The sequence below is a fragment of the Stylophora pistillata genome, chromosome 9 (genome assembly GCF_964205215.1).
Source record: "Stylophora pistillata chromosome 9, jaStyPist1.2, whole genome shotgun sequence".
Lineage (NCBI taxonomy): Eukaryota > Metazoa > Cnidaria > Anthozoa > Scleractinia > Pocilloporidae > Stylophora > Stylophora pistillata.
The window spans coordinates 16,514,865-16,577,700 of NC_142527.1; the positions used below are offsets into that span (position 1 = coordinate 16,514,865).

General features: G+C 38.4%; 1 protein-coding gene across 2 annotated transcripts; it reads left to right on the plus strand.

The window, feature by feature from the left end:
- The first annotated feature begins 18,763 nt into the window (after positions 1-18,763).
- LOC111326077 (phosphopentomutase) lies at positions 18,764-55,455 on the plus strand. Of its 2 annotated transcripts, XM_022930010.2 has the most exons (19): positions 18,764-18,917; positions 22,296-22,395; positions 36,244-36,311; positions 37,505-37,593; positions 38,624-38,708; positions 39,312-39,395; positions 45,622-45,645; positions 46,271-46,434; positions 48,249-48,372; positions 48,652-48,717; positions 48,952-49,049; positions 49,402-49,499; positions 49,926-50,008; positions 50,259-50,352; positions 50,510-50,639; positions 51,533-51,632; positions 52,326-52,412; positions 54,306-54,439; positions 54,788-55,455. In XM_022930010.2, exons 1-19 carry the CDS (start codon positions 18,774-18,776, stop codon positions 54,891-54,893), a joined length of 1,878 nt encoding a protein of 625 aa, XP_022785745.2. In that variant the 5' UTR covers positions 18,764-18,773; the 3' UTR covers positions 54,894-55,455. The 2 variants fall into 2 exon arrangements, with proteins under 2 accessions (XP_022785745.2, XP_088588406.1); XM_088732280.1 differs by lacking the exons at positions 18,764-18,917; positions 22,296-22,395 and adding an exon at positions 35,790-35,843 and having other exon boundaries at positions 54,788-54,991.
- Positions 55,456-62,836: the final 7,381 nt, after the last annotated feature.

Here is a 62,836-nt window from a genome sequence, read left to right on the forward strand (position 1 = left end):
TGTTCAATCTTCGCGTATTGTGAGTACAATTATTAAATGTTACAGTCAAACTATCAGAAATCGAGTTCTGAATTGAACAACGATCCGAACAAATGAACAACGTTGCACAATGATATTCAAATAATCAATTCACTATTGCATTCTTGAAATGACTAGTGGGTTCAATAATAGAATAATCAATTAATTTTTTGCATTCTTCAAACTACAACCGAACCTGTTAGAAGCGACGCTGTATTAAACGGTCACCCTGTATTAAGCAGTCGGTTGTTAAAAACCCGAATTTGTTTCCCTTAATCACTGTAATTCTTACCTTCAGTAAGTGGTCATCTTCATTAAGCGGTCGTGATCACCCTTTACAAAGTCTCAGAGGCCTGATTATGTTGTCGTCTACCTATAGTGAACGGTAACCTGGGGCTGATTCACTCAAATAAAACTGAGAATAATCTTTCAAGTAATTCCTAATCAACTTTCCTCTCCCAAACTCAAATTAAGTAGCATTTTTGAGAGAAATTCTACACATTTTACACTTACCTTGAAAGTGGTCAATTATGACAGAGTGGGTTTCTGTATCGTGTTTTTATAACTGTCAATAGCCTAAGCCTGAAACTTTGCGCGAATTCAATACTGATTTCAGTTGCTAAATTTTGTTAAAGGCCGTGTTTCTCTTAACAGAAGTTTAAGGTCTAATGAAATAACGTCTCTGGAGATGGAAATGTTTAGCCAGCAGAGTAATTTAACATATCTGTAAGTATTTTCTGATCGTTTGCCAGTTTACCTTAGCTCTCAATCATTTCCGAAGCCTTTTGTTCATACACACTTCGTTTAATAACAATTCAAGATTATTTACAAAAAAATATAATCGATAAAATTAGTATACGAAAATTCTATAAAAGTTCAACATCACGTATAAAACAAAAGGCATTCAGCTTAAAAATTGCCCTTAAAAAAAAAGAAAAACTTTAGATGTCCTTTTGTTCCTTGGTTTTTTGGTTTTTAGGGTACATAGTTTACGTCCATCCTCATTCCATCGTCATCATACGTTTCGACTCGTTCAAATGGTGTGGACGGAAAATGTGAAAAATGTGCGGTTTATCGAAGGACCTGAGTGTGAGAATGTGCTACCCAATCAAATTCGATTTATGGCAAAAAGAATAATGGTTCGATCATCAATTTATTCTATATTTTCCCGAGTTTTCTCTTAAAGTCGCCATATTTCTCTTAAAATACAATCTTTTCGTACCAAGGTCGGTTGCTTGTGAGAGAGTCGATTATAATGCACTTCTTTGGGGCCGTGACACATGCAAATAAATCAGTAACTCAACGAGGCTCATGTGTTAACCATCAAGGTAACTGTCAATCTGGACAGTTCCATAACGTTTTTTATTATGCAAGTAGAGAAAGAAACTGAGCTGGCGGGGAAATTAGATATATGATCACAATACATCGAAAGTCAATATGAGAAGGAGGTATAGATTCCTTTTAATCATTCAGTTTTTTGCATCCATCAGATATCTTCAAGACAACTTGCTTGAATTTATACCAGATAGATTGTTTAAAGACCAGGGAAGCCTGAAAGTTCTGTAAGTATGTCTTAACGATGACCTCACTTTTCCAGTTTGGATGTTGATATTGTTGGGGTGAAATACTGTCTTTATCTTTTCGCTTTGTTTCTATACTTTCAATCCAAGACATTTTCCGTGTAATACAGTTGTTGTTTTTTCTTTATCTTAGCTACCTGAACAACAATAAGATAAAAAGGATATCAATGTTAAGGTTAACATCATTAGAAACTTTGTGAGTATTCGTACAGGCAAGCGGCGCATTTTTACCTTAAAATCATCCATGAAAGCACAACAATGAGAAATGGCGGGAGTTAAATACATTCCTCCTCCTTGTTACCTTATGGCTTTGTCACTCAACGTGTCTCTGTTTCCCATCAATCCGCAGTCTGCGTTGATATCTATGGACTAAGGTAGCTTTGTTATATTAGTTTTAAAAGATATTAGTTTCAAAGTTCTTTCGTACGCTGTAAGTCATGATACTTTCTATTATCTCACGAACAACGTGTTTACGACAGGATAATTTATCATGTCGGTGATTCAAGGTACTCTTCTCTTATCATATAATTCAGATATCTAGACAACAACAAGATAATGGACCTTCCTAGTTAAACTTTTCACGTATTGGGCAGTTTACGAACACTATAAGTAATGTTATGAAACGCATTTACATATCATATAATCAACAAACTTAACAAAGAAACCCAAGCATACCCTTAGCTCTGTTATGTTTCAATCCAAATCTAGAGGGTTCGCCATTTCAACTAAGAGTAAATCCAGATGCACAGGACGTTAAAAAGAAAGCCCACTGTCTTTTTTCTGTGATTTTTAGACACGAGCACATCTTCGGTTTTAGATTATAGGAGCGTGATAGACTCAAGAAGGGAATGAGAAGATCAAATTCACTCTCTCTTGACCCATTCAACCTTTTAAGTGTAAAATGTAACAAAGCGGTGGCGTTGTCTTAAATTCAGAATTATGAACCATTTCTCTGGCTAAATGGATAAGCTTTACTCTGTCGCGTTTTTAGTTAAGTTATCTGATTATCATGCATCGTAGCTCTCGACGATAAAAAATAACAGTTTTGTGCTGATTAAATGACAAAAATATTATTATGGGGGAAGCCTGCAAACTTGCAATGAAGACATATACTGCTTTCTTCCAGCACGATGGATCATTTCACTTATAGCTGTTATGCTATCAAAGCCATTCCACAAATACATTGTGATGCTCCTGCGGACGATTTCTCAAGCTGTGATGATCCCATGAAGAATAGGACTCTTCAGATATTCATGTGGATCCTTGGAATTTTGGCATTCGCAGGGAATTTGATTGTGGTAATTTGGAGACGTTTACTGAAAGAAGATAATCGCGTTGACTCATTCCTGCTAAAAAATTTAGCGATATCTGATTTCCATATGGGGATGTACTTATCGCCATAAAAGACACTCAGTGGCAGGGAGTGTAAACATGACGTATCTTGGAGGACAGGTAACTTGTGTCAGTTTACCGGTGCTTTGTCCATGGTTTCAAGTGAGGTGTCTGTGGCAATGCTGACAATTTTCACAACCGACCGACTCGTTTGCATAGTGTTTCCATTCAGATTCAAGAGCCTTTCTTTTAAGCGTGTATGTTTTGTAAGCACAGTTGTGTGGCTTTTAGGAATCATGCTCTCCACAGTGCCACTGATGGGCTTTCAATAAGACGAAATAAGGTGTTGGTTTTTATGGTCGTTCGGCCGTGTGCCTTCCTCTCAAGTTGTCATCTGACAGACCAGCAGGTTGGGAGTATTCGGTCTCTTTCTTTATCGCCTTTAATTTCGTGGCCTTCATGTTTATGCTTGGTGCTTATATTGCCATGTTCGTTAGGGTAAAGAAAATCGGCGGAGCCGTCAGATCGACCAGCGTTAGAAACGAGACTGCTAAGGCGACAAAAATGACGTTCATAATGCTCACAGACGTTTTTTTTGGATGCCAGTCATCGTAATTGGAATATTATCTTTAACAGGAAACCTGTATGACCCAAAGCAGCTTGTGTATGTTTGAATCGCAGTTTTTGTTCTTCCTGTGAATTCCGCCATCAATCCTCTCCTTTACACATTTTCTACCGGCACCACCTCCAGGAAAAAGTTGAAAACTCTGACGGGAACGATAAACTCATTCATAGATAGAAACATATCCCATTCTTCACGTAAGACGTTTTCATGACCGTTATCATTTTCTTCACCCCAGTGTTTAATAATCAAATGGAAAAATTTGGGAACTTGAAATTCAGAGCGATACAAAAATGACCTTATTGTATCTTTTCCTGCACAACGTGATTCCTACACTACAACAAAATCCACAAGTTTAAGGTCTTTCCTGCCATAACTGAAGTAGAAAATAAAATTCTCACTCTCTTAGTAGAGGACCCATATGAAGGAGATAAGAATGTCTTCGTTTAAGAAAAATGTGCCCTAACTGAGAACTATTCTACTACCATAAAACGTTGTCATACTTTCTTTGCGACAGAGAAACACGACGAAAGGATAATTAGAACCGCCCTTCAGTTAATTAGTATCGGTGGAATTCGTTTTAAGCAACATTTCAGAAACTGACAGAAAATTGACTATGCAGTCATTATGAAGCACTATCGTTTCAAGAAGACCAATCATTACTGTGTTCGAAATTCACGAGGGAACGGGAAATAGTGTCTCAAACCAATCCACGTTGCAGGACACATTCGGTTACTAGTAACTTTGTTGTAGGTTTTTAATATCAGAACTTTAACGTTATTCACGAAATTCAATCTCCATTGGCTCGTTTTCCATATATAAAAAAAAACATGACATAGATCCTTCATTTCTCGAGACGAAGTTTCTATTAAGACACATCGCTGTCGACAGGTCCAGACTTCTCACACAAAGTCCCAGACTGCAGTGCCGTAAATTTCTGTTTTATAACATTGCTAACGAAACGAATATTAAAAAAAGCCCATAGAAGGGTCGAGGAGACAGACTTATGTAAATCCTTAAGATAACTTAAAATTGAAACCTCAAAGCAATCCACTTTCTAGGAGGAAGAGGGAGATTAGATACACATCCTGACGTGACAATGTCAAGCATTGCCTCTAACTTGCCTGACGAAAGAACAGCTATGGGAGAGACTGATTTGAAGAATATTGAATTTTGTAATATAATTGATGACGGCCGCTTCGATCAGTCTACCGTGAGTATCTTTACGTTACAATGCCCACAGTCTTCTGAACATATATTGCAAATTTGTATTTACCACCTTGTGCGTTTTAAGTAACTGAGACATTTAGAAGAATTATGGGAGTTTTAGATAGCAGAATTACAATCGATCAGATCATAAGGTTGGGTCACTGAATTGAATTCAGCGATTCGACTCAAAAACAAGACGTGACAAAGCACTTGACATAATTCATACGATCTCAAGTGGTTTTGACAGCATTTATCTTTTGGATGTTATTTCATTCAAGAATTGGCGACCTCGTAACTCGCCGTTTGGAAGTAAGACCAGTAAGAGACATCTGGTGGCAAAACTCTCAGGTTCTAAACGTTTACGTAAGGTCCTAGCTCAGCCCGTATACTAACATGGGTTACCTGTCGGTTGCTGAGCAACACTAAAAGTAGATCTGTCAATGTTTGTACAGAGGGGTATGTTATTTGCTGGGTGAAAAAAGGCAGTTTGGAAATGTACCTGTTGAAATACTTTACAAGATCTAAAGAGAAAGATTGGAGAAACGAAATCGAAGCTTTAACAGAAATATCTAAATATGGCGCTCATGACAATCTGATGGCATACCGCTGGCATTCAGAAGATAAGTAAACTTTTACATCTCTTGTTTTGGAAAGCAAATGAAGCCGTGTTACTGTTGCACTATTTTTTCATTTCAGTGTGTGATACTAACATTGGTTTTCAAACGACCAAGCAGCACTTCGTAAAGAACAACGGGTTGTAAGTGCCCAATCAGTATCAACTGCTCAAAACTTTTCTTAATTGATTGTCTGTTTGGTTTTTTGTTTAGCTGTAATGAATGGCTTGGAACAAAGAAAAAGAATGTAGAAATAGTGAAACAGAACTTCGACATACTAAAGAGTGTGTTAAAACTGGCTTCGGTCAGAAAAATCTCGACGAACATTTTAATCCACAACTTTTAAGAGGTTTCCCTCTGTAGAGTTATTTGCTTTGCCTTTGTGTCAAGCACCACATTAAGCGATTTCCTTGAAGAAAGTGTTGGAAGATGTGAACCAAGCATTACCCAACTACTGAGTGTACTTTTGGATGTCATCAAGGCGGTTGAATACCTCCACAAGATAGGAATGTGTCATAGTGATATTTCTCCGTCAAGCGTACTCGTCTCTTTTAATGAAGGGGTAAGTGTATTTGGCACTGCTAAACTACATTTTTTTGCCGGCCTCAGTTGAGAAATGTGTCAGTATGGAAATGATATTTTTTAGCTGGCAAGTCATGTTTTGGTTACTTTCGTGTCTATTCTCAAAATACAGAAGCAATAGGCCTTTTGCAGCTAGAGATCACGTGCTTAGATACCGCATAGCAACGCCATACTGGAGAGCAAGCACCCCAGTGATCTCAGACAGTATAGAGGTCACAGAGGTCTGCCTTCAAACAAAGAATACAGCGGATAACAGGTAAAAAGGTATCCCAATTCGAGAAATCCAGTAAGAAGTAATCAACAGCTTCTCCGGAGTGTATCAGCAGCAAAATCACACCAAAATTCGTTTTTCGCTGATACACTTCAAGGAAGCTGTTGATTAAAACTTACAAGATTTCTCGAATTGGGATACCTTTAACTTGTTATCCGCTGTATTCTTTGTTTGAATGCAGACCTCTGTGATCTCTATTTTGTCTGAGATCACTGGAGTGCTTGCTCTCCAGTATGGCGTTACTATGCGGTATCTAAGCACGTGATCTCTAACTGCAAAAGGCCTATTCGAGATGTACCATTGCTTTTGTAAATCGCCTGAGGAGCATGTTGAATGCAGGCAGAAGCTTATGACCTAGAAGCGTCTAAATTCTCCAGCAGCAAGTTAGGGTTTATTAGCCAGCCAATTAGAAGCAATAGTGCAATTTTTGCCCAAATGTGGAAATAAATAGGTTCAAGCAGTGTTGTCCTTCATAAACTCACGACTGATTACTAAAAGGCCTTGAAAAGCTTGCTTACAAGAATGAAAGATTAAGCCACAATCTTTATTGGGAAGCATTGGATAATTAATCCTTCCTTACCTTTCATGACCTGTCATAACATTCCGCAAGCATAGGATACTCGGGTTATGTATATAACCTAAACGTTCCTTTGACGTGTAGGTTCAACCGGTAAAAGGAGTACTTGGAAGTTTTGGACGAGCCTTTTTGCTTACACAAAATGAGAACTCTTGCTTATTGCAAGCAGAAGATCTTCGACAATTTCGCAAATTGATGGAAACAGTTGTTGGTAATAGCAATTCTGCACGCCACACAAGTGAGGCAAGTACACACACACACACACACACACACACACACACACACACACACACACACACACACACACACACACACACACACACACTATCCACTGCTGGATAAAACTCTATCCGATGGATAACGCCATACGTTTTGTTATAACTATTATTCTGCCGGATAGCGATTTATCTGTTGGATAGCGTTATCCGCCTTTTATACAACTAGGCCCAGGTGGACAATCAGACATGTTTTAATTAATGCTACTCTGATTTAAAGATTTAATGAATGTAACCGGGGAAATTGCAATTCATCGACCCAACGTTTCGACACTCCTGTTTAGTGCCTTCATTAGAGGTGTTCTGATCGTTGCAACAAGAGTTCCTTTTATATGCTCACTAATTAGCTGCCCTTTTTTCTGACGAGGTGTAAATACAGTAGGCGTTAGGTAGTAAGCCGCCATCACCACGATTTAAAAGAGATTGAGCGGAATTGATATGCCAAGCTTCCAAACAAAGGCGCTGGTGGTAGCAGCGACTAGTGGTGATAATTTTAGAACTATTCCACCCAATTGTATGGTTAGTTAGTGCTCCGACAAAGCTCAATTTTCTTTTTTGCAATGGAAGACCGCTTTCTGATGCTTTTTCAAACGTGTACCAAGCTGACGTTTGGTCTGTCCGGTATACTCGTGATCACAGTCATTGCAAAGAGTAGAATAAATAGCGTCGGTTCATTGTTCTTTCATTACAGGATCCTTAGGTTTGGCAAAAATATGCCCCAAAGTCTGAAAAGGTCTTTTAGTAATTTTAACGTTGCGGCTACTCAAAATTCTTTTGATGGGCTCCGTAACACCCTGGATGTAACGAATAACAGCAAAACCAGTCGGCGATTTTTTCTCATCAGGAGTGTTACTAGTTGTAAGTGGTTTCTGGTAGTTACGGAGAAATGTTTTTGTACAGCCATTTGCCTTTAGGACGTCGAAAACATATTTTCTCTCGTCAACCTTGGAATCGAGTGAAGACGGTAGACAGTCATAGATATTTGTCTTTGTGGGTCGGTTTTCGATAAACGCTTGTCTCTAGTTTTCCCTGTTCCGCTTTGCACACATTTGAATCAAGAAGGGGCAAGTGTCTACCCTTTTCACACTCAACGGTGAATTGGATAGACGGCTCCACTGAATTAAAATGCGATAGAAGGCGTTCCGCTTCATCACCGACAGGTCGTTTCCAGAACAAGGGTTTAACTGGTGAAGTGGCTAAAGCCCTTTGTTCTACGTCTTCCATTATCAAATTAGCAATGACAACAGAGACGGGCGAACCCATTGCTGTACCAAAGACCTGTTGACAGTAGGTGCCGTTGTATGTAAATTACGTAGCTTTGAGGAAAAAAGACAGCAGATGAATGATATCCTCCACAGGCAAAAGTTCTATGTCCTAGGGAAGCGTCTTCTTTGAGTCTCTTCTCCACAAATTTATAAAACAAAGTATCCACCAACTCATCGTTAATAAGTAGATACTTTCTTTGGGAATTACAGATCGAGGAAGTTCTTGCATCGTGCAGTAGCGGTGAAGAAAACACACAGGACGCCACACAAATCAAGAAAAACCTGCAAAGGATAAATATGTTCCAAGAGAATAACACGTGGCTTTAACACTGCCAGGCTTCTACAAGGCTATTATTAACTACTGTTACATCCAAACGACAGTTCCACGTTGCATAGCTGTATTACATATGGTTTGTTCTTCATGTATTAAAGCATTGCGTGATTAATCCAAGTAATTAAATTTGTCGATAAAGCCTTAAAGGACAGTAAGTAGTTTACGTTCTATTTTATGGCGTTTACGGCTGTTTTTAAGTTATAAAGTTTGGTTTAGGTGCTTCGCCACCTTAAAAGGAAGAGGTTTTCATTTCGACGAGATTTATCCTTCTATTTTAATAAGGCATTACTATATGCAGGTCTGCCAAATGTGCAAGTACAATATGCGTTGAATGTTACCTCTTGGAAATATTATTTGTGGGTTGAAAGTAATCTTAGTTGGTGAAGCTTCCAAGCGCTCAATTGCAGAACTAACTAACTAGTCAGTAGTCAACGTCTGGCATTTAGCAGTACTAACCATCTTAATTTTTAATTAACTTGATTTCACTTGACCTGTAGATAAAAATCCTCGTAGGTGAGCTACAACTTTCGCAATTGCAGAAAAGACAAAACACAACTTCAAGTCTATTTTATTGAAACAAAGTTTACCTCAGAGTCACTGTCATGGCTGAGTATGGTTTTGAGGGCACTTTGAGAGCACGATGGTGACGAGAACGAGAACGTAGCAAAAGAAAAGAGTTGGTAGGCAGCAGAACATTAGCAATTCACGTGTGTTTTCATAAAAATTTTGTACACTTCCTGGCTGTCCTTTCCAAAAAGCAACTTGAAATCACCAAATTTTGCGTACTAGAAAAACGGAAACTTCAACTGAAATCTACTCACTTTCCTGTTAGGAAATTAGTAAGGCTGCGTTAACATGTTATAATGAAGGGAAGATCTTGCACCACCTTAAGCGTTAAATACATCGAGCTACTGGCGAAATTCGTTTAGAAAAGTAATAACTCATTTTAGATGACGTTTTCTAAGGAGTCGCCGTCGCAAAATCTTACTTTCCCTAATTCCTCATTTCAAAATGTATCACCATTCTTAATGGTGAAGGTCTTCTGGCCCTTAAACATTTTTTTGATCAACGTACTGTTAAGGAACCTATATCTTAAACACTACTACGCTTAGCCGAACTAGTGCTCACACTCAATTGTTTTTCATTCGGGGACAACTTTTTCAAACAAACCAATGGTGTAGCCATGGGCACCAAAATGGGACCTAGCTATGCCAATCGTTTTGTAGGTTTTGTCGAACACCAATTTTTTAGCCAATACAACGGCTCCAAACCTGAACTCTACGGTCGCTACATCGACGACTGTATCGGCGCCACCTCCTCTACCAGAGAGGAGCTGACTCAATTCATAACCGCAGTCAATTCTTTTCACCCGGCTCTGAAATATACCTGGGTAATTTCTGACAATTCTTTATCCTTTTTAGACATCAAAGTTACAATTGAAGGCAACGGTTTATGCACTAGTGTGTATTACAAACCTACAGACTCGCATAATTACTTGTTGTATTCGTCTTCGCATTCATCTCACGTTAAGAATTCCATTCCTTTTTCTCGGTTTCTAAGACTTCGTCGTTTATGTAGTGATGACTCTGATTTCCACCACAAATCAGAGTCAATGTGCCAGTTTTTCGATAAACGTGGTTACCCTGTTTCTGTCGTTCAAGCGGGTTACCAACGCGCCCAACTTATTGATCGACATTCAGCACTACAAACGTCACAAAAGGAAGATTCCGACCGCATTCCATTCACTCTCACGTTTCACCCTCATAACCACTGAGTTAAATCCATCATTCGCAAAAACTTTAAATTACTTCAAAACGATCCAGAGACAAGCACTATCTTTTCGCAGCCTCCGCTCATTTCATTCAAACGCGACAAAAACATAGGAAATTTTTTGGTCAGAAGTTCTTTTCAGACTAATGACCAACCAGGCACTTTTAAACGCGCTCGTGCGCGATGCAAAACGTGTCCTTTCATTCACAACACTGAGAAAATATCGGGACCCAAACGACCCATTAAGATCACCGATGACTTCACGTGCACCTCCGCCAATGTAATCTATTGCATAACTTGCACTTATAGCAAAAAGATTTACATCGGCGAACCAGGCAGAAGACTAGGTGACCGATTCCGAGAATACCTTCACGACGTGGAGAGGAATGACAAGGACACATCGAAACCAGTCGCTGGACATTTTAATTTACCTAACCATTCTAAGCAACACGTGGCAATCTGCGGTCTTTCCTTACACTTAGGTAGCACGGAAAGCTGGAAAACTCTTTAACAAAAGCTCATCTTTCAAACTGGCAGTCTAAATCCCACAGGTATCAACGAACGCTTTTCATTCCACTAATTTATTTGTGTTTTTCTCGTTGCCATGTTCCCACCAATCACGTAGCTCCTTTTTCTGCCTTTAAAAGCACACACAACCCACAATTCCCCTATTCGCTCCGACGAAGGGCTAACGCTCGAAACGTCAGCTTTTATAATCGTAACGGTGGCCAATTTACCATTTCAACTTTGTTGATATATTCAAATTATGTAATTATTTTACTGTTGTTTTGAGCTGTGGAAAGATGGAATAAGTTCGTTTCCAGATATACTGACCTTAGCGTTTCCTAATTTACAACTTTTGACTTTGTCGCAATTTATTTACTCAAAATGTGAAAAATTCGGTTGTTTATGTGGACTATATGCTGTTTTTTGCAGTTGCTGCGGTGAGTGATGCCGAGCAGTGCCCGGTAAAGAAAAGTAACTCAGTGTAAGTAAAGTTAAACTAAGTCCAGTAGCCGCGGACTCTTAATATAAGAAAAATAGAGCGAAATTGAAACCAAAATGAGCAGCGTTAAAGTGGCACTGGCAAACGCACAAAAGAAAGGCAGACAAAGTGAATCTGTTGGAAGAAAAAGAAAAGATCAAACGGAACTGAACTTTCTAAGAGAGAAAAATGGAATGACTCAGTTATGCAAAATAAAGAATTCGAGCTCAGGAGACAAAAAATTGAAGTTGACTGAAAGAAAAATAATAATTTCGCGCAAATGATGCTGAACTAACAAGAGTAGCAACAGCAACAGATGAGGGACTTTTAATCTATGATGGCTACCCAAACGAAAAAGCAGGATGATCAAATGCTTGCTTTTGTTTTTAAACTGATAGAGAAGAACTAAGATGTTCATTTATAATGGTACTCCTTGATATGGCTAAGGTTAGGTTTCCATGACTTTGTTTTCATATGTTTGTTGTGAGTAATTTATAGAGAAACAACCTTTCAATACTATTAATGAATTGAATTGACAATCAAGTGTACCACTTAAACAGCTCCGTTTGCTTTGTAATTTTACAGCTAAGTTAAAAATTGTTGCATTGTTAAGAACCACAGCCCTATGTTCTATTGTTGCAGTGTTCACTCATTCAATTGTTTTATAATGCAATCTTTTGTTATACTGCATATGTCATTCCTCATTTAAAAGAACAGGTTTGAGCTTGAAGGTTCATCAAGTGAAGGAAAGGAAGCTGCGAAGTAGCTATGGAAATATTCTGATCTCCATGAATGAGAACCTCTACTTTTAAGTCTTTCCATTCTGCTTTCTGATCATCTCAGTGAGTTATCTTTATCTCTCCAGGGAAAGAAATAAAAAACATTGTTTTAAATCGTGCGAAGCTCTGGCACTGGTCCGAAATGAGGGATCAAATCAGAGTTTCAACAAAGGTGGGTCAGTAGCCTTCGTAGCAGACAAAGCTTTTCAATTCTATGGGCAGATGTGCCTTGATCCCAAACAAACGTTTCGGGAATATTCAGCACTTCTGCAAATAGTTTTTTTTTTTCATCCATTGCATCCAAGTCTAATCAATCGTACCATTCTTAAGGAAATCCAGGACTCATGGAAAAGTTTTCCTCGTACTGTAAAATAAATTCATCGTCATTTATCATGCCATCTTTAAAGCTCTCCTAAAGAAGGTTCCTTACATCTTTAAAGGTCATCATTATAGAACTACCGTTGTTGCCGTCTCGTGTGGGAATTACTCAATATCTTAAGTACTTTGTTTTTGACGGGCGCATCGGGAATTGATCGAGTCCTACTCATTAAGCTCCGTCCTCATCCTAACTCTGCATCGTTTTATCTCAGGGTCCTTAGTAACGGTGACATTGAGGATTATTGTTAGGATGAGGGTTAAGGTATAAGTAAGGTTTAGGGTTAGGGTTGGGTGACAGATAGTGACTTGGACAGTAACAATGACGGAGATAGTGAGAGTAACAGGGAGAGTCACTATGACCGTGACATGGACAGTGACGGAGACGGTAGCAGGGACGACTACGGAGTGACAGTGAGGGTAAGAGAGACAGTGACAGTGACAGTGACAGTGATAGAGACAGTGATAGACACTGGGGGAAAGATTGTGACTGAGGCACAAACAGTAAGAGTGACAATGATAGTGACAGTGATAGAGACAATGATAGACACTGGGGGAAAGATTGTGACTGAGGCACAAACAGTAAGAGTGATAATGATAGTGACAGTGACGGTGATAGTAACAAGGATAGTGACAGTGATAGGGAGAGTGACACAGACAATGACAGTGAAGTGACGGCGACACTGATATTAAAGCGACACTGCTAGAGATAGTAACAGGGAGAGTGACATAGACAGTAACAGTTTTACTGACAGTGACAGTGCTTCTGACCGTGACACTGACATACACGGTGACAGCGATAGGTAGAATGACAGTAATAAGGACAGTTACAGTGAGAGAGACACTCACACAGACTGTGACGGTGACAATGACAGAGACAGTGACATAAGAATTACGGTTAGATCGCACCGTGGTTAGATCGCTCCCAGTTAGATCGCTTCAACCAAAAGTTAGATCACTCCAATTGAAGGTTAGATCGCTCCATCAATAAGTTACTTAATTAAAGCCTCATGTAGGAGTCTCACCGGCGAAGTGTAATGTACGGCAAAAAGGGCCGCACTGGACAATATTTCTATTTGGATGATCTTTTTCAATACACTTCAGACTAAAACGTAATAATTTATTCCATGATCATTTATTCCATCATCGCTCTAACTCATACATCGGTAGCTCGGTGGCTAATCTGAAGGACAGAGTGAATACGATGTACTCGAATCGTAAGACACATCATTACCTATAATCTTTAAAGATCAGTGGTAAGTAATACTTCACATTACAACATGGAGTGAAGTATCTTATGCTGGGAGCGATGTAACTTATTTAATGAGGCGATCTAACTTTCGGGTGGAGCGATCTAACTTTTGACTGGAGCTATCTAACTGGGAGCAATCTAACCATGGTGCGATCTAACCGGATACCATTGGATTGCTACGTTGGTATCTGGGGAACTTTAGGCTTCACGTTCATTCCATTCTTGCATTAGTACCATTTAGGATTCCATCTGATTCGATTTGAACGCCAGTCTTCCGCGTAGTTTTGCAGTTTTAAGCCTAGAGCAAAGAGAAAAACGTCGTTGATCCCGAGGGAATCATTAATATATTGGCAAACATTTTTGATGAGGACCTTTACAATAATAGACTGTCCACGGCTATCGGGACACTCTTCATCATTAAACTGTGTTTATAGACTTCATGATCTAGACATGTTCTCAGTTTTGACCTTGTCGAACGATGGGCATGGCGCTGAGCGGTTGTGGGAAGACACGTTACCGAAGAAGGTATATATGTTAGCAGATGTTTTAAGATGTCTTAAGTTAAACAGATGTTTCAAACTACAGGCCTATATCGCTATTATCAATTCCTAGTAAACTTCTTGAAACTGAACCATGTCTGTCACTTTATTGATGAACATCTTGCTGAGTGCGGCACTAAAAGCCATAAGCAATGGGGTTTTTGCAAAGGCCTATCCACCGAAATCATGCTCATATCCACGACTGAGAGTTGGAAACTGGCGTTAGATAATGTTCTCTCTATTGGAGCTGTGTTTATAGACTTCCAGAAGGCCTTTGACACTATTTCGCATGAAATTTTATCACGCAAGCTTCAAGCTATTGGGGTACCTGGCTGCATCCATGAGTGGATTATGTGCTACCTTACTAATCGATCTCAATTTAGCGTGGGGAATGGCTCTTCAGGCTGTGTTCGTTTTGGTGTAACCCAGGGTTTTCCTTTGGGGCCGAGGTTGTACATTATTTTTGATTCTTCCTGATTGTGTTAATGGTACCGGAGAGATTAATTTATATGCTGATGACACCACCTTATCATATATTGGCCGAAGTGTCGGAGAGGTCTTTACTGCTCTCAACAAAATGGTGAATAATGTGCTGATGTGGAGTAGGAGAAATTAACTCACTATACATATAGTCAAAACTGAAGCTATGTTGATCAGGAAGTCTCCTTTTATCGGCCCGCTACCTCCACTTTAATTTGGCTCTGACTTTATTCAAATAGTTGAATTGTCAACTTGCCCGGGCATTAATCTGGATAATAAACTCTCGTGGTCTAATCATATTTACTATGTTAAAAAGAATTTTATGATTAAGGTCGGTGCTCTGAAAAGAATGAAGTATCTTCCTGTAAAGACATTAGCAGAGATTTATTTCAAAACAATTATTCCAAGTGTTACATATGGCATCCTGTCTTGGGGAAACTGTTCCACGACCCTACTTTCCCACTTAGATACAGTCCATTCTAGAACAACGAGAATTATTTACAACCTTCATTCATCTTTTTCTGAATTTGAATGTCTCTTGAATTCTAGCTGGCCTCCAATATCCTATTTTTACATGAAATGTGTTCTTTTATTTATGCACAAGGTTTATTTTGACTTGCTGTCCTTTTCGTTTGGGGACCTTTTTTCAAAGAAAAAGAAAAATCTTTATAGACGGGAAGTCGAGAGGACCGCTCTTAGCGGGAGGGGCACTTAAAATTGTTTCAAACTGCCGATTTCTTAGGGAAGATCAGTGAAAGTGACGAGTATTATTAGTTAAACGGAAAGTCAAGAGGTGCAAGAACTTTGTCACGCTCTCCGCTAGAATTTATGGTTCATTTGATAGGACAAATAAAGCAAGTTCATTTTCCGTGCATTCTCCCCGAGCGACGTGTCGAGACGTGGCACCAAGGATGAATCAGGCTGATGTCATCCAAGCCGATTTGTCTCAGTAGGATAGGAGTAATATCTTATTGTTTGATGCTAATCAAGCTACTCAGCTTGGCAGAGATATCAAACGGTTGGAAGGTATATTGGTGAATCCCTCTTCTGGACATCGGCCACCAAGGGGGAAAGGGGTCAAAGGGAATGATGATAATTTTCACTCAATTCCGAAACGATCAAATCAGCAAGGTCCCCACGTGGAATAACACACCAGTCAACCGTAAGAGTGCGCTGTTACTCATTCGGTGAAGGTTAAAAAGATCAGTGAGTCATATTTAGTTTGTGCTCGGTATGCCATGTGAAATATCCTTTTTTCCCTCCATGATTTATTTCAAGTGTTCAAACGATATTTTCCCAATACAGTTACGTCGCTACTTATCACTTTTGGCAAGGCTTTGCCCCATACCATGACATATTCCAGTAAAAACGTAAACTTTAGCACAAAATCCTTGCCCAGTACTGAAGAAAGTTAAAAATGCTTTTGTTAAAGAGAAGCTAAGGTATTGTTGGCAGTTATAACTGCGACACTAGAGGAGCGCCCTTGACGCTTAGCAGTCAATAGAGCCTTAAACAATGTTTCTTGTCGTCACGTAAGTCAAGAGTGCATTGTTCAAATAGGATATCAGGAGAAAGAAAAAAGAGGAAAGAAGGTAAGTTACGTCAGAGATAAGCGCCGAGGTTGCTAAACAAAAATTAGAATGGAAACTTGGTAGTTGAATGTTTATCATATTTGAAGACAATTTATAAAGGATGGGTAAATCTTGGGAAGCTGAGAATTTCATAAATGCTTTATAATGTCGGAGATAAAAACGACCTCGCCTTTAGGAGAACTCGGATTTCTCTTTTTTTTTTCTATATGTTTGCCTCTGTCATTCGATGAATATATCATCTCTTTCTTAAATCTCCAGCAGATTCTATCAGACTCTTGTGCACTTAGCTGCAAGAAAAAAAATACAGACCCTTCATATCACTGTCTGAAGCACTGACTCCGCTGAAGCTATTCTCGAATTCAGCCTTAGCGCGCCCTTTGGCCCAACCCACTTTTCTTTACTAGTTCATCCCAATGAACCAGAATATCTGCGTACAACCTTGAATACCCCTTGTCATGCGACGTATCTGTGCAAATGAGTGAATAATCTCACGCAACAGAACGATGACGATTTGATTTTTGCCAATGTAACGTGTGCTTCAGTTGGTGCAATATTTCATAACATGCTTTGTAATAGAGTCCTCCATTGAGGGATAGACTTGCACCACTGAGAGCACTATTATATATCGCTTGTTTATTAGTTAAGGATAGTTGGCTTTGCCCATAACATCAGAGGAAAAGTCCTAAATCACCCCATTGTTGAGCTAGCTTAGAGAACACGAGGATAGAAAAAAGATATACGGAATAGACAGCATGCATTAACTGGAGGAGAGATTTCTAAGTTGAAGTCTAAAACTGGCTCTAAAGAGGGGCCGGGAAACTTAGTGATAGGAAGTCGGAAGATGAGCTATAAAGCCTCAGCCAAGAATTTCTTTTCCTTTTTGGCTTTCGCGGAGGAGTGGCACAGACTCGTCAGCATCCTCTTTTAAAACTGTATAAATCGTAAAAATGCTTTTCCTCATTTCAGCAGCATGACGGTGTTCTAACAGCATGGCTGCACTGCTGAAATTGACGGAATTATAATTTTTTTTTGTTTAAACTTCCCTTTTATCATTTGAAAGGGTACAAATAAAGCTTACACTTTTTAAAGCAACATCCCCTCGCTAAGTTTCACGTTTCACAATTAATTCTTTTGTTTTGAATGATGTAAGGAAAGGAAGGTGTGAGTGTAGATAGTTTCTTGAGTTTACACTGATGCGAAGGACTCCAGGGTCTTAGGAACATGTAGAATAATGTTTGGTATAATTTTAGGAAAATAAAAATAGCCAAAACGATTACATAGTCTGTGGTTGCCATTGGCAACCAAAAACAGACAATCGACTGTTTTTTAGCGGCCCAAAATTAGCCAAGCATAAAATACACATATATTCTGAAACTAGAAGGAGCTTGACCTAGGATTTAACCGTAAACCCAATTAAGTAAACAGAGAGATTGGAGAAGAAAGGGCGTTCCACGTTTCCGCCCATTACAGAGCTATGTGGAATTCAGTGCAGAGAATGAAAGTTTTTTAATCATACAGTCACCTTAAAAGAAAGAGGTATTAAACGAGCTAAAATTATTAATTAAGAGTTCTTTTCCGATCGTGAATTCGACATAGGACTAATTCAAAACGAGACTAAGAGGAATCGAAAATATAAGAGGGGTATCTTTGTAAGGGAAATTTCTGTGAAGAAAGCAATTTTTTACTTCACTACAAAGCATATTAACTCTATCGAATTCACGATAGGAGAATTTTTTTTCAATACAAATTAAAAGCGGCTTGAAATGAATATTAAGAAAAGATAACAATTACTCTAGTTGCAAAGTAGGGTCGTGAGGAAATAGGAGATGATCAACCAGCTTTTATATTTTTGCCGAATATATGATACCAATTTTGTCTTTTAACAAAGCACAGCGAGGTCCATACGAAAACGAGCAAGGACCAATATTGCCTCGTGCGGCTCGAGCAAACGAGATTATATCAGCCATGATAAACTTGTTTATTTTGAATTTACCAAATTTCGCAAACAAGAAATTCACGGCGTATGACCGTTTCCGTGGAAACCAAATATGAACCTATCACAATTCTCAGACTTTCCCCAAGACTACCTCTCTACATAATAAATTCCCATAGAGAGCATGTTTTACGAGTGTTTAGCCACAGAAACCTCGAGACTGTCAGCAAATGAGTAAAAAAAAAAAACGGCTGTGTATTTTTTTAGTAAGGGAGAGACAGTAAGGGAGAGACTGTAAGGGAGCCACTGTAAGGGAGCCAGTACACAATACATAGCATGTAACTTACATGACGTGTTACCTTGCTTTGAGCGCATATCGCTTTCAATACATGTACGGCTCAATTTGTAAAATGGCGGAGTCATCAGCAGAGCTCCGTAAGGAGATCGACAGTAATGACAACGGTGCGTGCCCGGTGAATTCAGGTGATGATAAACTTGATGAGAAAGTCAAAGAATGGTTACTTTTAGACAAGGTAAGTGACTTGTAATGCATATCAGTGGCTCTCTCCTTTCTTCCAGCATTCTATAGCGACATGCCTTTAGTATCCTTTCCTGTAAAGCCCCCATTTTCGGAAACTGCCACCTTTCGTCAAGTTTCGTTGAAACACCCCTTTCCCCGCTCAATGTCGTGCTTTCTCTACCTGGTTGAAATTTTGGGAAGATTTGCGTGTACACCTTACTTCATGGTGCATATACAGTTACCTGTTCCTTGAACAGACTTTACATTTTGATCTATTATTATCACCTTGGTCTGTTTGTTTCCTTGAGGTCTGCATTGTGTCAAATTACCTCATATATGTGTACATGGAGTACAGATGTACTGCACCATCACATGCACATGAGACAATGTACATGAAATTTCTCAATGAATGTCTAGAATGTGAGGATTTAGTGATCCTGAAAATATTAGCCTGCGTCGCAGACAGTCTAAACCGCCAGTATAGACAGTCTGCAATGGCTCCCAAAAGCTTGTTCCGATATCCCGCTGTTTGTGTATCCATTTTTGATTGGCTAGTTTCTTACGTGCCATCTGATTGGATAACTCTTGCGAAAGTGATCACGCAATTATCACATAATGCCAAGAATAAATTTGTGTAGGTTTCCCAACTACTTTATAACAGTTGTACATTACATTAAACATCAAATTTACTTCGAGCTGGAAATAAGATGTCTGCAACTACAGAAGAACGTTGGCAAAGCGTTCAAAGCCATGAGAGAGCAGTTTGAAATCGATAATCTTCTACCTGAACAGGAAAACGCACTTTGTGAATTTCTTGGAGGTTGAAATATTTTTGTAAATTTGCCGACGGGCTACGGTAAATCTTAGATTTTCCAGTGCCTTCCGATCGTTGCGGATGCTCTGTTTGGAAAGCCTCGTGGTTCCAGTTTTCTTGTTGTAATATCGCCGTTGTGATCGCTTATGGAAGACCAGATTCAACATCTAAACAACATGGGAGTGCCAGTGATCGCCATTACTGACGATAAGGATGTTGAAATAATTCAGCAGGTTATCAACGGCAATTATGTTCTTGTTTATGGCTCTCCAGAGTGCTTGCTCTCTCGTAGATGTTATTTGCAGAGGACGAACAGGAGATTAAGTAATGATATGGGCAAAACCCCGTCAGATCCATCGCAGACTTTTTTCGATGTTGAAGCTTCGTGGTCATCACTTAGCAGTTCCCCAGATCGTTTGACTTTAATTGAATATTCCCTTGTACTAAGGCTTTTGCGATCTGCTTCCAATTTTTCTGTTTGCTCGATAAGTGACCAACGTTTTTTCAGTTTCACAACACAGTTTCGGCAGATGTACTTGTTTTCGATCGATAGCAAAGATATTTCCAAACTTTCAATCTCAGTGAGTACGTAGAATTGTTTCCATCCCTTTGAAAGTAACGCTCTTTCATTTCCCTTTTCAATGATGCGACAGCATAAATTACAATAATCGGACGAATCAGACATAACCTTTTCAACGTTTTGAAATGCAAAGCAAAGCTTTGTACAAAAGTACTTCCAATATACAATTTACACGCGACAATATTTATTTTTAACATTGCGTGATAAATTTCACAATAATATGACCAATCATAAGGCGCGTAAGAAAATAACCAATCGGAAATAAATACACAGATCCGTGGATCCCTGCGGGATATCAGAACAAGCTTTTGGGAGCCGTTTCGCAGACGGACTATACCGGGGATTGTGTGACACGTTCGGCTGCAACACAGGCTAGAAAATATGTGCTGTATAATTCTGACAATTACATACAGTCACTCCTTTAGGCTTCACACTTGGAGGTGTTACAATTTAGGGGAGTGGCACCATACAAACAGATCACATGCATCATGTGTAAAAAATTAATCCTTTTAGAGCTACATTATTACCAAATTGTTACAAATTGTTTAGAGCTACATTATTACCAAATATGTACGTGAAAAACTTACAGCCTGTTCTAAGCCATCCAGCGATTTGATATGTAAAAATTTTACCCATGAGTCATTTATTGTACCACCTGAAACAATTTAGACTTGAACACAGGTGGTATATTAGTTCCCTAGTGGTATAATATAATTTTAGAGAAAAGGTGATGTGAGGCTTCATGTAGAGCATGCTGCAACTTGTTTTAAAAAACACTACTAATGGTAATCAAATACAGACTCCATAGCAAAAACCATCCTGACTGAAAAGTGATGTCTCATGTAATTCTATCCTGTAATCCTGGCTTTTTTCATGAAACAGAGACTTTGAAAGCTCCAGCATCATCCAGAATATACACTGTTGTTTACCCATTTCCCACTCTTTTGGTTTTGAAATCTATCAGTCAGAGATGGTCTTTTCTGTTGAAATCTGTAGACATGTTGAGCAAAGCAGTATGGCATAGATTCTGGAGTATATAATAATATGAGGTTCCTTCTGTTTCCTATTCCTTACAGTTACTGTATTTTTGTTTTCTGTTTTAAACAGTACTCTTCATTTGCTAAGACAGTTTAGAACCAACATATAGGGGTATGTGATAGTGTGATGTGATGTCTGGGTGAGTTTAGTCTTAAGAAGAACTGGTGTTGGCGTTGGTGACTGACTTTTCAACAGCCTGAGTGGAAGTCATAATCAGGGTCAAGTGAATAGTTTTTGTCAGTCAAATGTATGGCTAACATCATGGCTAAACTGAGCAATCAGTTAACACAAACTAGACTCAGTACAATCTATGAAGACTTCCGTTCAGGTTGTTGAAATTCAAGTCACCTCTACTGACAACAGTCCTTCTAAGGACTCAACCAGACAATCAGACTACACTATCACATGTTACCCGTTGGTTCAAACCATTAGCTGTATATAGGGCAAAATTGTACAGTGATAAGTGACTTAAATGAAGTAATAGGCTGACCTTTGGCTCACTAATTTCTTGTGTCATTGGTAAACTTTATCCAGACCCAGCTTTTAAGCAAGTGTCTGATTCTTGGGTCTTTGAGAACTGCCTTCCTTAGATTTCCAGTGTTTTAATGGCTCAAATTGGAAAATATCCTCTTGGTACTTTTCATTAATTAAATAAAGAAATCCATCAAATTTATCCATCAAATATGTTCAGGCCAAGTTCACTGGAAATACATACTTAATTATACTACTGCACTTTTACATCTTTTACTGTTTTTTTTTTTGCACTTTGTTAGGGATCTTTTTACAATTTGAAGGTCCAAAATTCTCATTTTAGTTGTCACAAATAATAGATACCATACTGACTTCACCTGTACGCAATTGTATTTTTCTGACTTAAAGAAGGAAAGTGGGAAGTGTTTCAGCAGTTTCATGTATGACTAGGGTTGCAAACCTAAAGCTAAATTGTTTTTGTATTGCAGCATCCAGCCAGCATTGCAGAAGTTAGACTACTCATAAAAGAGGTGAAGTTTGATGAACTGAGACAGATAATGATGTCACCCTTGTCTTTTGGCACTGCAGGTGATCAGTAATAATAGCATTGACCATGATTCCAGTTAGGGCTTGACACTAACTTTCAACTTTGATGTTACAACAATTTCAGGTTGTTTACTAGCCAAATTGGCTGGTGGAAATTGAAAACCACTCACCAAAACAGAATTGAAACTAATCTGTGGCCAGTTGCCTACTGTTCATGTTAGTGTTAAGCCCTGTCAGTATTTAAAACTTACAACAATCTACTATGTACAGCTCTATGTACTCTGAGTTACCTAATCAAATTTGGCTCCTATTGATTTATCTATTTTATTATGGGTTACATTAACTTCAGTTTTATGACACAGGATAGGGTGTTCAAGGTTATGAGTCTTGAACAGGGTATTTCAAGTCTCATGATGTGGGTATCTTTGGACCAGGAAGCTTTAGTAAGGGGTAAAGGGTTTGAAAAGAGGGATCTAAGTGATTATATAGAACTAACTGTGTGCAAATGTACAACAGCAGAGATAGTTGGATCAGAAGTTGGTAAGCCACATTCTCTTCAGAAAAATATTCCTTAACAGGGTTCCAAGTTCACTTTTTCAAAAAGGTCCTTTTTGGCAAAAAAAAAATTCATATGGATGGGAGGACATTTCGTGTTAAACAAGACGGTCTAAGATCATAAGTCGGGCTACAGGCTTTAAGCTTTCAGTTGGACTGATATCTCGTGTATAAATCTGCCCTTGTTAGATGTCTGTTGATGCCCATGTTACGATAGAATTTATTTCCTTGGTCAGCTATGCAAGATAGGGTTCTGGAATTCCAATAACTACAAGACTTTGCTACTGACTAACATATGTATAAAGCCCTTCTGCAAAGCATTGTTTACAAGAGCAGTTGTGTTGTTCTCTCAAACTGTTCACTGCAGTTATTTCATATGTACTAATCTGCACTCCTCTGAGTTCATAATTGTCACTGAGGGAGTGTATTGTCTGGAAATACTGTACTAAGCCCTGAATAGATGGTACTTTTAATAGTACACATGTACTTGAGTGATGGCTTCTAACATTTTGTTTCTTGCATGATAATCAAATATCTTATAACTCCCAGTATCAGTATGATAGACACTGGCACCAACACATTCTATTGTCAGAATAATTGTAGAGTAATTTTGTGACAAGAGTGATTCAAAATAGACCATGCCCAAAATAGGATTCTTTTTTTCTTGTTTTTCGCTTAGTACGGATGATTAACGTACTATTAAAATTAAGCCGATTTGATCCGACTTGTTTAAGTTCTGCTGTTCTAGCCCATTATAAACCTAAAAATTCGATCTTTCTTTTATTTGTTTATCTACATCTATGCAAAGGAATTATAAATTTAGGAAATAATCGGTTGAAAAAGAAGATAAAACAAATAGGTCTTACGGCTGAGTAATAAACCTTCCAAAGCCGTGATGAGTTGTCCGTACCGAGTACTAAGGTACTAAGCAAATTTAGAACAAGCCGTGATGAGTTGTCCATAGCGAGTACTAACGCACTAACGTACTAAGCAAATTCAGAACAAGCCGTGATGAGTTGTCCGTACCGAGTACTAACGTACTAACGTACTAAGCAAATTCAGAACAAACCATGATGAGTTGTCTGTAGCGAGTACTAACGTACTAACGTACTAAGCAAATTCAGAACAAGCCTTGATGAGTTGTCCGTACCGAGTACTAACGTACTAACCCACTAAGCAAATTCAGAACAAGCTGTGATGAGTTGTCCGTACCGAGTACTAACGTACTAACCCACTAAGCAAATTCAGAACAAACCGTGATGAGTTGTCCGTACCGAGTACTAAGGTACTAACGTACTAAGCAAATTCAGAACAAGCCGTGATGAGTTGTCCGTACCGAGTACTAAGGTACTAACGTACTAAGCAAATTCAGAACAAGCCATGATGAGTTGTCCGTACCGAGTACTAACGTACTAACGTACTAAGCAAATTCAGAACAAGCCGTGATGAGTTGTCTGTAGCGAGTACTAACGTACTAACGTACTAAGCAAATTCAGAACAAGCCGTGATGAGTTGTCCCTACCGAGTACTAACGTACTAATGTACTAAGCAAATTCAGAACAAGCCGTGATGAGTGTCTGTAGCGAGTACTAAGGTACTAACGTACTAACGTACTAAGCAAATTCAGAACAAGCCGTGATGGGTTGTCTGTAGCGAGCACTAACGTACTAACGTACTAAGCAAACTCAGAACAAGCCGTGATGAGTTGTCTGTACCGAGTACTAACGTACTAACGTACTAAGCAAATTCAGAACAAGCCGTGATGAGTTGTCTGTACCGAGTACTAACGTACTAACGTACTAAGCAAATTCAGAACAAGCCGTGATGAGTTGTCCCTACCGAGTACTAACGTACTAACGTACTAAGCAAATTCAGAACAAGCCGTGATGAGTGTCTGTAGCGAGTACTAAGGTACTAACGTACTAAGCAAATTCAGAGCAAGCCGTGATGAGTTGTCCCTACCGAGTACTAAGGTACGAACAAGCCGTGATGAGTTGTCTGTAGCGAGTACTAACGTACTAACGTACTAAGCAAATTCAGACCAAGCCGTGATGAGTTGTCTGTAGCGAGTACTAACATACTAAGCAAATTCAGAACAAGCCGTGATGAGTTGTCTGTAGCGAGTACTAACGTACTAACGTACTAACGTACTAGGCAAATTCAGAACAAGCCGTGATGACTTGTCCGTACCAAGTACTAAGGTACTAACGTACTAACGCACTAAACAAATGAATAACAAGCCGTAATGAAATGTCCGGACCGAGTACTACAGTACTAACGTACTAAACATATGAGCAACAAGCCGTGATGAGTTGTCCTTACCGAGTACCACAAAATACGGCAAATACGGCACAACTCGTAAAAATACTCAGCGATACTACACAACAAAATATCTAATAAGACATATCTATATGAATAATTTAATTCCAAAACTTTGCAAGTGCAATTTTAACGGTATTCTTTTTCTCAATAACACAAACTGCCCTAAACGGTTTCTCCGTGATCTCAGGGACAGATGAAACATAAAATGTTCGAGGCTGAAACCACACTATATTACCCCCTGTTGGATAAGAACGAGTTTATTTAACATCTCGAATTTTTCACGTTCTCTTAGGTAGCATACTCAAGCTCATGTTTATTAAAGATTCATTAGGATTTATTGCTTACTTTGTTTTACCAAAATATAGTTTCTAAAAGGGTTAAAGAGAAAACTGCAATTCATGAATGGTTTATTTCAACGAAAACCGTCAGTTTGAGATCACCAAAAAAACACAGTGCGAGTTGTTCTCCACTACATTACCGCATTAAAAATGAGGTCCACACTGCAAAAACACAAACCCCAATGGTTATCAATATACTCCTTTTTTTCACAGACTAAATCAAATGTTCAATTCCATGGCATGCATGAAAAGAATGAGTTGTAGTTAGTACGCTAGTACGTAGGTATTCATGCTTGCTGGAGAGGTTTAATTAGTACGCTAGTACGTAGGTATTCATGCTTCGAGAGGTTTACTTAGTATGCTAGTACGTAGGTATTCCTGCTCACTCGAGAGGTTTAGTTAGTACGCTAGTACGTAGGTATTCATGCTTGCTCGAGAGGTTTACTTAGTACGCTAGTACGCTAGTACGTAGGTATTCCTGCTCGCTCGAGAGGTTTAGTTAGTACGCTAGTACGTAGGTATTTATGCTTGCTCGAGAGGTTTACTTAGTACGCTAGTACGCTAGTACGTAGGTATTCCTGCTCGTTCGAGAGTTGTAGTTAGTACGCTAGTACATAGGTCTTCATGCTTGCTCGCTGAGAGCTGTAGTTAGTACGCTAGTACGCTAGTACGTAGGTATTCATGCTTGCTCGAGAGGTTTACTTAGTACGCTAGTACGCTAGTATGTAGGTATTCCTGCTCGCTCGAGAGGTTCAGTTAGTACGCTAGTACTTAGGTATTTATAATTGCTGAAGAGCCGTAGTTAGTACACTAGTACACTAGTACGTAGGTATTCCTGCTCGTTCGAGAGTTGTAGGTAGTACGCTAGTACGTAGGTATTCATGCTTACTCGAGAGGTTTACTTAGTACGCTAGTACGTAGGTATTCCTGCTTGCTCGAGAGGTTTAGTTAGTACGCTAGTACGTAGGTATTTATGCTTGCTCAAGAGCTGTAGTTAGTACGCTAGTACGTAGGTATTCCTGCTCGCTTGAGAGGTTTAGTTAGTACGCTAATACGTAGGTATTTATGCTTGCTCAAGAGCTGTATTACTACTCAAGAGCTAGTACGCTAGTACGTAGGTATTCCTGCTCGTTCGAGAGTTGTAGTTAGTACGCTAGTACGTAGGTATTCATGCTTGCTCGCTCGAGAGCTGTAGTAAGTACGCTAGTACATAGGTATTCCTGCTCGTTCGAGAGTTGCAGTTAGTACGCTTGTACGTAGGTATTCATGCTTGCTCGCGAGAGGTTCAGTACTGTTAGTAATGTAGTACTGATGAAAGCTGTTAGTACGGTAGTACTGATGAATAAGCAAAAATCTACAGAAAAGCATTCCTATAATGGGCAGCATATGATTCAAAAGCCCTGTCTATAGATATACTGTACTGATATCCCTCAATTATTGAAGCACAGTGATGTAGATTACCAGTGTAGCTTTCACTATAATTAAGCTGGTAATGTTTCTCAGATGAAACAATCATTGACAGTGATTCTGTTTGCATTAAATACATCTGCCCTGTACATTGTGACAATGTTGAATACAATTGATTACCCTCTCCAAAATTTGTACCAGGTCACTACAGGTATGTATTCCTTTTATCTCATTATAAATCAAAGCAATCAAACTCATAACAACACATTGTTTTCCAGCATTTTCACCAAAGTACATAATATCACCTTGACTATATGGTGCCTTGATTGTTAGAGTACAATCACCATTGAATCGTCTTCGCACATGGTACTCGGTCACCGTTGTTAATATTACAATGATTAACGTACATCGCATAACAAGACCCGAATTCTTTTGTAAAATTATGTTATTTCTTTTGCAACATCATTCTTTTGTACACACAATACTGATTTGTAACACTTTTATTGTATACATGGTGCTACTTTGTCCAATACATCATCATATCCAACACCACGTTATTTGGTGCCAAACAGACGTTCCTGCGCAACAATATGCAAATATAATATACGCACAAAAGCGACAAAACTAGTGGAACAAATAGAAAAAATATCAGGTGGTAATGGTAATGGTAATGGTTTATTAGATATGGATTCGGCACTAAAATGAAATACTTCATATTTACAAGAAATTACAAAAAATATTTACAAATTAAATGAGACTATATAAATAAAAAATTTTGCCGGGGGACTGGGTTACCAGCTCACAAGATTCTATTTACAAATTATTACAAATGTGATATAAGTGTATTGCAATAATTCGTTAAGCTTTGACGTCATTGCAGGGAAAAAACTTATTTGAAATCGTTTTGTCCTGCATTTAAAAAGAGTCAAGTTATTGCTGGAGCGCAGCTGGCAGCCGTGTGCGGTCTAGTCTTTTCTGTGGAATTAATGATGACAACTGTGAGTTTTTAATTTTCTTGAACTGTTCGAGGCAAAGACGTTCCCTATTTTCTTCCAGTGTGGGGTAATTCAAAACACTACATGCAGTTTTGTAAGAAATTAGTGGTTCGATTATCCTGAAAGCTCTTCTTTGTATCTGTTCTAAATTGTCCACAAGGTAAGATGGAAGACTAGAATGCCATACTGGGCATGCGTACTCCAAAACAAAATGTATTAGAGCAGTATAGACACTAAGTAAATCCTTGGGTGGAAGGCCATTGTGGCGCAGGGCACGAAGGATATAAAGGATATAATGTACTCTGTTTGAGCAAAAACAACAAATGTAAGCTTAACAATCACAATAAAGGTCACAGATCTAACAATTGCATTTATCCTCACTCTGATGAAAGTCCAACATGGCATCTTTGTCTTCATTTCCCAGAGTTTTATCACGAGGCACCTTGGTTTTATCAGGAATTGTTCTTCTGTCACTCTGTCCACATTTAACTCATTTGATTTCTGGTTTGATTCTACTAAGACCTTCAATCATCTGATTCTTTTGCTATTTTGAGTTTGCGGAACGACCCCTTTCGAAATATATGCTCATTACACATGCCATCTTTTAGAGTGGGTCTACCGTGAATGGTGTGTGGGTCTGTATGTTTGAGCGTAGAAAAGATGACAACATTCGCTAAGATATTCGATATATCCGCCATGTTCGACATGGTGGAAAGAAGGTTGCGCCTTTATTTCTTGTCTGCGGTATTCCCCATTGCATGTGACTGAACATTGCGATCACAACACTTATTTGCCAACTTGGTACATTTACTCCCTTGCCAATTAAATTATCGTCATAACTGTCAAGAGGGAGAGAATGTTGATTGCTTAGCCGAGAAACATCTCTCATTTGAATTTTGCTGAAGTATTTGTATTAAAACCTTCTATATTGTAAATAATCACTTGAAATTTAGTCACAGTACTACTTGCTGCAGAGTTGAAGGTTAGACTTGAATGCTGCACATAATAAAAATGAAATTAAGTTTATCTCAATGAAATCAGTTCTGCTAGATCACTGCTTGTTTGAGGTTTAGGCATGTCTGGGAGTTATGTATTGGTGAGAGAGAAAAAGAGAAAGACAGGAGATACATTTGTTTGTTTGATAACTAGACAAAGTATTACTAGACAAAGTATTAATAAACTTTTCATGCTTTTCTTTTCTGTCAATTATTTTTTATGGCTACTGCCTCCTCTAGAGGCAAAGCCATAATCTTTTCCTTTTGAGTGAGTGAGGGAGTGTAGCAATAGAATATGAAGGCCTCTAGAAGCCTAGTTTTGTCATTGTTGGAGCCTTGGGGAACAGTGAGGTTCTTGAGCTAGCCCCAATGAATTATCATTCCTATTATGATTATGATTATGATTATTATTATTAGTAGTAGTAGTAGTAGTAGTAGTAGTATCAATTAGTCATATTCTTGAATCATTTTCCTCTTGTGGATCAGGATACTCATGAATATCTAGGGTGTGGCAGCAGTACCCATAAAAAAAATTATGCAGTCTTAACTGCCTATTTTTTTTTAATCTGTTGGTGGCCAATATTTGTGACTTTTGTCGAAATTTTTAGTTGCCAAATATATTTTTCACTTGCCATGGCGACCAAAGTGATAGTAGCTCAACGTGCTGCTTAATTTTTTTTCTGTTGTGAATTCTAAGGAAAAGTGAACAAAACTTGGGATTTCACTTTCACTTGCACAGTCATGTAGTTTACAAAGAGGAGATGTGATCAGTGAGCCTTTTCTTGTCAATAGTTTGTTATATAAGGGCTACCAGTAGTTACTCTGAGCCTCTTTTCAACATGAGCCATAAGAATAGGAACAAACTGAACCTTCAATTTAGCGACCACTGCTCTACCATGCATCTGCTGAAAGATCTTGTAGTTGAATTGCAATAATTTTCTTTTAAAATCAGTGTCTTGACTTCTTCTGGCTGTCAGTGTCTCGACTTGCTCTAGTTGATTGAGGGGGTAGGTGTGGTTAATGTATGATGTTCATTTTGATACATAGCAGATAATCTGTATAACTCTTGTCATTTACTCAATATTTTTCTGCATACAAACAAACCAGACAACAGTTTGTGCCTAATAACACATAATGGCCATCCAGGAGTGAGGATAATCTTTTTTTCTAACGTACTAAGCAAATTCAGAACAAGCCATGATGAGTTGTCCGTACCGAGTACTAACGTACTAACGTACTAAGCAAATTCAGAACAAGCCGTGATGAGTTGTCTGTAGCGAGTACTAACGTACTAACGTACTAAGCAAATTCAGAACAAGCCGTGATGAGTTGTCCCTACCGAGTACTAACGTACTAATGTACTAAGCAAATTCAGAACAAGCCGTGATGAGTGTCTGTAGCGAGTACTAAGGTACTAACGTACTAACGTACTAAGCAAATTCAGAACAAGCCGTGATGGGTTGTCTGTAGCGAGCACTAACGTACTAACGTACTAAGCAAACTCAGAACAAGCCGTGATGAGTTGTCTGTACCGAGTACTAACGTACTAACGTACTAAGCAAATTCAGAACAAGCCGTGATGAGTTGTCTGTACCGAGTACTAACGTACTAACGTACTAAGCAAATTCAGAACAAGCCGTGATGAGTTGTCCCTACCGAGTACTAACGTACTAACGTACTAAGCAAATTCAGAACAAGCCGTGATGAGTGTCTGTAGCGAGTACTAAGGTACTAACGTACTAAGCAAATTCAGAGCAAGCCGTGATGAGTTGTCCCTACCGAGTACTAAGGTACGAACAAGCCGTGATGAGTTGTCTGTAGCGAGTACTAACGTACTAACGTACTAAGCAAATTCAGACCAAGCCGTGATGAGTTGTCTGTAGCGAGTACTAACATACTAAGCAAATTCAGAACAAGCCGTGATGAGTTGTCTGTAGCGAGTACTAACGTACTAACGTACTAACGTACTAGGCAAATTCAGAACAAGCCGTGATGACTTGTCCGTACCAAGTACTAAGGTACTAACGTACTAACGCACTAAACAAATGAATAACAAGCCGTAATGAAATGTCCGGACCGAGTACTACAGTACTAACGTACTAAACATATGAGCAACAAGCCGTGATGAGTTGTCCTTACCGAGTACCACAAAATACGGCAAATACGGCACAACTCGTAAAAATACTCAGCGATACTACACAACAAAATATCTAATAAGACATATCTATATGAATAATTTAATTCCAAAACTTTGCAAGTGCAATTTTAACGGTATTCTTTTTCTCAATAACACAAACTGCCCTAAACGGTTTCTCCGTGATCTCAGGGACAGATGAAACATAAAATGTTCGAGGCTGAAACCACACTATATTACCCCCTGTTGGATAAGAACGAGTTTATTTAACATCTCGAATTTTTCACGTTCTCTTAGGTAGCATACTCAAGCTCATGTTTATTAAAGATTCATTAGGATTTATTGCTTACTTTGTTTTACCAAAATATAGTTTCTAAAAGGGTTAAAGAGAAAACTGCAATTCATGAATGGTTTATTTCAACGAAAACCGTCAGTTTGAGATCACCAAAAAAACACAGTGCGAGTTGTTCTCCACTACATTACCGCATTAAAAATGAGGTCCACACTGCAAAAACACAAACCCCAATGGTTATCAATATACTCCTTTTTTTCACAGACTAAATCAAATGTTCAATTCCATGGCATGCATGAAAAGAATGAGTTGTAGTTAGTACGCTAGTACGTAGGTATTCATGCTTGCTGGAGAGGTTTAATTAGTACGCTAGTACGTAGGTATTCATGCTTCGAGAGGTTTACTTAGTATGCTAGTACGTAGGTATTCCTGCTCACTCGAGAGGTTTAGTTAGTACGCTAGTACGTAGGTATTCATGCTTGCTCGAGAGGTTTACTTAGTACGCTAGTACGCTAGTACGTAGGTATTCCTGCTCGCTCGAGAGGTTTAGTTAGTACGCTAGTACGTAGGTATTTATGCTTGCTCGAGAGGTTTACTTAGTACGCTAGTACGCTAGTACGTAGGTATTCCTGCTCGTTCGAGAGTTGTAGTTAGTACGCTAGTACATAGGTATTCATGCTTGCTCGCTGAGAGCTGTAGTTAGTACGCTAGTACGCTAGTACGTAGGTATTCATGCTTGCTCGAGAGGTTTACTTAGTACGCTAGTACGCTAGTATGTAGGTATTCCTGCTCGCTCGAGAGGTTCAGTTAGTACGCTAGTACTTAGGTATTTATAATTGCTGAAGAGCCGTAGTTAGTACACTAGTACACTAGTACGTAGGTATTCCTGCTCGTTCGAGAGTTGTAGGTAGTACGCTAGTACGTAGGTATTCATGCTTACTCGAGAGGTTTACTTAGTACGCTAGTACGTAGGTATTCCTGCTTGCTCGAGAGGTTTAGTTAGTACGCTAGTACGTAGGTATTTATGCTTGCTCAAGAGCTGTAGTTAGTACGCTAGTACGTAGGTATTCCTGCTCGCTTGAGAGGTTTAGTTAGTACGCTAATACGTAGGTATTTATGCTTGCTCAAGAGCTGTATTACTACTCAAGAGCTAGTACGCTAGTACGTAGGTATTCCTGCTCGTTCGAGAGTTGTAGTTAGTACGCTAGTACGTAGGTATTCATGCTTGCTCGCTCGAGAGCTGTAGTAAGTACGCTAGTACATAGGTATTCCTGCTCGTTCGAGAGTTGCAGTTAGTACGCTTGTACGTAGGTATTCATGCTTGCTCGCGAGAGGTTCAGTACTGTTAGTAATGTAGTACTGATGAAAGCTGTTAGTACGGTAGTACTGATGAATAAGCAAAAATCTACAGAAAAGCATTCCTATAATGGGCAGCATATGATTCAAAAGCCCTGTCTATAGATATACTGTACTGATATCCCTCAATTATTGAAGCACAGTGATGTAGATTACCAGTGTAGCTTTCACTATAATTAAGCTGGTAATGTTTCTCAGATGAAACAATCATTGACAGTGATTCTGTTTGCATTAAATACATCTGCCCTGTACATTGTGACAATGTTGAATACAATTGATTACCCTCTCCAAAATTTGTACCAGGTCACTACAGGTATGTATTCCTTTTATCTCATTATAAATCAAAGCAATCAAACTCATAACAACACATTGTTTTCCAGCATTTTCACCAAAGTACATAATATCACCTTGACTATATGGTGCCTTGATTGTTAGAGTACAATCACCATTGAATCGTCTTCGCACATGGTACTCGGTCACCGTTGTTAATATTACAATGATTAACGTACATCGCATAACAAGACCCGAATTCTTTTGTAAAATTATGTTATTTCTTTTGCAACATCATTCTTTTGTACACACAATACTGATTTGTAACACTTTTATTGTATACATGGTGCTACTTTGTCCAATACATCATCATATCCAACACCACGTTATTTGGTGCCAAACAGACGTTCCTGCGCAACAATATGCAAATATAATATACGCACAAAAGCGACAAAACTAGTGGAACAAATAGAAAAAATATCAGGTGGTAATGGTAATGGTAATGGTTTATTAGATATGGATTCGGCACTAAAATGAAATACTTCATATTTACAAGAAATTACAAAAAATATTTACAAATTAAATGAGACTATATAAATAAAAAATTTTGCCGGGGGACTGGGTTACCAGCTCACAAGATTCTATTTACAAATTATTACAAATGTGATATAAGTGTATTGCAATAATTCGTTAAGCTTTGACGTCATTGCAGGGAAAAAACTTATTTGAAATCGTTTTGTCCTGCATTTAAAAAGAGTCAAGTTATTGCTGGAGCGCAGCTGGCAGCCGTGTGCGGTCTAGTCTTTTCTGTGGAATTAATGATGACAACTGTGAGTTTTTAATTTTCTTGAACTGTTCGAGGCAAAGACGTTCCCTATTTTCTTCCAGTGTGGGGTAATTCAAAACACTACATGCAGTTTTGTAAGAAATTAGTGGTTCGATTATCCTGAAAGCTCTTCTTTGTATCTGTTCTAAATTGTCCACAAGGTAAGATGGAAGACTAGAATGCCATACTGGGCATGCGTACTCCAAAACAAAATGTATTAGAGCAGTATAGACACTAAGTAAATCCTTGGGTGGAAGGCCATTGTGGCGCAGGGCACGAAGGATATAAAGGATATAATGTACTCTGTTTGAGCAAAAACAACAAATGTAAGCTTAACAATCACAATAAAGGTCACAGATCTAACAATTGCATTTATCCTCACTCTGATGAAAGTCCAACATGGCATCTTTGTCTTCATTTCCCAGAGTTTTATCACGAGGCACCTTGGTTTTATCAGGAATTGTTCTTCTGTCACTCTGTCCACATTTAACTCATTTGATTTCTGGTTTGATTCTACTAAGACCTTCAATCATCTGATTCTTTTGCTATTTTGAGTTTGCGGAACGACCCCTTTCGAAATATATGCTCATTACACATGCCATCTTTTAGAGTGGGTCTACCGTGAATGGTGTGTGGGTCTGTATGTTTGAGCGTAGAAAAGATGACAACATTCGCTAAGATATTCGATATATCCGCCATGTTCGACATGGTGGAAAGAAGGTTGCGCCTTTATTTCTTGTCTGCGGTATTCCCCATTGCATGTGACTGAACATTGCGATCACAACACTTATTTGCCAACTTGGTACATTTACTCCCTTGCCAATTAAATTATCGTCATAACTGTCAAGAGGGAGAGAATGTTGATTGCTTAGCCGAGAAACATCTCTCATTTGAATTTTGCTGAAGTATTTGTATTAAAACCTTCTATATTGTAAATAATCACTTGAAATTTAGTCACAGTACTACTTGCTGCAGAGTTGAAGGTTAGACTTGAATGCTGCACATAATAAAAATGAAATTAAGTTTATCTCAATGAAATCAGTTCTGCTAGATCACTGCTTGTTTGAGGTTTAGGCATGTCTGGGAGTTATGTATTGGTGAGAGAGAAAAAGAGAAAGACAGGAGATACATTTGTTTGTTTGATAACTAGACAAAGTATTACTAGACAAAGTATTAATAAACTTTTCATGCTTTTCTTTTCTGTCAATTATTTTTTATGGCTACTGCCTCCTCTAGAGGCAAAGCCATAATCTTTTCCTTTTGAGTGAGTGAGGGAGTGTAGCAATAGAATATGAAGGCCTCTAGAAGCCTAGTTTTGTCATTGTTGGAGCCTTGGGGAACAGTGAGGTTCTTGAGCTAGCCCCAATGAATTATCATTCCTATTATGATTATGATTATGATTATTATTATTAGTAGTAGTAGTAGTAGTAGTAGTATCAATTAGTCATATTCTTGAATCATTTTCCTCTTGTGGATCAGGATACTCATGAATATCTAGGGTGTGGCAGCAGTACCCATAAAAAAAATTATGCAGTCTTAACTGCCTATTTTTTTTTAATCTGTTGGTGGCCAATATTTGTGACTTTTGTCGAAATTTTTAGTTGCCAAATATATTTTTCACTTGCCATGGCGACCAAAGTGATAGTAGCTCAACGTGCTGCTTAATTTTTTTTCTGTTGTGAATTCTAAGGAAAAGTGAACAAAACTTGGGATTTCACTTTCACTTGCACAGTCATGTAGTTTACAAAGAGGAGATGTGATCAGTGAGCCTTTTCTTGTCAATAGTTTGTTATATAAGGGCTACCAGTAGTTACTCTGAGCCTCTTTTCAACATGAGCCATAAGAATAGGAACAAACTGAACCTTCAATTTAGCGACCACTGCTCTACCATGCATCTGCTGAAAGATCTTGTAGTTGAATTGCAATAATTTTCTTTTAAAATCAGTGTCTTGACTTCTTCTGGCTGTCAGTGTCTCGACTTGCTCTAGTTGATTGAGGGGGTAGGTGTGGTTAATGTATGATGTTCATTTTGATACATAGCAGATAATCTGTATAACTCTTGTCATTTACTCAATATTTTTCTGCATACAAACAAACCAGACAACAGTTTGTGCCTAATAACACATAATGGCCATCCAGGAGTGAGGATAATCTTTTTTTAATGATTGTTATTCTTGGAAATTTGTTCAGTACAGCCTTGAATTGTGGATTATCATAGAAGGATAAAAATACATAATGATTATTGTAACTTATGAAATGAATTAAGTTACTTGGTTCTTTAAAAAGTCAATTTTTTTTTCATAACCTGTGTTAGCATGGTGTACATGTATCTCAATGTTTTTCCAAAAATATATTTTAAATTATCACTCTTGTAAATCTACATTACATCTTTGTTTCTAGGGTTGCGATCAAAAATGGGAGCAGGTTTTAATAGAATAAATGATTTGACAATCATCCAAGCTACTCAAGTAAGTTAAAGCAGTTTTGCCTTAATTGAAATACATATTTTTCAAGGGTTTGGAAAGCAGCAGGCATTTATAATTTTGAGAAAATAGACAAAATACTTTATTTCTATAGATATGTTTCAACAACTCCTCTGTCATCTGTTTGAATTTAGTCCTAGTGCAAATACAAAGTTGATTTCTTAATGTTAATTTAAAATGAGAAACCAAAAGAAAAATCATGTAATAAAACCCAGACTTTACTACAATGTACAGCTTTCACTTAGACTACCCCCTCTTCTTTTCCATCATCATGGGAAAGAATGAATCCCAATCCTGAACAGAATTCATAAAATGCCTGGTAAATCTCCACCCTTGCCCCCTCTCCCCCTTACCAGTAATTCATTGAAATCCTGGAAAAAGTTTGAACTGCTGCATTTGGTTTTAACCTATTGACCTCCAGTGCGCCCGCCTGCGCCCATGTGGACCCACACCCTTTCTACACCTTGTGACGTCATCACTTTTAACCCTGGAGCACAACTTTGAGCACGTACTTGAACAGGTTGAAAATATCTTACAAACAATACCAGAATGAGCGCAATTGAGTGAAGGAGATTGGAGAAATAGCCAAAAAACCATGTAACTTTGACCTGAAAATCTGCACGAAAATCTTGTTCCATTACCCACCTACCTTTCTGAGTACGTGGTTTGAAAATAATGAGTAGTTTCCTAAAAAATCTCTACACCAAAATGAAGCCTACTAAATTTCCAGCAAGTGAGGAGAAACTTCAGGCAAGGAGAGCGAAAAAAAGGGCAGGAGAAAGAGAGAAAAGTAAAAGTCGTAAGTGGGGCATTACTTTTCAACCCAAAAAGTATCTCAAATTTTGCTTTCTGCGCATGCCCAAGATTTTCAGGCTGCCATTTTGCACTTGGATCGAAAGACCATTGAGTGTACAAGCTGTCAATGGGTTTTTGGTAAGTTTGAGCTTTTAAAACCACAACACTGACCCAAAATCTGCTCGACTAGCTTCAAAACACAGTTTTTCACAAAAGCTGCGGCCATTAATGGGTTAAGTAAATTTAATAGGCTTGCTTTAGACCCTCAATATTAAGTTGTCCTCATTCTCATTCAAGTATGATAACTGAAAAACTGTTGAGTTTAAAGAGCAGTTTTCTGTACATTAACATGTACATTTTGTCTTTGCATTTTGTACTTATAGGGTCTTTGTAGGTATTTGGAAAAGCAATTTCCAGACATCAAAGAAAGGGGAGTCATTGTTGGATTTGATGCACGGCATAACAGTACACGGTAAGAGGTTCAATTTCAATGGTCTGCTCTGGTAATTTTTGTTTGTTTGTTTGTTTGTGTGTTTATTTGTTTTATACTAAATTAAATATTTTTTATGATGCAGTCTTTTTTTTAAGTTCTGCGTACAAGTGATTATGGGGACTCCAAAATGCAACTTGGTCACTCACTTCCTAAAATGTCAGCACTGTGATAATTAGTCAGTACAGACTCACCCAAGTGTGAAACCATATTGGAGTAATAACTACACATAAAATGATTGGGTACTAGGCTTTGTTACAGTTTATACAAGCATCATCGCTATAAATGTCACCCCTTTAAGTGAACACAAATTTATCAAGTTCAGGCACAAATCTAATACTGTGAATCACTTTGATTGTTTACGATCTGATGTAAAACAATAATCATTATTAAATTCAATTATTTAAAGTAAACTTTGATGACTGGGCCAATCGGAAGGAGACGAAAATAATCCTGTGCTCCTCAGACAAAAGAAAACTTGTGGTCACATGATAAATTGTGGTCAGAGATTTTGTTCCAAGACCAAAAACTTACAGGTTTGCAAGCAGGAGAAAACCCTGTAAACAAAGATCATTGCATCACAATTTAAATATATATTGAGCAACTGTGAGGCAAAAATAATGTGACATAGAAATGGGAAATAGTTCAATTTTGCTGGTGCAGGAGAAGAAATATTTGAATGGCAGCATCTGAATTTGAAAAATTTTCCTAACAGGGATTGGATTAGCCCAGGATACTCTTTTGTGCTGTTTTTGTAGACTACATGTGCATCCATTATTCTGCAGAGTTGAATGGTTACCATAATTGTGGATCTCTCCATAATTTCTGGAAGCTTGGCTTTGAGATAAGAGCAACCTTGCATTGCTGCAAGACCACTAACTTCAAGTGTACAACCATGTTTCTAGATTAAAAAGTTTATGCAGGAGTTAGCCATAGGTATTCTTTAATTCTGTTTTAGCAAGATTGAATTGAATCAATGTAATACAATGATTTGGTATCCATCTCATTTTAGCCTTGCCCAAAGGACAAGCTGTGTGTTTGCCAGTCAAGGAGTCCCAGTTTATCTTTTTTCAAGTATAACACCCACTCCATTTGTCGTGAGTACTTTAAAATGAATACTGTGGTTATATGAACATTTTTGTGATCAGTTTTATGTTCATTTGTCCAAATTGTTTTAAGTTAGAAACTTAAGTTTAAAAAAATGCTAACCCTAACGTGTACTCTGTATTTTATTTTATTTATAGGAAGTAAATTTAATATAGTCTGTAAAAGCAATAATTTAAAAGTAAATGAATACAGATAGATAGAATATTTATTATTTTGGTGAAGTGTCTTGATTGTGGAAAAGTGAATATTAAATCTTTTCTTAATTAGAATGTTTGATTGAGGTACCTGAACAATGCATTTTTTAAGCTTGATCTTTTTACTTTTACAAAGTGTATAATTGGCAATTAACAAAATGTCCAGGGGGTATTCTGTTTGCTGCTAGTGGTGCATGAACATGAACTTTCTTTCCTTCTCTTGACTTTTCCTTTGGCCAAGAAACTCTGAAGGCCTCAGTTTTTGTCAGTGGGTGTTAACTCTGTTATGTACCTGTATGATCAGTGCTTGTAATCATTGGTTTACCCTAAACTAAGACAATCACTTACAATTATGCATGCCTTCTTTAACAGATTGTTTTCTTTCATTTTGTTGTGCAGCCATATGGAGTTTTGAAATACAAATGTGTTTGTGGAGTTATGATAACAGCTTCACACAATCCCAAAGATGATAATGGTTACAAGGTATGAAGTTTATGCAACTAATACCCTCTGATGATTTCAGTTCTCAGCATTGTCTACTATCACTTCAACATACATACAAGACACTACACAACAATTAATTTGCAATCCACACACACGCATGCATATAGGATTAAATCCATTAGGATGGATTTGAGTAGCCAGTGAGATGCATGATGGTAAATTGGCTTCAATCAATCTTTTTAGCATAATGCCAATTGAGGCAATTTTTTCAGTTTTTGTAGTGAAAATCTTCTTCAGATACAATGAATATATGAAGTTCATATATTTTTGAACTGCGATATTAGATACGTATGATGCACGATCCTCGCAGTAGATAGCACTATTTATGCAATAGCGAAAATCAGACCTGAAAAAAATATGGCCTGTACGGGATTCAAACCACTGACCTCTGCAATACTAGTGCAGCGCTCTACCAATTGAGCTAACAAGCCAACTGGGAGCAGGCCATTAAGTTGATTCGTAATAAACCTGTGAAAGTGATAAATGAGATACAATGAATATATGAAGTTCAAATATTTTGAACTGCGGTATTAGATACGTATGATTGTTTAAATAGCGCTATCTACTGTGAGGATTGTGCATCATACGTATCTAATACCGCAGTTCAAAATATATGAACTTCATATATTCATTGTATCTCATTTATCACTTTCACGGGTTTATTACGAATCAACTTAACGGCCTGCTCCCAGTTGGCTTGTTAGCTCAATTGGTAGAGCGCTGCACTAGTATCGCCAACTGGGAGCAGGCCGTTAAGTTGATTCGTAATAAACCCATGAAAGTGATAAATCAGATACAATGAATATATGAAGTTCATATATTTTTGAACTGCGATATTAGATACGTATGATGCACGATCCTTGCAGTAGATAGCGCTATTTATGCAATAGCAAAAATCAGACCTGAAAAAAATCAGGCCTGTATGGGATTCGAACCACTGACCTCTGTGATACTAGTGCAGCACTCTACCAATTGAGCTAACAAGCCAACTGGGAGCAGGCCGTTAAGTTGATTCATAATAAACCCGTGAAAGTGATAAATCAGATACAATGAATATATGAAGTTCGTATATTTTTGAACTGCAGTATTAGATACGTATGATGCACGATCCTCGCAATAGATAGCGCTATTTATGCAATAGCAAAAATCAGACCTGAAAAAAATCAGGCCTGTACGGGATTCGAACCACTGACCTCTGCGATACTAGTGCAGCACTCTACCAATTGAGCTAACAAGCCAACTGGGAGCAGGCCGTTAAGTTGATTCGTAATAAACCCATGAAAGTGACAAATCAGATACAATGAATATATGAAGTTCATATATTTTTGAACTGCAGTATTAGATACGTATGATGCACGATCCTCGCAGTAGATAGCGCTATTTATGCAATAGCGAAAATCAGACCTGAAAAAAATCAGGCCTGTACAGGCCTGATTTTGTAAATACTGCTTATTGTGTAAATAGTGCTATCTACTGCAAGGATCGGGCATCATACGAAAATCTTCTTACTGGTAATTTAAAAGATGAAAATTGCTGGATGTTGATACAACTTTTGAATGCAATTAAGTTACACAATCACACCATATCCATCTTTTTTCTTGAAAGAAGAAATCTTAAACAAAGCAAATGATTCAGCAGTGCATCTCTTCACTGTAGTGGTATAAACAGGTATTCAAGTTGGTAAACTGTCAGTGAAGCCAGATGAAATGCACTTGGGAGGATGTAAAGTCTCTTGAATACTACAAAAACTGGGATGAGCTCTGGCTCAATGGGCCACTTGGCTTAAACACGAAGGCGCGCTATATAAGGAAGTCTTCCCTGGGAAGACCGAGGCTCATTTGTCACTCACCGTTGACGTGTGCGGGTCAAATTTAAATGCTGGTAGACGAACAAAAGGAGCTAATGAGATATGTATTGTTTACTTCCACCAGCATGGTGGCATGAGGTAACGTGCGAACCACCTACTTCGATCTCAAATTTACCGCCACAAATAAAGACAGCTTCCATTGGAGAAAGGAAACACAAATCTCAAAAATTCTTGTATTGTGATGAAGACATAAAACAATTTTGAGGAATGCGCCCGCTGTTCACTGCTTTGGAGTAGCTGTAGCCCAAGCTGACTTGACTCTAAGAGTTCTACATCACACGACGGTTGATTGACAAATGGTCCAGTGGGACCTAAGACTCCTTTTATAGCGCGCCTTCGTGTTTAAGTGCAACCTATATTTTACAGCTCATAACCAAGCAATGGTATTGGAATCCTCACACATTTCTGCTAAAGAAGGGGTGGCGAATGGTCCTTCAAAATATCTGGGTCTCGCAAAATTTTAGTCGAATTTTGTAGGTCTCGCAGTCTCGTTTTTTCAGCGGTTATGTGTGTCTCACAGTCTCGTTTTTTATATGAAGGTGTCTCGGAGTCTCCATTTTTTGCAAGGTTAAGGGTCTCGAAGTCCCGATTTGTTTGTTCGTGTTTTTAAATGACATCTTCTCGTCACTTGATATTGAATTTCATTAAAGCAACTTTCAATTTGCGAGAAAAAGTCAATCCTAACTTCTCCTAAATTCTCTGAATTCAAAAAAAAGCTAGAAAACCTACCGCAATGTCATTTGGCGCCAGAAAAAGACAGTTATTTTGTTTTAGGATATCATAACTTAGTGTTATAGTTGAAATTCCAGTTCCAGCTAGTGCACAGAAGCTGGCTAAAATGGGGAATCATGAAACCCACACACTGACCCACGATAGCTTATGATAAAACCCAGGAAGTCAGAGAACTTATCTCTTGCCCCCTGTGGAACTGTGTAAAAGTACGATCATTCCCAGGGAAACAAACAAGTTACTATACTACTCACCTTACAGTGCCTCGTACATCAACAATTGAATAAAATATTTCATCACTCATCACGTAATTTGTTCCATGGTCATATGCAACCCTTATAATAAGTTTTAATTGTTCTCTGTTCTCAATTCGGCGAGTTCTGAGACTGAATGTTAACGTCTTCTAACTAAACAGCTATAGTGCTATCTATAGCTAGCTATAAGCTTATGTCTAGTATTATATAATCTGCAGACCATTCAGCTATAGTGCTAGCTATAGCTAGCTATAAGCTTATGTCTATTAATATATAACCTGCAGACCATTCAACATTTTCTCCTTTTGCATCTTTTTATGCCACTTGAAGACTACTTGACTACGAGAAAATGTAACGCATATATTCTGTTACTTCAATCTTTTTTCTTGCCTTTTTGTCTTATGGTTTTGGGGAAGTTATTCTCGTTATCTATATCGCAGACGAAGAGAATGCCCTCTAGATGTATGGCCAACAGACACTGGTTCCTTTTTGTGGATTTTTTTCTTTGCTTTTGGACCTCTCTTTTTTCTTTGATTTCGTTATCTTCCCTTCGCCTCTAATTTTCCCTCTGTCTTCTTATAAAAACATGAAATTAAATTGAAATAAGAAAATACTGTGCTTAATAGACCCTTAATCAAATACTTAGTTTGAATTAGCTTTTTTTTCCAGAAAAATTAATCTTTTGAATATTAACTTTCATTTGCTGTATACGTAGCGGGTGGTTTTGATTTCCCCGCTTTCGACGCAATCGCCGGAAAGCGATCGAGTATAATTATGATAGTTTTAATATTTCGACCTATTTTGCCAATTTTTGCCACTTGGGCAAACAAACCCAGGTAAAACCACGATCAGTGCAACCTGCGGCCTAGATCTTTCATAACTAGCTATAATAGGTTACAGTAATAGGACTGCGGGACTTGACTGGCCAAGCGTGGTGTGGTTGTTTTCGCAAGGCTGGAATTGAAGTCTTACTGGTAGACTAACAGCGAATTGTCGGCACATTCATAAATACCATCATTTATAGAGTACTTACATGATTTGTGCTTTCGCTTCCGATCAGAAGAAGAAGACCTTATGGCCATTTGGGTTTCCTCCATTGTTTTGAACACTTCCACCTCAATTGAGTTCAAACACGGCCGCACATTCTTTCTGATGACTTCCAGACAACTTGAGTTGTAAGTGACAGCACATTAGTCAAAAAAATCAAAGGGAAACAACCAAGCGCTAATTTCCTGACTGGAAATTATGTCATGGCCAGGAAAAAAATAGAATTTATTGACTTTTGACAGATTTTCAGATCTGATGTTTCGCACAGGTGTTTACAACAAAAGGATCCTTTGTAAGACTTTTGTACAAGCTCACTCTAGTTCATTCTCATAGCTCTCAACCAAATCTGGGGCTCGCAATTTAAGAGTCTGAACGTCTCGTGCTCGTACTCAAAACCTTTTGAAGTCTCAGTCTCGCAATCTAAAAAGTCAAAATGTCTCAGGCTCGCAAAGAAAAACACTAGTCTCGCAAAGTCTCGCATTTACCATTTGCCACTCCTAAAAGAGAGAGCTGCCAATTATCGTAGTGTTGTTGTGTCACTTTTCCAGCCTCTGGAATGGGTTGCACAGTGAGCTTTAATATTCAACAGAGCTCCTACAAATTAATTAGACCAAAATGAAACCTGGAGATGAAGCTTCATGCTTTTACTGCAAGTTTCTGATCATTTTGTGACGTTTTTTTCAAGAATACTCAAGGCACTACACATGGATTCCTTTTATATGAAGAGAGAATTGAAACTGTGATCTAGCACTAACTAATTTGTTTTCATTTTACATGTGATTATAAAGGCTAGATCTCAATAAAAAGCTAATGCAAGTTTGAGTGAGATGCTTGAAAAGTAGGGGCTACTGACTAAGCCCAAGAATGCAACCTTGCACAGCTGAACAGTCCTCAGGTGTCAAATTGTAATCTCAATTAGATATAAGCAAGAAGATTTTGTTGTCATTCTTCATGTAATTGCAACACTTGGGTGATCTCAGAAAATTGTTTAGTTTTCAAGGTGCACAATTAACTGGAAATGTCATTAATTTTTACAATATTAAGACCGCGTCCTCATGCATGTCCTGCCTCGGCCAAATAAACCGCATTAAGCATGCTTTAGATAAAAGTACACTCCTGTTGAGTATTAACTCTTTAGTTTTTAGGAAATAATTATTTTATTGTTCTAATGTATGGGCAAATACATTGAATTGTAATATTAACAAACTGCAGGCTGTGCAAAACTTTGCATGCCCCATTGTGAGCGGAGGGCGTAAGTACGATCATATTACACCCATTCATAAAGTGCTTAACTGGCTATCTGTTGCAAACTAGCTATATTATTGAAGTACTACAATGGCCTTTAAATGTATGACGGGCCATGCCCCGAAATGTACATGCCCTCAACATTTTTAAAGCAAGCAGAGGCAAGCGGTCATAATACAAGAAACTCACAATTGTTGAATATTCCACTTTTTAAAACCGCCAGCGGCCAAAGAACTTTTTATTATAGAATAGTTAACTTATGGAATTCTTTGGATCACTCTCTTAAATTGTGCCATTCAGCCACTGTCTTCAAAAATCACCTGAAAACCAAACTACTCAAAGAAATGCAATTTTCTATTTATATATTTTTATAATTTTTAGAACCTTCTTAGTATATGTTATGAGACTTGGGATCGTATTTTAGTCATTGCTATTCTTATTTGTGATTAGTAACTCTTGTATATTGTCTTTGAAAAGCCTCCTTTGGAGAAAGTCAATAAAGTATGTATGTACTATGTAATAAGAATGACTCTCACGAACCTCAGTCTGCTCTGATTTCAGCAAACGAGTTGTTGGAAACTGTAATAAATATTTCTGCAGGTCATCAGCCATCTGAAGCATTGGCAAGCATTGACATGTATAACTGCTTGTTGACAGATTTACAGCTAATAGCCAATCATATTTTTGCATTGTGAGTGCAATGCATAATTCAAGCTCTTGGCCGTAGTCTTGAGTCCTTACTTTTGGAACACTCATGGAGCTCCTGCAGCACATGGCCATCACTCCAAGAATTCCTTGCAGTGCGCTAACATCATTTGTTTTCGCTGATTTTTTCTTTGACCTGTGCAACGGACTTAGCCAAAAAGGAGGGGTTACTCATAGTCTACTCTAATATGATAAAATGTTTTCTCCCAACTTGCTGCTGAATATAATGTGGTATTAGCCTCTCAAAATGGCAATTAGTTGATAAAATGATTATTAACAGTGTTTCCTAGTTAGCAATCTTCACCTTTTTATTTAAGGTTGCCCTTCATGGAACCTTAAAATTGATTTTTTTTTCCAGGTTTATTTGGATAATGGTGCTCAGGTATGATCTTTTACTGACAATAGCTTTCAGATCTACAGTACAATAATTAACAAATACTATCATATAAGTGTTGCAATGGATTTGTCAGTTTAAAAACTTCCAAATGATCACAAGTTCATACGTACTGTGAGAATTAGAACTGAAAAAAAGAGAAAATATTATTCTATGTCTGTTCTCTTTTTTTGTCATTTTTTCCATGTTCATCTAATTCATAGTACAGTTTATATTATGTGAAATGGTGACATGTTAATGTTACTGTTTCACATTTCACATCTTCAAGCTTTTCCCAAAACACAGTTAAAAGGAAGACACAATCAATGACCAAACTAATACAGAAATCTGCATAGAAATATAGGAGACCACTTGGTTATTTCTTAATTACCTGCAAAAAGAAGAGATGTTTTTTCCAAGCTTGAAATATAAGATGCTTTCACAGTGACTGCACTGTATACCTAAACCTTCATTTGTTCTTATTCTCATTTGTTTTTGGGTATAAATGTTTACTTTTTCAAAGTTAATGTTAATTGGTAATTGTTTTTATAAGTTGCAGACATCTGTACATTTGTGGCTGATGGTACTAGTCAAGAAGGAACTGATCTTGTTCCTTTTTCCTTTTGATTTTCAGATCAAATCCCCTCATGACAAGGGCATTTCCCAGTGTATTGCTGAAAACAGAATTCCCTGGGAAAACTCATGGGAAATCAGTCAAGCCAATCCACTAATTAAAGACCCTTATGAGGAGATATGTGCATCATACTTCGAAGATATAAAAACGTATTGCCATTACAGGTAATTGTGACATTTTGTCCATCTCAAGTTTTGCACTGGATTACTTTTCCTGACATTCCTTTACTGAACAAGTGTTTCTTAAGTAGACTTAGATCTTAGATATTAGTAGTATGAGGTTTGTTGACTTGTATTGTCTTCTTTTATCCCAAAAATGACAAGTTTTGTTACAGTTATTAATTTTGAAAATTGTTAAATGACTGCTCGTATTGTGGTGTCAATACATTTTGCATTGCAGTTCATTACAAATTCCTTTGAAGAGTTCAAGTATATGTTTGAGAGTTGAAGATTTAGAGTATTGGGCTTCCATCATTTTCATTTCAATTCAGTGAAATATTTTTGAGGAAGAAACTATGGCATTTTCCGTTGTTGTATGGAAAGGGTGTCTGTGGGAGCTGTAGTTACCTGGCCTTGTTCTTCCAGTTCTTTTTTTCCTTTGTCTTTAATGTGTCTCTCAGTCTCATGAATTTGTAATCCATGAAAAGCCCTTTCCTATAATTGTCCCTTCCAAAAACAGTCAATGTTTCTTAGAATTCTTCTACGAGGTAACAGGTCTTATTTTCCAGTTGTGCTTCTTAGAGTACAAATAACGCAGGAGAGGAATACAAACATCATTTGATATTTGTACTCCAGAATTATCTGCGAAATTTGCCTATACTGAAATAACAATTTGGCATGTTGGATAATAAATCTCTTATTAGACATTTTGTTGTGTAGTATCGCTGAGTATTTTTACTCATTGTTTGTATTTTGACTCGCCCTACAGGCTCATCAAAATACAGCACAACTCATAAAAATACTGAGTGATACTACACAATAAAATGTCTAATAAGATATATATATATATATATATATAATTATAACTAACTGCAGACAGTACTGTTTCGGCCTTCTGGGCCTCATCAGTGCAGTGCTAATGCTAGGATGGGGGAGAACCGAGACGGTCACCCCAAACGACCCAACCTTTGTGGTATAATATATATGAGTCATTGCCGTTGCAATTGCGCATGCTCGCTGGTTTACTCTAGTTTGAGCACTCTGGCATGGCTTAGACGATACCACAAAGGTTGGGTCGTTTGGGGTGACCGTCTCGGTTCTCCCCCATCCTAGCATTAGCACTGCACTGATGAGGCCCAGAAGGCCGAAACAGTACTGTCTGCAGTTAGTTATATATATATATATATATTATTCTCTTTTCTTCATTCTTACTACAACAATTAACTCAGTCAGTGAAACATTCAGCTGCTCTGGGGGATATTCTTTTAATTCTCCTTTTCTTGCAACCTTGGGAAGAAATTTTTAGAACAATGATGAAGTCATACTGTACAGTATTTACAACCAGACAATCTACCAAAGTTTCAAATCTGAGTGATTTTCTGAGGTTTTCACCAAAATATCAAACATACAGTAACTGTTATAACACTCAGTAAATGAATGTGTTGAAGGCCTTACAAGGAAATAAACTGTGTAGTCTGGTCTTTTTGAAATGCAGTTACCAGTAGTTACCCATTTTGAGTCAACACATGCATTATTTTGTAAACAGGCATTCTACTATTTATTACATGTTCAAACATAATTTCACACTACATGTACTTGAGATTGCAAAAATAAAAATGCCTCTGTTTTTAAAATAAGAACCCATTACTTTTAACCTAATGTAACCTTTCAGGAATTTTTGGTCTTATGGAGGTGAAATTTAAAGTTTGTCTCTGTGGCTGCAAATGTTACATGCCTTACATCACATCAAGTAAAGAATAGGTGGGCATAAATAAAGTATGGTAGAATGAATCATGTCTATTATATGGTTGACCCTTTAGTGAAAAAAACAGAAAAACCAAGCTGAAATACACCTTCACGCCTATGCATGGTGTTGGACAGAGGTTTGCTGAGCTGGCATTTGAGGCATTCAACCTACCTCCTTTTGTATCTGTGAGAGAACAGGTAGATTCAGATTAGTAACCTAGTAACTGCTTTGTGATCAAAATGATTTAGAGAATCCCTATGTTGTTTACATCCATCACTGCAATTGTAGAACTCAATAGGGAATCAATTTTATCTTTCTCCATTTCTTGTACAATCAGTTTATGAAGATGCATCTTAATGCAAGTTTGAAAATTTGCAATTACTATTAAGATACCTTGAAACAGCTTAAATCTACCAATTGCATAATTATTAGCAAACTATTTAATGGACCACAAAACTTTGTATTTTTTCCTATAGATGAATCCAGATCCAGAATTTCCAACAGTGAGATATCCTAACCCTGAGGAAGGAAAGAGTGCCTTGGTGAGAAAAATGCTGAGCCTACCATTAATGAAAGTCTTTCGACTGTAAAGGGCAAAAGGTGGTGTTTGATTGCTCTGAATATAACCTGTCAGAAAAAGGGGAAAAACTACTTAATAGGAAATGGAGACTTGGAACATAAATACACACATGCCAGTTTAACACTATGATAAAATATACAATACTATAATAAAAAGTATAAGATTTATTTAGAAGCTTTTGCAATTTTGCATTTAGGACCTTGCAATGAGTACTGCTAATGAGAATGGCTGTTCTGTTATTTTGGCAAATGATCCTGACTCTGATAGAATGGCTCTTGCAGAGAAACAGCCAAAGTAAGTAACATATTCACGAGTAGACCCATCACCATTGATTCACACTAGTTGTGTACACTGAAACAAAAAGAGACAGTCACCAGTTTACAGTTGTTCCTGTCCCGTTACTGCTTTCCCTGTTTCACTTGTTTTTTATTGCTTCTTTTTATAGTGTACATTATTACTATTATCATTATTATTATTATTATTATTATTATTATTATCATTATTTTACTTTTTATTACTGTTTTTTTGCAGTAGAGCAAAAGGAATATTGTTAGACAAGCTGATTAGCTACAATTTATTCACATGTAATTATTATGTATTTACATTTCTGACCAAGGTTTTTTCTTTCTGTGTTTTAACTTTGAAGTGGTCATTGGAAGGTTTTTACTGGTAATGAGATTGGAAGTATGTTTGGGTGGTGGGCATTCACTTGCCACAAAAGGAAACATCCTGAGCTGTATCCAGGTATTAGCATTTAAAGTATGAAAATTATTATAGTAGTTGTGTTTTGTTTTTTACACATGTGATAAAATTACTTGCTTCATACTTAGGACTCTAACCTTCCAAAAGATGAATGCAGCTTAAGGAGTAAAGCTCACATTGGGTCCCACAAACAAAAATTAATTTCTTCCCAGACTCAATACTTAGCTGCTCGAGAAATTGCATTTCTTACCAATAAGTCTATTGAACCCTCCAAAAATCTCTGCCAATAACTGGCCAATAGTTGAACAAACAGCAAGATATTTGGCTCTCAGTCATGACAGATGGACCGAGTGCAGCCAACCCTCCAACTGAATTGATAAGTACATACTATAAACAAGCTGTAAAATAGTGACGGGAACTTTGCATACTCTAAGGTGGTTAATATAATTCCTTTGTTTGATGGAACAGGCTCATCTGTATATATGATTGCTAGCACAGTTTCTTCAAAAATGCTTCAAGCTATGGCTAGAGAAGAAGGATTTCTGTTTGAAGTAAGTTTGCATTGAAACTACTAGTGACGTAAAGTTGCAGTTACATTCATGTTTTGCACTTGGAATTTTCAAAGTTAGTCATGCATTAACTTGTGCAAAGATCTCGTATTTAACAAGCTGCAAGTTTCTCATTTGACAGTCTTTTATGATATGGAAAATTTAGGTTAAGTTGTAATGAGCCTTAGAAATAGAGACTACAGGTCAATGTGAGCAAGTAAAGCACATACAACTGACAATTTACTTGGCACAGGAAACTCTGACGGGCTTCAAATGGATGGGCAATCTTGCTTGTGATCTTATGGCCCGAGGAAATACTGTCCTCTTTACGTTTGAAGAAGCAATAGGTGAGAAGTATACATAAATTAGTCATAAAACAAATAATAAAGCGTGTTTTCAAACAGTGTTTCCCTTACCTTATTACAGAACGAAAAATTCTAAATAACTGTTTAGCCAAAAACTACTTATAAAGTCAGTTGTGTTCTGGTATTATTTCTTTGATAGGGTTTATGTATGGTACCACTGTTTTTGACAAAGATGGCATCAGCGCTGCAGTGGTAATGGCAGAAATGGCTTCATACCTCAACCTTCAAGGACTTACTTTAACAGAGCAGCTAAACAATTTGTACGAGAGGTTTGTGAGTGTTTTCTGACTAATATTGATGTAATCTTGAGAGATGTTTTGCACTTAATTGCAATAATCTATGGACTCTTATATCGCGAGTCCGAGTACACTAGTTTACGATTGCACCGTGGTGATATTGAGTCTTCTCGTGGGAGAGAAGGTCGCTTAATGATTAACGAGTACGATTGGAAAACCTGTAGGTATGTTAGGAGTTGTTGGTGTTGCATTTTGAGTTCACTTAGCTTTCAGCCCTTAAGTGTCGTATACCTTTGTATATCTCGCCTAAGGGAGATACACAAGTCTGAGTCCTTTGTAGAACAACCTGGTACTGTGCCTGTTAGTAGCCTTTTGAGACTCCCTGACCTTTCTATTCTACCACGAGTCCTTCAGCTTGGTTAGTCTTTTCTGAACGTTTGTTTCAAACTGAGCTATAACGAATTCTTTGCATCATATGCTTTGTTCTCCAAGTAGATTCTATGGGCACTGTGCATCTTTACTTATAACTACAAGATCTTTTTGTATTTTTGTCATAATTACACGATACAAGATACGGTGTACATCGTTTACTTTCGAGTAGCTTTTCGACCGCGAAGGTAAATAACCAACCAGGCGCGGCTACCTCCCTTCCCCTCCCCGCCCCTTTTTTACCGCCTAACACATTAACAATTCGTTCTCTTCTTTCAAGAGCATGCAAAGATCACTTGAATTGAAAGGGATACTTAACTCTCCAACAGTTTACATTTATTAAAACGAAAGACAATTTATCGAATTTGAAATATTCATTTTTCCAGCACAGTTAGTTTTGAATTTTACTACAGTGTAAATGACTTACCATACTAACAAGATTGATTGATGGATCTGACGTGACTGTATTGATTTCTTATCTCTGGTTTATGTTGTAGATATGGTGTCCACGTGACCAACAATTCTTACTACCTTTGTTATTCTCCATCAACAATAAAGACCATTTTTGATCGCATAAGGACTCTCGAGAATGGTTGGGTGAGTTGTAGGTGTATGGTAACACAGTGTTTTCTGTGCCGTGTTATCATCCTTTAGAACTGTCAAATCAGGAGTAGTTATGCTATGAGAAGGGGCAATCAGAGTCATTTCATGCGGAGAAGGTTTGGAAGAATTCGATGGTGTCATTTCCGAGATTATTTGCGTGCCTACGAATTATAAGTGATAAATCAATTACAAGCTTAGCAGCATCCTAAGGTTTGATACATGAGATCTTTAAATTTGCTGAAATTCACTCAGCAGCGTGGCCTTGCTCGACAAGACAAAATCCCGAAGTTATGATAAAATTTATGGGGGATTTGCCAGAAACTGTTTAACGGGACTTTCCTGTAACATTAATCTACCCTCTATTCAAACTTCAATCCTTTATTCAACACGTTTGAAAGTCACATTAGTTTGACTCCAAAGAGAGAATGCTGAGTTTTAGCTTGCTGAATAGTTTCGTCGGAGCCTAGGAAAACTATAACCAGCCTCCCCCCCCCTCTCCCCAAGAAGTGACGTGTACCTGTAAGAGTATTTCTGTAATTTGGGAACAATTTAATTGTTCCTTCTTTTGTTATTCATATTACGGGTTAAGCCTAAATTTTACGTATTACTACTGGATACCATTTTGCAAGCTTGAAATCTTATGCAGGTAATTAAAACACATGTCGTATGTTGTACGATTGTTTTCAGTACCCCAGTACTTGCGGTCCCTATAAACTATCTGGTATCAGAGATTTAACTGCTGGATATGATAGTACCAAGCCTGGTGACAAACCGGTGAGTAACTTATGACCTTTGAAGGCCACTTTAAAGCTAGAATTCCTCGAACGATCTCAAGAGATATCTCTGCTCAAACTTAAACAGGCAAGGATACCTTCCTCACAAAGAAATCTCAAAATTGTACAACATTTATGGAAACAAAAATTAATTTCATGAAATTTTTGACCTAGCACAATCTTATGGTGCTACAAACAACGCTCTTAGCAGCCATAATGGGTCCGCCTCCAACTGTTTTCGATTGTAATGAAAATTTTTAGAGGTTGAGATTAAGCAGAGGAAACCCGCTGGCACTTTTACTAATAAACTGTACAGTCGTATATGAGCACGATCCTTCGCAGTAAAGCACTATTTAAGCAATAGTGAAAATCAGACCTGAAAAAAATTTCAGGCCTGTACGGGATTCGAACCACTGACCTCTGCGATACTAGTGCAGCGCTCTACCAATTGAGCTAACAAGCCAACTGGGAGCAGGCCATCAAATTAATTCGATATAAACCCGTAGATGATAAATCAAACAACAACAAACATATGAAACATATGTGTGAACTGCGGTTATGAGACGTATATGAGCACGATCCTTCGCAGTAAAGCACTATTTGAGCAATAGTGAAAATCAGACCTGAAAAAAATTTCAGGCCTGTACGGGATTCGAACCACTGACCTCTGCGATACTAGTGCAGCGCTCTACCAATTGAGCTAACAAGCCAACTGGGAGCAGGCCATCAAATTAATTCGATATAAACCCGTAGATGATAAATCAAACAACAACAAACATATGAAACATATGTGTGAACTGCGGTTATGAGACGTATATGAGCACGATCCTTCGCAGTAAAGCACTATTTGAGCAATAGTGAAAATCAGACCTGAAAAAAATTTCAGGCCTGTACGGGATTCGAACCACTGACCTCTGCAATACTAGTGCAGCGCTCTACCAATTGAGCTAACAAGCCAACTGGGAGCAGGCCATCAAATTAATTCGATGTAAACCCGTAGATGATAAATCAAACATATGAAACATATGTGTGAACTGCGGTTATGAGACGTATATGAGCACGATCCTTCGCAGTAAAGCACTATTTGAGCAATAGTGAAAATTGTGTAGAGCGCTGCACTAGTATCGCAGAGGTCAGTGGTTCGAATCCCGTACAGGCCTATCGTGCTCATATACGTCTCATAACCGCAGTTCACACATATGTTTCATATGTTTGTTGTTGTTTGATTTATCATCTACGGGTTTATATCGAATTAATTTGATGGCCTGCTCCCAGTTGGCTTGTTAGCTCAATTGGTAGAGCGCTGCACTAGTATCGCAGAGGTCAGTGGTTCGAATCCCGTACAGGCCTGAAATTTTTTTCAGGTCTGATTTTCACTATTGCTCAAATAGTGCTTTACTGCGAAGGATCGTGCTCATATACGTCTCATAACCACAGTTCACACATATGTTTCATATGTTTGTTGTTGTTTGAACTGTACAGTGATAACATGCACAATTTTTCGATCTTATACTCAACCTCTATATCTGACGAAGGAACTTCAACTCATGAACAATACGTGCAAAGTTTTATATTGGTAGTCGTTTGTTTTATCGCCTCCTCGTTACCGTCTTGTTCTGCTTAAGGTGCCCATTTACAGATCGTCGGTTTTGATTGTTTCCACTTTCGGCATGGGCAGTTGAAATCTCGTTTGTTTAGCGGCCTTTCGCTCTCTAAAAAGTTACGTTAAAGAGTTTCGGTTTACAAAACAAATATCGGTGGATGAAATAATAATTCTCGAACTCCTAGAGGTAGAAAGGGCTCGCCCGTTACTTCTCGGGAAAAAATATGATTAAGATTGTTATCAACATTTTGTATGTTGTTTATATATTATTTTGTTGGTTATATTCATCAGGTTCTTCCAGTTAGCAAGTCAAGTCAGATGATCACATTCTATTTCGAGAATGGATGCGTTGCCACTCTTCGAACAAGTGGTACTGAACCAAAGATTAAATATTACACAGAGCTTGCATGCAAGCCGGGAGATAAGTATGTGGTTATTTTCCAGCATGTCTCATACTCGTGATGAATTGTTATGATCTTTCTTATTTAGATGAAGATACGTATTTTTTTTAATTCCCTCGTGACTACTTTCATCGTCTTGCGATTGAAAAGTTATTTCGCGCCCTGTAGTCGGTAAATCACATTATTTATACTTTAGTGGTATTCATGACTGAGCTCGCCATCGAGCTTTTTGTAGCATAATTAACCTGACCTCTATGATTTGGTTTTCCTTGAGTTACATGAAGAAATTTGCCATAGCAGTGGATAAGGTGTAGGTAACTTCATATCCTGGTTTTCTGTATGTTTAACTTGTACTTACTTCTTCCCTTTTAGTGTGGACATTCCAACAGCCAATGAAACTCTTCGAAACATCGTTAATACAATCGTTCAAGAATGGTTACGGCCTGATGTAAACAACCTTATTCCCAAGGAAGACTGAAAACTACTCCTTACTCTGTTATAACACTGAAAAAGATATGAATCCAATACTATGTTCAGAGGCGGATCTAGATAGAGAGGGTCGGGGGGGGGGGGGAATCCACATCATTGCTTCTCGTCAGACCTGTGGGGGTTTTTAAACACTTGTCTTACGCCAAAATTCTTGCTTGCAATGACAGGATTACATGTTGTTACACAATATCGAGTATATAATATTGACTTTTCTCGGAGGATTGCTTAGCTTATTTAGGCTGAAGTATTAAAAAAGTCCGTTTTCTGAATCAAAGTTGCCTCCCCCCTTCCCCCACAATAAAAAAGGGGGGAAAATCCTGGTTCCGTCCCTGCTACTGATGTTGATCGTGTGATTTTCACTGTGCCCCAAAAAATTTATTACTGACTTATTGTTATTTGTCTTTATTAAGCCATTACCGCGAAAGGCTAACTTTCGTCCATTTCATGAACGTGTTATGTATTATACATCTCAGTATCACAAATTTGATGATACCTTAATTTAAATAGAGATGAATAGATATATAGTTAAATATATCAACGATGTTACGCTACTCTTTGTATCGTTTTTCAGTGTGTTGTCTTGTGTTTCGAGATATGCTGCCTTTTTAGGCAATTTTGGCGAATGTGTCAGTTAGCTTAAACTTTTTCTTGTTCCATTTTGCCAAATACCACCCGCGAAAGAAGCGTCCCACAACATTTAAAGGTAAAGATGTTAATTTCGGAAACCGTAATACACCCAGTTTTGCTTTAAATTCAGGAGAACAAAGGGCTGCCAATGAGTGAACAATGTATTTTCAAAGCAAATCAGAAAATTCCAAGTTTTTTGAAATACTGTGGCTTCTCGGTTACAACTGGGTATCTCGTTTTCTCACGTAAATGCGCATGTGTGAGCCACTATCAGTAATGAAATGATAACTGCATGAGTATATTACCACAGTCCGACCCCTATTAAGCGGCCACCCCCGGGACTTTGAAAAGTGGGCGCTTAATAGAGGTTGGCCGCTTAATAGAGGTACACTTTTAATTGGATAGGAATGGCAGAAAACATGATTTTATTGACTCTATAGCAAAATGCTTTTAAAAGGTGAACATATAGGAAGATAAATCCAAAATTCATTGTAAGAAAACATCAAGTGCATTCCAGCCCATGCATGATAGTTCTAGCTCTAAAACAGAGGGCACGTAGGGCTTATAGCCCTATGGCTTACAAATTTTCTCAAGAGGCCAACAAACAAAGGAAGAGCTACGTATGATGCACGATCCTCGCAGTAGATAGCGCTATTTATGCAATAGCGAAAATCAGGCCTGTACGGGATTCGAACCACTGACCTCTGCGATACTAGTGCAGCGCTCTACCAATTGAGCTAACAAGCCAACTGGGAGCAGGCTGTTAAGTTGATTCGTAATAAATCCGTGATGATAAATCAGATATGATGAATATATGAAGTTCATCATATCCAAAGGAAGAGCTGTTGTGAAAGGCAAACACGTAAACAAAGGGGTCGGCTATGGTTTAGAAATTCCATGCGGGTACTCCTTCACAGTGGACGAGTTTCAATTCAATGGTTAATATCAAAACTTGAGGAGCATGGACTTTTGTAGATTTCCAGTACAGTAGTAATAAAGTATTCCCGTTCAGATTTTGGTTGTAACAAAACTGGTTCAGCTCTATCTATTTTTTGCAGTATGCCATTCCATATTGCAATTAGTCCATAATTGTTTAGACCGTTATTCCCAGTACGCACCACTCTTTTAGTCATATGTAATTAGCTATAGATTGCGCTAAAAATTATTATTCATAGCGAGTGTGAATGTTTTGTATTTAAAAAAAGCGGTTAGTACGTGAAATACAATTTAATTCTCATCTCTAAGAAAGGTTGTCTTGTGAGTATATTTCTTCATGCCGGAGACGAAAACCACATGAGGAAACATGGTGTCAGGAGTAAAAGTCTAGTCTACGTTCTGGAAGCCGAACAAGTTCATCGATAATCGACGATCGCAGAGTTCGAGCGAATATTTTGTGTTCACAAACCTCAACTTCACCATGGAAGTTCTCGCGAAAGGACCAATCTGAGATTGGACCAACGACGGAAAACTTCACGAACGTTTCCTAGAATGGAAAAAGAAGGTATCGATTTTATGCAGAGGTCTTGTAATGACCAAGGCAGACCCGGAGTTTGTTTGTCTATGCATCTATCAGTGGTCGGGTGAACGCGGACAAAATATTTTGGACAAGGCACCAATTCCAGCCGATGATCGCAAGAAATGGGAGATACATCTCGGAAAGGTGGAGGAGCAATGCAAACCCAGAGGGAGCAAACTAGTCGCGGCTACACAGTACAAAGTGCTCACTCAAGGTGATATGGAATTACCAGAGTGCATCGAAAAGTGCAGGGAAGTCACTGATGCATGCGGATGACCAGAAGACGCAAAGGACATGGCTCTCAGGAAAGCTATTCTCCTTGGTCTAAAGAATCCAAAAGTTTATCAAAAGTGTTTGGAAGAAGACCAGGACTCCCTTACCGCCGAACGAGTGATCGAAATTGCAACTCTCCTATACAACAGCGATTGTCAAAGATCAATTATGTAGACTCTCAGTACAGCAACCGCAGCAACAGCTACAATACAACAAGGATCAACACAGATTCACAAAATGCAAACAAAGCATCAAAAAGGCGGGAAATCAACGGAGTGGTCAAATCGAGACAAGGCGTCTAAAGAGAAAGAGCATGGTGAGACAAAGACGCAAAGTTGTTTTTGTTGTGGAGCAAAGCCTGCTCACCCCAGATCGCACTGTCCAGCCAAGGATGTTACTTGACACAAGTGTGGAAAGAAAGGACACTACAAAAAGTGCTGCAAGAGCAAAACAGCTAAACAAGGTACAACTGGTGAACCTAGGCAGGTTCAAGTACATGGTTTACAAGCACCGCAGACAGAAGCCAGTGTCAATCAGATCTCAGTTCGTGATCCTCCACAGGACAACTGCATAATGCTCGGTCCGCAAGTACCACAGGACAACCAACACAATGTTTCACCATATCCAGACTTTTCATGTGAAGAGTATTAATGATACTTCAAGCAAGCACATCAAGCCTCTTTGGTTAAGTACTGGAGGTGGAGGACCCATATATGAGGTTGAATGCGAGATCGATACAGGCGCAGGATGCAATGTAATGCCCTTGTACCTACACAAATCCTTATTTGGAGACAAGAGTCTTACCCCTACCTCTGTACAAATATTCGGGTACGAAGCGTGCACCATAGCGATAATAATAATAATAATTTACATTTCTAAAGCGCTAAAATTATAAAATATTCTAAAGCGCTTTACAACATTATTAACTACAAATATTAAAATGATAAACGACAAAATATCAAAACAAACTGTAAGCCAGCTTGAATAGATATGTCTTAAGCTTTGACTTAAAAATCGTTACACTTGGACTGTTTCGAATTTCAAGCGGCAGTTCGTTCCACAAAAAAGGTCCAGAACGGGCAAAGGCACGATCACCAAAGGTCTTAAAGTTAGTTCTTGGGACCTTAAGGAGACCCTGATCGCAGGAACGTAGCTGATGACCCTTGACACTGTGTGGCTGCAGATATTCTTTTATGTATAGTGGGCCTTGGTTATTTAAAGCTTTATAAATTAAAAGTAACAACTTAAAATGGACGCGATAAGCCACAGGAAGCCAGTGAAGATTATATAAGGCGGACGAGATGTGGTGAAACTTGGGAATCCTAAAAATTAGTCGAGCAGCGGCGTTAAGCACCTTCTGAAGACGCTCTGTCTCGTACTTGGGTACGCCAAATAAAAGGGAGTTGCAATAGTCTAAATGCGAAGTCACAAATGCGTGAACAAGAGTCTTCGTGGACTCAGGACTGAGGAATTTCCTAATTTGGCGAATTTTATACAATCCATGAAAAGCTTTGCTGCAGATCTTACCAATGTGAATGGACATGGACATATTGGAGTCAAACCAGGAACCCAGGTTTCGAACACTGTTGAGAGGCTGAATGGTAGAATTACCGACTGTGATGGAATCAATTGCGATTTTTGATAATTGATGGCGGGAACCAACAACTAAGAATTCGGTTTTAGAATCGTTAATTAACAGGCGATTATAAATCAACCATGAGCGGACATCCGAAATGCAGGCTTCAAGAGCAGCTATGGCGTGATCTTGCGAAGATATGTCATTGGGTCTAAACGACAGATAAAGTTGTGTATCATCGGCATATCCGTGAGCAGAGGGGAGATGGTTAGCGATCACGTGATATAGTCGAGATATGTATAATATGAATAAAATAGGACCCATACAGCTGCCTTGTGGGACACCGCAGTTCAAATGAAAATCATCTGATGTTCGATCGTTTATGAGAACACGTTGTTTTCGGCCAGACAGATAAGACGCAAACCATTTATGGGCAGAGCCAATGATTCCAAAATCGCTTTCAAGAACATTAAGGAGAATCTGATGATCGATTGTATCAAAAGCAGCGCTTAGATCCAGTAGCACAAGAAGCGTAATTTCCTGATGGTCCATTGACATAAGAATATCACTTTGAACCTTAAGCAAGGCAGTTTCGGTAGAGTGAAATCTTCTAAACCCTGATTGTAACTTCGGCAGAGGAGCATTGTATTCACAGTGCTTAAACAATTGAGAAAGAACCGCCTTTTCGACGATCTTGGAGATGAATGTTAGATTGCTTACCGGACGGAAGTTTTTATAAGTTAACTCTAGACCGGGTTTCTTTAATAGAGGTTTCACAATTGCAGTTTTCCAATCATCGGGAACATAGGCGTGGCGAATAGACAAATTTACCATGCGAGTAATGGAGGGCGCAAGGACGTCAAGACAAGACTTCACAAGCCATGTAGGGATTGGATCCAGGGAGCATGAGGCATTAGACGATGTACTGATTATATTGCAAACATCTTCCACTGATAACGGCGAAAAACTGTCAAGTTCTACAGCTGGAGCAGCAGTATCAGAATAAGGAGGATTAACTTCAATATCACTGATGGAATCTTTGATGAGTTCAATTTTTTTAACAAAGAATTCCCCAAATTTATTCGCAAGTAGAACTGGGTCATCATGAGGTGGTAGATCGTTAACATTAGGACCCTTACAAAGGAATGAAACCAATTTGAACAACTTCCCGGAGTCACCAGCGCACTGACCAATTAAATCTGAGTAATAAGAAGCTCGAGTAGACTTGAGAAGAGCAGAATATCTATTACAGATTTTACGATAAGCAAGCCAATCTGAAGAAAGACCACTTTTAAGAGCTTTCCGCTCAGCCTTGCGACGAATACGTTTAAACTGGAGAACATCAGCGTTAAACCAAGGGATCTTTGCACGAGTAACAAGAGTTTTTGTCTTTATGGGAGCATGTTTATCCAGGATTTCTGTTAAAGTCGAGGAGTACTGCTTGGATAAATCGCCAAGGTTGCTCCAGTGTGTGTCACTGCAAAGTACAGACGAGGTGATGTCCGATTTAAATGCATCAATGTCGATGTTCTTTAACCTGCGATATGACACAGACTTGGTAGAGATTGATGAACTTGGGAAGCGAATAAAACACTCAACAAAAAAATGATCCGAGATGGGTAAGGTGACGTTAATGGGACCCAAAATTAAGTCACTGGTGGATCGAGTGATGATAAGGTCCAAAATATACCCAGAAATATGCGTGGACATCGTTACGTGTTGTGAGAGGCTGAAGGTTTCCAGCAACTCTTTAAATCTTATAGCACAATTGCTATGCACCAAATCCATGTGAAAGTTGAAATCCCCAGCGATAATAAGAGGTTCAGGACACATGACAATGTTTTCAAGATACGACGAAAACTCATCAAGAAATACCGACGCAGAAGAGTTGGGAGGGCGGTAAACAGCAACAATACGGATAGAGCGATTTGTTGTCTTCAAAATCCATTCGGAAAATTCAAAAGAATTATGTTCCTTCCCGTCCAGAAGTGTGGCATCAAAAGAGTCGCGGAATAAAATGCCTGTACCACCGCCAGATCGATTTGATTGCCGTGGAAAACTCTTGAATAAATAGCCATGACGAGAAAGATCAGCAATGCAGACAGAATCTAAATCGTTTAACCAAGTTTCAGTAAAAATACAGATACCGATATCATTGCCAACAGCATGGTCAATGATTGTTTCCACTTTGTTCCTGATAGAGCGAGCATTACACATTGCAAAGCGAAGATTATTTGAAGAAAGACTCGATGACAGCAATGATCTCAGAGGCTTCAAAACGGACGGATTGACACCATTAGAGGTGACAAGTTGAATATTTAATGATCTACAATCCCGGCGTGAAGAAGAAATCGGAAGAATATTGTGAACAGCATGTTTCCTAGCTTTATCAGCCTTTCCAGCGCGACATCCTCGGTACTTAAAAATACCAAGGGCTTGAAGTAGACATAATGAAGATTGATACAAATAGCTTGGACCGGAAGAGCGCAAGCGAAGAAGATCAGTTCTGGAGTAAAACTTTGTAGCAATTTGGGCTTGACTTGATGGCTTATCGGCAAGCGAAATAGCAGAAGGAGGCGGGTTAGCGCGACCAGTAGAATGATGAGTAAGTGGGCCAGGATTCCTTTCAACGTCCTGACAAATAGTAAGGTCAAGGGACGGCAATAAGAAGCAAACGTAACCATGTTTGTGCCAGGAAGAAATTGGTCGTCGACGAAGCCCAAATGAACTTAGTCTTCGAAAGTGAAAGGAAGGTCGATCCAATCCAGCTGCTTGAAATGAAACAGGAGCTGTGTTCAAAGTGCGACCATCGTGTAACCAAACTGATAAAAAAATTGACTGAAATCCGAGTAAAATTAAAAATTTTCGCAGAACATCAAACGTGGCAGCCATACTTCGGCGCGCATACATTACGTCTGCGATTCATACTGGCGGTAGACAACGGCCGCAGATGGCGACTTGTCAAGTGACCGATACTCGAGGTTATCTCATCCTAGGCAGAGAAAACCCAGCAAGTCGGCTACATTGCCTTTCCAGAGGTAACCCCGCCCTCCTTAACCAGTACGCTGCAAATCCATACAAGTGTTAACGCTCTGCGACCAGATTCCAGTAAGGTTAACAAGCCTACATGTGAGGTGCTGGATGACGCAGTCATCTTAAATGGAAAGAGTCACTGTTTGCCCTTAACAAAGGAGTAAGTATTATCCGAATTCAGAGATATATTCAAGGGTATAGGAAAACTACCAGGAGGCAACTATCACATCCAACTCAAGCCAGACGCACAACCTGTACAACATCCACCACGAGCAGTACCTGAGAAGAAGAAAGCAGCATACAAAGAAGAGCTTGAGAGATTGTGCAGTTCGGAAATCATTGAAGCAGTTCAGGGACACACAGACTGGACCAATAGCGTCGTCCCTGTCTCTGAGCCTGATGGATCAGTTCGACTATGCCTAGATCCAAGGGAACTTAACCAGAGCATCAAAAAGAACCAGTACTACACGAAGACTATCGATGAAGTTAGTGCTGAACTCCACGGAGGAAAATATTTTACGCTAGTTGATGCCAAGTCGGGCTATTGGATGGTAGAATTGGACAATGAAAGTTCACTTCTAACTACCTTCAACACTCCATAGGGAAAATACAAGTGGCTCCGCCTTCCCTTTGGTCTTAAAGTCAGCGCAGACGTATTTCAGGGGAGGCTGAATGCAGTCCTTAAGGAAGTGAAAGGAATCACGGGATGCATTGACGATATCCTCACGAGAGGGGTGGATTCTAAGGATCATGATGTAAATCTACTCCAGTTACTCGAAACAGCACGAATAAACGGAATTAAGTTCAATCCAAAGAAGTTACAGTTCAAAACAACTAAGTGCGATTTCTTCGGACGGATTATCACGCCAGAGGGTATGAAGAGCGACGACAAAAAGGTTGAGGCCAT

What these genes read in the sequence shown, in the direction of transcription:
- LOC111326077 (XM_022930010.2), top strand. Translation starts at nt 18,774, where the DNA reads ATGTACGGCTCAATTTGTAAAATGGCGGAGTCATCAGCAGAGCTCCGT. An exon ending in ACATCCTGAGCTGTATCCAG is followed by an intron (nt 49,500 to 49,925) that starts GTATTAGCATTT and finishes TTGATGGAACAG; the next exon opens with GCTCATCTGTATATATGATT. An exon ending in TACGTTTGAAGAAGCAATAG is followed by an intron (nt 50,353 to 50,509) that starts GTGAGAAGTATA and finishes TTTCTTTGATAG; the next exon opens with GGTTTATGTATGGTACCACT.